The sequence below is a fragment of the Chelmon rostratus genome, chromosome 19 (assembly GCF_017976325.1).
Source record: "Chelmon rostratus isolate fCheRos1 chromosome 19, fCheRos1.pri, whole genome shotgun sequence".
Classification (NCBI taxonomy): domain Eukaryota; kingdom Metazoa; phylum Chordata; class Actinopteri; order Chaetodontiformes; family Chaetodontidae; genus Chelmon; species Chelmon rostratus.
This window is the reverse complement of record NC_055676.1, coordinates 3,357,882-3,429,970: the sequence shown is the minus strand read 5'-3', so window position 1 is coordinate 3,429,970 and position 72,089 is coordinate 3,357,882. Positions and strand designations below refer to the sequence as shown.

Here is a 72,089-nt window from a genome sequence, read left to right as displayed (position 1 = left end):
CAGGGTTTGCAAATTCCATTTGGTCAAACTCTGTGCAGGTGAAAGAACTGACACACTGCTCACATCCCATCAGAGCTACAGGAAAATAAAACTAATGCCTTGCATTAGTTTTATTTTCTTTGTTTGTCTTATTTTATTATAGCTCCCTTGCTTACATTCCATTCACCTAGCCCCTGCAAACTCCCATCAGAGACCCCATTTCTCGCCTTGCTGGCACTAAATGATTAGCAGTCAGCCATGATGACGTCACCACACACAAGGGATCCTGTTGGTTGGCTGTTTCTCTCTCCCGCCTTCTCACCTGTTCTGTTTCACCTCTTCTCATGTCATTGGCCCAGCAGCCAGTAACCCCGTTCTGCTTTAATCCCAGCAATGTGATTGGAGGAGGTTTGTGCTCCTCAGAATGCTTCTCCCTGGTATTTGAATACCAGTGAGCGTAAGAGATTAAAAAAGAGCGATTTAGACGTTAAGAAAATGAGAATTAATTAAGGATTAATAATAGAAATTGTTGCATTAATCTTGTACCTATGCTGGTGCTGTACAGCCGTTAAAAACACATTACATGATTTCTAAAATAAACCAGAGTACAGCTGTAGTCCAGCTAAGATGAAAGTGTCTGGGCTCGGAACCTCTCGAGGTGTCATGAATTAATTTGTGATGGTTTACAAGCTAGATGACACAAAAAGACGCAAATCTGTTAACATGCTTTTGTTTTTAGTTGTGATCACTTGAGCCTTGGGCCTCCGCTGATAACAAATTAGAAACTGAAAAGGGAAAATGTAGCTGGTCACCTCTTTCCATGTGCAGCCTGAGAGTTAGTTGTGCCAGACAGATAGAAAAAAGGCTGTTTTTAGAGGAAAAGGTCAGTTAGTAGCTGACTAAAAACCAACACAATAAAATGAACAGAATTAGGAAATGTACCACTGTATTGCAGTTACAAGCAAATAATGATTGCAGATATCATATACATCAGGTGCCCTTGATGGGGAAAAACACATGGGAGTAAATTCTACTGGTTTTCAAATACAGACAGTTGTCAGTGTTCGCAATTACAACATCTGGGCCCATGAAAAGGCAGCCAACACTAGCTGCACACCCACCTTTCTATAGTTCTGGATGAAGACAGTGCTGACTGTGCAGAAGCTGCCAATAACTCAGCAGGTGTTCATATACCATGAAGCAAAAGTTTTAAAAAATCAGTGCTAGCAAGCTGCTACTTCCTGAGTGGATGACAAACAAAATAGTACGATGGGTCCTCCCGAATGTTGAATGTTGACAGCTTAAAGCGCTATGGTTTGATGGCTGATGCTGTCACCAGTCAGTAGCACCATGGGCGTTGACACGCTGTCACTCATATAGGTCAGCTGAGGCTGTTGGAAACGCCCACTCAGAGGTTACAAATATGTAAGTGCAGGCTGCGTGTTTGGATGTCTTCAAGATGAAGTCTGGTGCAACTGAGTACCCCCACCTTCCCATCATTTTATTTTTAGGTTGCAGATTGTGCAACTTCAAACCTGACAGCGTGAGTTTCCTCATAAATGTTTAGTTTTCCCTGCCAACAGCCCCGTGGTGACGTCTGTAGTTTCCTCTTTGAGTCCTCTCTTACTTTTAAGTCAATGAAAGTCATTTTGAGCCACGAGCTAATTATGTGCAGATACTACTTTTCATTATCGATTCTGATCAAATGCTTTGATTCATCATTATCCAAACAGATGTTTGCCGTCTCGTTGAGGCCTTCTGTTCCATTGTGTGAGCACACTCTACAGACCGTACAGTTTCAGTTTGAGGCGAGAAGACAAGAAGTTTTGACATTTCATTGATATTATATCACAGCTTTGTAGGTGTGATGAGAGCAGAAAATAGAGTCATGAGAAGCATAAGAGCATAAAACTACAGTGATTGTCCCTCAGTGGCGAGATGCAGTATGTGTTCCTAAAAAAAAAAACACGTAGAGAAGTAGCACAGATGTGTCATCCGTTGAGTGTAGAATTACAGTTTAATTTCAGCCTGTCTGCCTAAACTTCAATGCAGTTTATTATTTTTTCTGTCCACTCACAGCTCCCTGATCACAGCGCAGTAACTCAGTGTGAAAACTGAATTAGTCAGTAGGTTGAGTGAGAGAATGCACCATTTCCCTGTCAGGTGCTACAGCTCCACAAAATGTCCTGAAGGTCATTGTGAAGGCACCATCTGCTGTCACATTTGTTGGGATGAGGTTCCCAAATAATGTGTAAATGTCAGAATACATACACTTTTTATGGGTAGTAACTTGACCTTTGACCCCTGCCCCGGCCACCCCCCCCCCCCCCCCCCCAGTCCTTCCACTGTTTCTGACCTGTTATGCCATGATAATGTGCCTTTTACACTGGCTAACGAGAAATACTGGACTTGTGCTTTATGTAAATTTTACATGTACTCAACCAAAATGCTGACAGGAAAAACCTCCCTCAAATCTGAATTTACATGTGCCTGCTGTGATCTGGGTCATCGACAGCTCCCTCCCCATGTGGAAATCCAAACAAACAAAAAATAAATAAAAAAAAAAGCTAGCACGCTAACTAGATAGCTACGTTTAAGCCAGTTCGTGTGCAGCATGGCGGTTCATGACTCTTGTAAACTGTGGCGGGCTGCACAGCACAACTTTGCTGACAGAAAGAATATGTGCTGTGAGTAGGCTAACAGTGGGGGCAGCCATGATGGAATAATGCATGAATGCGCCAAAGTCAGAATATCAGGAGATTTTCTCGATCCTCCGGATCTGCTGTTGTGGTGCAAATACAGCGTAACACTTGCCAGCTTGTTAGCTTGCTCGCTAGATTACCAGCTAGCATGCATTGTAGTTCCCTTACTTGCTAGCTAGCTCACTATGTTGTGTAAGTCCAGGCAATCCGAAGATGATGTGACAGAAGAGAAAAGATGAAGCCAATGAAGATGGGGGCTGACGTTTTGATTTCTGAGTGTAAAGTAAGAAAAGCAGATCCTCAGACCTGTCATGTCTCTTATTTTCAGTCTGTCCGCGGAGCCGCTTGCAGACATTTGAGGCCTTTCGTGTATCACTTTGGGAGGAGCTTGTCGCTAACTCAGATCAGTCCTTTTCGAGTCACTCCAGCCAGAACACGCAATACCTACAGCTAGAAATCGGTGCTTTTGGACGTGGTTGCCGTTGATTACACACGACATGTCGCCATGTTTGAAGAGCGACGTTAAAATACAGAAAGGTGAAGTGTTTTTCTCTTCTTGCGTAGCTTCATTGGACCTCCTGCCAGCACTTGAAATGTCCAACATTACTTGTTGCTCTTGAACGTGGCACTGTGTCGTAATCACTGGTTACCGCCGACAATGCTTGCATGAATTGTACACTAGTTTCAGTTTGTACATTATTCTGCTTCCACTGTGTAATGCATCCAGCAGTGCACTTTACAACGCTATTCTGATTCAATACAAACAGCATTACTGTGTGCTCCCAGTGCTCTTCCACACTTTTGAAAGGGATAGTTTTGTTTTTGAGGAATATGGTGTTAGACCAGCGCTTGTTTTGTGTCTCTGCATGCATAATTGCAGACAGGTTGAATGGTGACATCAGCATAGTTTAGCTCAATTGTTAAAAGTCAGTGGGTTCAAGTGGCAGCTCAGCCTCAAAGCAAGTTTAAAGGACTATTTCTCTACTTTTGTGCAGAGCTGCTAGTTGATCCCACAGATATCCAGCAATTGAGCTAAGTTAAAGTAATCTCGCTGTCACATGATACCTTCAAACTGCATATTTGACAGAAAGCAGCAGTAAAATTCCTTTGAAAACTAAAATATCACTTCAGTACAGTTATCACTTGGAAAAAGTTCAATTTGTGCAGAAGTGTAAACTGGTTACGTCACAGCAGGAAGACATGCCAGTGTCTGTGATGGATGGGTTTTTCCTCTCTGTGTCCATTTTAACAACTCTGTATTTGTAATAATTTTGCTGTGTGTGTGTCTGTGTGTGTGTCTGTGTGTGTGTGTGTGTGTGCAGCTGAAAATGCATCGCGCAGAGTTTGTGTTGTACATATGACAAAGACAGCTTTGCTGCAGCTCCAGCATACTTTCTTTGTTGTCTTTTGGATTTATTTATTTTGGGGTTTTGTATGTGTCCCAGACCACACAAACTATCTGTCTCCCACTGTTTGAACTTTTTTTTTTTATATATTTAGGAGACACGGTATGAACAGTGCGATTACATGTAATGACAAGTCTTCCTTCAAACTAAAATACAATAAAGAAATACAAAAAACAACTGGTGCCTGGTGTAAGAACAGGCGTTTGTGTGGTTTCTTCATGCGAGGCCCCGGCACGCTTTGCAGTTTGGGGCTACCCCGGACGACAGCTGTTGATTGTGAGAGAAATGTGGTGAAATCTTTGGTCTGCAGTCCATCCACGACTGAGCTTTGGAAACAAAGACTGCTCGTGTGAAAGAAAGTTGAGACCAGATTCTCACAGTGTGGCTCTTGCTAGAACTCGTGTCTTAAAACCGAGCACTGACCTTTGTTTCCATCAACCCTTTCACCAGATGGAACGTTCATAATCCACAAAAACTTGGGTTATGTTCATTCATCAGGGTTGGATCTAGTTGAGGTATGGGCACAGGTGGGGCAAATTTAGCACATACCCAGTGAAATATGGCCACATCTTCCGGGTTGGCACAGAAATCTGTGAATGATGAATCCTACTGGCTCAGAGGATCCGGATCTTTCCTGCAGCACCACACTGAGGTTGAAGTTTTGAGTGAAACATCTCAACTGTTGATGGATTAGAGACATGTATGTCCTCCTTAAGAGAAACTGTGATCACTTTAGTGATCCCCTGACTTTTCCTGTAACTCCCTCCCTTCTCTGTCTCTCTTTTATTCCCTCACCTGATTCGCTGCCTCTTCCTTTTACCTCTCCTCCTCTCCCTCCTCCTGCATCTCTTTTTTCCCTACCCTATCAGCATCTTCTCTCTTTTCTCCATCCTTTCCAATCTTCTGTCCTCCTCCTTCCTCTCACCCATCTTTCCACACCCCCGTCCTCACCGCCATTTTTCCTCCTTTTCCAATCTTTTCCTCATCTTCCAGCTCCGTCCCCCCTACCCTCCACACCTTCCCATTCATTCCTATCTCGTTCTCTCCCCCTCCACCTTTCCGCCACCCCCCCTCCATCTCTTTTTTTTCCCCAGCAGTCCCCTGCGGTGTTGCAATCACCTCTGCTGCTGTTGATTAAGCTGAGAGAGATTGGCTGTCCACGACCCAATAACCCCTGAGGGCGCCGGGCTGGGCGCCTCCTCCCTCTCTCTTCCCCTCCTCCACCCCACTGCATCTGAGCCAGCTACAATCTCTGCTTTCATTTTACTTTCTGTTTTCTCCTCACCCTCTCTTTCCTCCTGTCTACCTCCCCGCCCTCCTTTTCTCTTTTCGTCTCCTTCCTTCCCTCTTGTATCTTTGCCTTTTCTCTCCTTGTTTTCTCTCAACTTGTCTCCTCTTTGTCCCTCTTCTCTCTTTATCCTGTTTTCTTATAACCCAAACTATACCTCTACTCTTTCCTCCTCCTCCTCTTCTCTTCTCCTGTCATCTCCTCTCTCACTGTCCCCTTGTGTCCTCTTTGGTTCTGTCCTTGTTTCCTCTCCTCTGACCTGTCTCCTTCTCTTCCTCTCTACCTGACCTTCTTTCCTTTCATCTCTCCTTCTCCTGTTCCCTATCATCTCTTTCTACCTCCCACCTTTCCTCACACCCTCAGACCTCCACTTGTCTCCTTTCCTGCTCTTTTCTCCTCTCTCCAAACTGTCCTCTATCACACACCTGCACATTGTCGTGTGGCAAATAGTCTCGACTTAAAGGTCTGCTTACTTTTCATCCACGCTGACTGTGAGATGGTGCCAACAGATACACCTGTTGTTCTCACTGTAATGTATTTAGAATAAAATTACATGTAATATCACACTGTTTCTATTAATTAAGTGTGATATGTATTTACTCATTTCTCTTTATTGAGCATAGAGATTGTTCTCTCTTATTTTGAAATCTTTTATTTTGACTGCTCTGCCTGTCTGTTGGCCCATCAGCAGACGGGGGAAGGGCTGTGTGTGTGTGTGTGTGTGTGTGTTTGTGTGTGTCTTGTGGTGACTGCAGGCTGCTAGTAATTGAAAAGCTGGAACGCCAGCGCCTGCAACCCCGTGACCTCCCATTGAGAGAACGACCATTGATTTCTAAAGGGAGAGAGAGAGAGCGAGAGGGAGGGAGGAGAAAAGTGAAGAAGAAATTTGAAAATAATTTTGGAAGAACATCAAGGAAGACCAGTGGAAGGCAAAAGGAGAAAGAGGAGATGAAGGAGAGAATTAGGATTAGATAAAAGCTAAAGGAAAACCATAGAGTTAAACTGGGAAGGATGGAGGAGAGAGAAGGAAGGATGGAGACAAAGGAGGGAATGGGGGAGGCAGAGAAACAGAGAGGAGGGGAGAAAGGGAATAAATACAAAAAAATGAAAAACAGCAGAAGGAGAAAAAGGTGTAAGGAGAGATGAGGCAGGTGAGAGAAGGATGAAAGGCCTTAAACTAAGGAAATAAAATGATGGAGAGAAAAGAGAAATTGAGGGAAAAGCAGACGGCAGGATAGAAAAGGGCATAGGCCTCTGTGCCAACTCAGCAAAAAGAAAAACAAAACAAAGAGAGGGAGACTGGAAACTTTGAGGAGCGTTGACCCTTTGCAGGATTGAAGGAGGGTGAAGTGAACGTGAGGCATCAAACAAGGAAAAAGTGGTTGAATGTGAACATGCATGAGGCAACGAAACAGAAACATACACATATATACCATGTAGTGTCTTGTCTTTGTCTTGTACAGGCTGCACACTGTCTTATGACTGTGTGTCTGAATTGGATCATTTTATGTGAAAAACTGTCTGGTGGTTTGTCAGTTTCCAAACATTCTTCCACATATTTTTTTTTTCACCATGTACATTTTTCCTCCCTGCAATTTTCCTTTAATTAAAAGAGTAGCACACACACATGTTGACACACATTTTATTATAGACTGTTCAAGTGTAATAGGATAAAAAGCATGTGAACACACCAAAATGCAGGAAGTAGGGTAACTTTGAGACTGTTCGGCCCTCTTATTTATGAATTTAAGGGATCTTTGCCTCTTTTGTTTTTGTGTTGAACATATAATTTGCATACTCACCTTTGATTGGACAGATATTTTTTTTACTGCTGCCTCTGCGTTGGCGCACACTAAAGCATTTTATTCTACAGAGTGTCATAGTTTCATGCATTGTTGCTTATATTCAAGTCCTGTTTAAGGTCCATCTTTGAGAACTGGGCAGCTGTTGCCTGAGATAATCTGGTTGTCCTCTGTTTTGTTTGAATGTCTTTTACGTAGTCGTGTGGAGTACAGAACAGCTCTGCGGAAACAAATGAGTGTGATTTGTTGTTGCCGGGTTCCCCACATTGTGCCTCTGGGTGGCTTTTGAGTCTTTGAGGAGTGCCGGGCAGAGCTGGCATTTTTTTTTCATGGTTCACAATGAATGAACTCTCAATGAAAGGTGTCCTGCTGCATCTCTTACGAATGAGCCTGTATGGGTGATTGGGGCATAAAGGATTCCAGGATGTTTCATTTAAAGGCAAATCTGATGCACAGCAACAGCCTCCAAAATGACTACAGGGCTGCATCAACTCTTGTCAGATGGTGTCAACAAAAACTGACCATTATAAGCTTCAAGACAGGATTTATTGCAGATCTGCTGTACATCCCTGCAGAGGTTGTATGAGTGCACCCAGACCAGCGAGAATAATATTTGTTTACTACGTCCTAATTTTTCCCTGCTGGCAGAATTCAGTCGGGTTAATGAAGATCAACATTTTAGGAACATTTAAAGTGAGTCGCTCTGTGGTTTCCCACCCTTTGTCCTCCTTATCAGGCATCTGACCCACAGGTAATAGAAAGACAATGTCAAAAGATTAACGGCTACAGAATGGACTGCTGTTTCCCTGGCAACGAAGAGTGGCAGAGGAGCAGGAGGATGGGATGGAGTGATTAAAAGGGGAGAGGAGGAGGAGGGGGTGGTGGTTTAAAGGGGAGAAGTGACGGGGTGGAGAGGAGATGGATGCTGGGATGATTACACACAGAGAAAACAGAAGGGAGAGAGAAGAAAAGTGAAGGGACAAGAGAAGCAGAAGGAGACAGAGTCATTAAAGGCAGGCAGAGAGAAACTGATGGACTGATGATGGAGTGGGTAAAGAAGGGAGGGAAAATGAGCAGGTGAGGGGAAAGACTGACTTGACTTTTAGAAGAAAATGTAGGCCCAGATGATGAACATGATGAACCTTTAAACGTCTCTGTAGGGAAATTAGTTGGCTGTAGCAAATTATTGTGATTGTTGTGATTGTAATTAATACATACATATATATATACTGTATATATATATATGTGTGTGTGTGTGTGTGTGTATGTATATATGTATATATATGTATAATATGTAAATGAACCAATTATTTGTAAATAATTGAACAATTATAAACGCAACTCTATAACTCATTATAATTTCATCATTTTCATAATGATCTATTGGATATAATTTCTATGTCATATTAGAAACAAATTTCCAAGTTTTGTTTTTATTTCATACTGGCATTTTTCACTGATGATTTTTTTTATTACATGCCAAGCCTTATTTCATGATGTCACTTCTCATAATGGCACACTTTATTTAATGTCACTGTGAGGGAAATTACCATGATGGCTCAGCAAAGTGTTCAAAATTTAATGAAAAAAAAAGTGAATAAGATCAGAGCAGCAAAGGATGTGCCATGTGCTGAAGCTACTAATGAATGGAGAGAAATGGCGAAATAGTGGCAGCGCAAAAGAAACGGGAGCAGGGAGTATGTGGAGCTGATCAGCATACCTGCACTGACAACAGAGGGTTTATGCAATTCAAGTGAATGCCAGGGTGCATAAAACTCAGGAGAAGTACACCTGTGGAGGGTAGCAGTACGCCGTTGCTGGGCCTAGTCTGCTGCAAATTCATCATCAGAAGAAGAAGCTTTCTGACAATGCATTTTCCCTATGAGTATTGAACACTCTGGGCTTCCATACTCCATGGGATATATGGATTACAATAAAATTATTAAAGGTATATGGATGATGGATTACATATGGATTACAATATATGGATATATATATGGATTACAATAAAATTATTAAAGGACTGACGTGAATTTGTGAATCTGAATTGTGATGTGAAGTGTAATTATATATACGTATATGTAGAATATGTAGAGAGAGAGGGGATGACGTGCAGCAAAGGGTCCAGGCTGGAGCTGACCCAGCCCCAACACACAGCATGCACCCCACCAGGTGAGCCCCCGGGGCACCCACAGTACCTGCAGCTGTGAGTGTTCTCATTGGACAGTGTTTTATAGTTCTTCTTTACGTTTCAGATGAAAGTACTGTATTTTTTACTCTCTGTTAGAATCCCCAAACATGCAGTGTGAGAACACGAAGCTGTGATCGTGTTTGTGACAGAGGAAAAAGAACAGGAGGATAAGTTGTACATGGATAAGACCATTGTGATTTCTTTATTGATTTTTTTTCTTCTTTTATACATAGAGTGGAACAACATTAATTCTTCAAATATCTCCTTCATGTTTGATCATCGTTTTATTCCACACCACAAGTTTTCAGTCACTTCTCTTTTTCTGTTCCAACCAAATGTAGAAAATAAAAAATGCTTCATTTGATTTTGATTACTGTGTGACAGCCATGAAAGGAAATGGTAAAATAGAAAAAAAGGAAAAGAAAAGGAGAAAAAGGGATCATCAAACAGAAAGGAATGAAATACTGTTTCGTCTTTGGTGGCAGAACGTGTGATTGGACAGTTTGGTCAAACTTGACACCTGGGGAGGAAACTGCTTGACTGCTTCATCAGACACACTTCACGTGTTTAGCTCAGGAGTCGCCTGCTGTGACGCCTTTACAAGCCCACAGGAACTTCAACAGTGGACTGTTGGTGATTTTGTTCAAAAACTGAAGTTATGGGTCTGCCTCTCTGACCTTTGACCCCTCGCTGTCAGGGTTGCTGATGTCGGAATCAAAACCTATTCTGTTTTCTTCTATTTTTGTAACTCTGTCTACAAGGGAAATGTGTTATATGTGTATGTGCAAGTTTAAAAAAAATATCGCCTCATGTTCCTTAGTTAAGTGACTTGAAAGGATGTTTATGCATTGACGTGATGTCATCGGATATATTTCAGTTGCAGCCCTGTGGATGTTCTTATGCTTAAATTTATACTTTACAATAATTTGATAATAGAAAGGTCTTTAGATGAAGCATAAAAGAACCTTACTGTTAGTGATTTAAGGAAATGTCTGCCTGACGCCGATAAATCCTCAATATTGGTATAACAGGCAACTTTTCACAGCATTTAGCGCATGAGTCTTTGTGCTAAAATTCATCCGGAGTCTAAACTTCATCATCATCCCATAAAGAAAACCAACCAAAGAAAAACTGCAATTTATAAGTCCAAAAGTTTCAAAATATACTCCAATTAGCAAAAAGTTCCGCTGTTGTCTGATGCTCTGAAGGTGATCGGTTATGGAAGACAAGGAAGACTGGAAGTGCTCTAAAACTTTGGTTTTCCTCTAAATATCACTGCATGAACTTTAATACAAACACAAAACACTGATGGAGTTATTTTAACCTTTGGTCCGGCTCATGATTATACTAAGTGAGTTAGTACAGTGGACTGAGTTACTGAGGGTCATTTTGGATTTTCTTCTGCAGATCTCGCTGATAAAATAGTTTTCTCTTTTGGTTGGATGCTGAAGTAACTTAAATCCAGACAGGACAAAAAGTCTTTACTTTCATTTTGTTCATCTGCCCTTTTGTTCTCTCACTCTCGTTGTGTTGTTGATTGCAGACTGCTGCATGATTAAACCTAGAGAATAATGTGCAATCAAAACTAAAATCTACCTGGAAACAACTACCCTCTCGTTCACCTAGGCCTCAGGTCCTAAGGGTTCCTCGCATTAAGAGTGGAGGGCTTCGTGTATTCTTTAATTCGACAGTTGGTTTAAAATCAGTTGATGATAGTTCGCTAAGCCACAAGAAAACATGAGATTTTGGAACAGAAATGAAGAAAATCCCTCTAAACCTGTCTCTTTGGGATTTTCAGGTTTGGGAGCCGGTATGTACAGAGTGAATCTCTCTAAAGCTGAAGAAAGTACATCAGAGCGGAGCCAAGCTGAAGATCACTGCTTCACGATCTCCTCCTTTCTCACTTTGAATCCAGCAGGATCCATTTACATATCTCATACATCATAACTGTCTCCTTCACAGGAACGGCTGGTGTCCACAAATTTAAACTATTTATTTTAAACTATCGGTAGCTCATCGAAAACCTCACATTCCTTTCTCAGCGTGGATGCTAAAGCTTCACCCTCTGAAACTGGCTGAAATGGTAACAAGCTAGCACGTTTGTGATCAGCAGGTCAATGCTCATATTAATGCAAGTTGCAACGCAAAGTTCTGTCTGTATAGGACACAGTATTGGAAATGAAATGAGAGGATGATAATAAGGTTAATAATAAGAATCACAATGCATTACACGGTTAGCTAATCGTAAATATACTCATGCATAAAATCTGGGCAATAGCTACTGCTGTATGGATAATTAACTGTGATGCTAGCATTGTAACACAGGAAAGGGGCACCAAAACAAGATTTTAAAAATTGATGCTAAAGAAATAAACTGAAATGTGGCTGGATTTCAAACAAAGTCGATGGTTCAAAGAAGCCGGTATATTCTGGGCTGAAACAAGTAAATTCTGGCATCATTCCAACAACGTTCCCAATCCCAAAAATATCCCCAAAAACAAGAGGGGACAATGACCCCTGTAAAAGAACCAGAGACCGAAAACTAAAAAAAAAAAAGATCTTAAATTATAAATCTCTCAATCCTCGGCACATGGGACAGAGAGGAAACAGTAATACATCAACAAGAAAGAGAGCAGAGAAGAAGACAAGCATTTTTCATTTTTGGTTTTAGCGCACCTTTTTAACTATAAAAAAAAACAAACTCAAAAATGTGTAAAGCTTTTTTACCCACATTTGTTTCATTTTAAAGTTACAGTTACCAAAAAAAAGGAAGAAGAGCAAGTGAATAATTTATGACATACGCTATTATAACATCATCCTAACACTAGTGTCTATGAGGTATATCTGCAACAGTTTGATAAAGAGAGCGCGGTCTGCGCACAACTCGCGCAAGCTTGCCTCCAAGTTTTTTCATCATTTAAAGCTTTGCAACCATTTGAAGAAAGAGAGGAAGAGGACAGTGAAAGGGAATGAGCTGCATTTCCACCAAAGCTGCGTTCAAATATTTCTGTGTTTTAGATACTTTAAATGGTCGTGCAGAAGAAATCATGAGAGAACAGGTCTGACAGCACGTGTGTGTGCACATCACAGAATAATTATTACGTCACGATACCATAGCAGATAAAGTAAATATTTCATTATTTTGTGGTATCAAAATAATGTGAAATAATGAAACAATTTAAGAGTGTTGATGAGAAAACAAACCTATTCCATGTTATGTCTCTATGGAAACATAAAGGAAGGATCAAAATGTTCTCGCTCTGACTTATTCCATTTGTTGAATCCTGCTCATCTGCTGCAAAGACCATCTTAAAACAAAGATACAATTATATTCAAATTATATTTAACTCCATTTCTGATATTGAACACTTTTAAGTCAGTGTAGCAGCTGTTTCATCATCTCACATCTGCGTAAAAACAGAAGGAAAGTCAGATTTGACCTGGTTTCTCCTTTGTGAGTAGAGCTGAAGAACCATCCCGTGGAAGCCCAGCTCAGAAAAAAGAGAGAAGAGTCAAACGGAACAGGAAGCCTTTGGTATTCACTCTGGATTTCTTTGCGCTGATTGCATTACAAAGTAGCAGAGGTCATAGAGGAAATCAGAGAGGTAATTTAAAAAGTTTAGCACTTCGCTTTGGTTCAAGCAAGGCACTCATCCAAGGTTCTTCGCAACAAAAGCACTCCCTACACTGCCCAGTTTGTAACTGGGACAGCAGCCTCACACCTTGGCTCTGACCAAACCATGGATTTGTGGCCATTCGGCTTCCCCGGTTGATTTTTAAGCCGGACACTTGTAAGAAGGGAAGCAAAATGGCACATTTGGATGTAGAGATTCCAGGCATCTAAACCTACATGCATACTGCTGCTTTTATGACTTTTATGGGTTTGTACGTATGTGACACAACTCCTTAGCTTTCATTCTCCCTGCTGGTGAAAGCATCAGACAGCTTGTTCTTTTCCTTCACTCTCCTGCATGATTTCAGTATGCTTTGCTTTTCCAGCCAGGTATTTGCGATCAGTATGAGGTCCCTGGAGTATTGCAACATGTTCATCTATGTCAGGGTTGTGATTTTGGTCATGTGGAGGTAGTCTGGGACCCACAAAGCAGAACCAAGACGTTCACCGACAACTCACATTTGATTTCTTGTTTGCATTTTGAAGCGATGTTGACGTTCTGCACTGAGACATCAGTGGATTATTGTTATCTTGGTATGTTACACTCCATCCTGTTAAATGTTTTGTGTGCGTGTGTCTTTAGAGCTCTACTGTGTTGATTAACCTTTGTGATGAGGTACAGTATGCAAGTCAGATTTTTTGTGAATAAGTTGGGTGCACTTAAATTTTGAATTGAAATTTTCAGTCTCAAAATGCATCAACTGCTGGTGGACATTTAGGGGTACTGGCATGAGTTGGTCAGTTTGCTGGTCAGTCCACCACTTTGGTCCAGTTTCAAATATCTAAAAATTGGATGAATTGCCATGAAATTTGCTACAGATATTCAAGGTCCCAACAGGATAATTTGATAGGGTAATCTTGCTTTTAATGCAGCACGATTATCTGATCTATCTTTCTATCTGTCCAGTACTTTTTTGTTTCTGCAAATACCACTGTACTGGGTTTAGAGCTAATTAGCGAATGGAAATGGTTAACGAGGCAACCGTCAAACCATAAACATCAGCGTTTAAACACTGGAACTGTGGCGTTGCCATGTTAGCATGCTGACTCACGGCAACAGGGGGGCAGATTGTGGTAGGACTCAATAACGTTATCAGCTGCTCTTTCTTCTTCTTCTTTCTTTTTGTTTGTCATATTGCTGGATTTGAAATGAAAACTTACTCTGCTCTAACACTCATTGTCCAGAAAACATGGAGAATTGTGTGTTTCTGCTTGCAGCCCCTGATATCCAGCATCCTGCCCGGCCCTGTGCTACACCTGCCGCTTTCCCCTTCCCACTTCTTTTTTTGAGGAGGAGACGATGCAAGGCCAAGAGAGACGGAGGGAAGAGAGAGAAAGAGGAGGGAAGAGGAAAGGAGAAAGTAGAAAAGAGGGCAGAATCAGACGTTATCATTAAAAGGAGAGCAAAAATGCATGAAGCTGAGCGCAGACCGCACTGAAGAGGACAAAAATCTTTGGTTTCTTTGGTTTCATCAACATGATTAAAAGGACAAATGGAAAGTCAGTGAGGTAGCCTCTCTGGTTCTCACTATTGAAATAGAAAGTTTTTTTTCTTTTTACATACACACAAAGTCAGTCTTGGAAGCAGCTAGCTTTAAGGGACTCCTCAGTTTTCCTTCCTAACGAGTGAAACAAGTCGGTGTGTTTGCATTCACGCAGTTATACCTTCCAGTGTTCAGGTGACAAACGGGAAACACTGTACTTTACTGTAAATGCAGTGTGTATTCACAGTCACCTTGATAAGCTCTTATTCTGACACACAGTGCTTCATGTTGCTCCTCTAAAGCTCACTGGTTTTACAGCATGGCGCAGAGGGCTTCTTAACAATATGTTTTGTTTTCAGCACAAAATGATTTTTCACTTAGCTTATGTTGAGATAACAAAATAGTAATAATGAATTGTTCTTGATCACAACATAATTGTACACCAGGAACGACTGGTGCAGACGGAAAACTGAAATTTAAAGAGCATGGAGCATTCATGTGTGCTCCATGCGTAGAGCCCTGAAACAGAATCACTGGATTTTCTCTGGAAAAAGGAAAACGAGTTCTGCTGCAATGAAAACCAGGATCAATAGATTAATAAAGTGACTGCACATGTAATTTAACAACTCAAAAAAGTGGACCTAGTGTTAATGCACCCTGTCCATGTCCTAGGGGTTCGGGGCTCCTTAGGGATCACAAAATAAAAGTTTTCATAACAGCATAACAGCATAATCAAAATGGTCTTTACGCATCGTAAGCCTTCCAAAGGCTAATATAAAAGCATTTTTGATACTCAAATCTGCTGGACTCTAAAATGCAACTAATCTTATTAAGAGAGTAAGAGTTGATGTGCAAGAAAAGGCCAAAGAGAGCTTGGGTAACATCCAGTGATCTTTCTTTTCAGGGAAAAAAAAGTGTTTATACTGTTTAGAATTGTATTAAGTCAGTGTGCGAATAAGACCTTCACTACGGTCAGTACGAGCTGCGAGGATGTAAACACACACAGTTTATTGGCCTCTCAAGGATTCCAGTTATCTTTGGTGAGTCAGTTTATATCAGCGTGTGGCCCTTTCTTCACCTGATCAAGTGTCACTAGAACATCAGTCTGAATATTCATTGCTTGTTCAACAATGGTCGGCAGGAAGCAAACAAATTAAAAACGAAGCAACCGATAAACTAGCCATAAAAATCACAAGGAGGAAAAGAAAAACGGATGCAGTGCTCATCATTCGGGAGGCTATTATTTGTCAAAAAGAGATTGTTTTCATCTCTGAAAAAGAAAAATCAGTACCAGGACAAAAAAAAACTAGATTGGCTAAAGAGTGAGAGCAAGTGTTGACATTCAGAAGTACGCAAGTCTAATCTGACATTCCTACATTGTTCTGTCATTAAGTCTAAACATTCATAAAACAACATTTCATTTGCTTTTTAAAGTAAAGCTAACTAAGAATAAATTAACAGGCCTGGCATAAGCACTGCATCTTTGATGCAACTAACATCCTTAAATACTCATAAATATTCATCAAAAACAATTACATCTAATTAAATAACATTAAATTATTATTAAGTACAAAACTAGTGTGTTCTAAAACACCTCATAAATAAATACAGCATTGAACAGAAAGAAAAGGGAACATACAATGTAAACTTTGGCAAAGCTAATCATCATCAAGGGAAAAGGGTTCAGAGGGAGATTTGGCAACACAATTTGTTCGCTTAAATTAATTGAAAATTAAAAAGAAAACATAAATTACATTAAATAAAAAAAATCACATATTGCAAAAACCTAGGAAGGAACATAGTAGTAATAGTAGAAATATAAGTATTGGCAAATAATTTTTAAGTACTTAAAAACAAACAAGCAATGAAAACCTCTTTGGGACAGTTTTTGGTTTCATACCCTTTTTTTTTCTTTTTTTTTCTTTTTTTTGGTTTGGCAGGTTTAGCCTGTATTACATCCAGACAGAACTGCAAGTGGGAATGGAAAATGGCCGCCACGCCCTGAGCCATCAGCCACGCCCCTCCGTTGGGCGTGGTTAGTAGGATGGGAGGGTCAGGTGGGCGGATGATTTCTTTGGACTAGAAGCTTTTCATACAGAAAGAGAGAGAGAAAACTAAGGATAAAGCTATTTGACCGATATTTTAGCAGTTTCTCTCAGCGGGTGTAGTATTTTTGGTTTTGTTTCATTTATTGTTGTTGTATATATGGAGCAGCAGCGTCGCTCCTCCCCCCTAAAGAACAAGCTAACGTTGGTTTGTTAGCTCCGGACGGTTAGCGTGGCTCCTCCTCCAGCATGGCCATGCAGACTACAACAAACTGTGGCGGTTTGCACTAGGTTTGGGTTGAAAAGTCACAACTTAGAGACGGTGAGTTAAACAACACTGTGAGTGACTTCATGTAGGAGAAACTAATGGTTCAAGGTCACAGACCCAAGATCGGTATGGGGGGGAAAAGAAAAGGTGTCACTGTGCTACTGTTAGTACAGCAAAAAATCTTTGGTATGCACTGTACGTTTCACATAGCATTACATTGTCACGCTCTCCGCAGTAGGAAGCGCGCCAGACAACAGCCAGCTTCACCTGAAAAAGTGGCTTGTTTGAATCTCCAGACTGGGTGGAGGCAAAAGATGGAGGACGGAAACGTTTGAGGAGCAGTCAACAGGTGGCTGACGTCCCTCTCGATGCAAACATGCTATGCCGTATAGACGGGAACCGTCCCTGTACTGTTGTCTGGCAGCTCTTCTTACTACTGCTGGAGATTGTTGGAGGTAGACTTTGTCCTGTGGAGCAGGTAATGACAGGTGGTGGTGGTGGTGGTGGTCGGGGGGGGGCAAACAGCAGCCATCTGAGAAACTCTCTAACGTGATCGTGGTGGGTGTGGCACATTTCTTCCTATGGTGGCTGCATGTGTTGACGCCATGCCGGAGGAGCGACCAACATCATAACACCAGGTGTATACGTTATAGTTGAAAAACTTCGTACAGACCGATACGAGTGTCTGCTGCGGGCAATTTAAGCTAGATATCCACCAGATACTGACTATCCTGAAGGAAATTGTGATCCCACATCCTGGCTAAGTTTGTGGACTTCAGTAAAGGTCGAAGGGTGAGAGTAATGCTACTTGCTTGAAAGTTAAAGGACACGCAGGCTCTATTAGCCTACAGGCTAACCCAGAAAGTTTTGCACGCAATGTGATGCACCAAAATAACAACTAGCTTAAAGTATTAAAAACCCACAGCGCACCACTCCAAGGTGGATGCACGTCACGCTGCAGGTGTACACGCGCTGGTTAGCAGAAGTCGAGATTTTCCTTTTCGGGGGGAGAAGAACTGCTACTGGACTCAACGGTGGATCTTTGGTTTGTTAGCTGATGAGGTTTCTGTTGTTCTTTTAACCATTTTTTTACTTTGAAAAACTGCATAGGCACACGTTAAAGACACTCTTCAACCGTGAGAGACACATTAATGTTCTGCCTTTTTTTTGGAGGTCGGAGGGAAGGAAGTGGTCGACGGCGTCCTCCGTTGGTTCCTTCCCTCCTTCCCGTATGGTTTTACCCTTTTCAGTCCCCAACTTGCTTCCCTTAAAGATGGCCTGACGCAGCATCAGGCAGAACAAAGCTACTTCTCCGCTCCCGTGATGTCATCCTTCCTCCTGTCCTCCCTCCTTATCCTCGTTGTCATCATCCTCCGTCCTCGACATCGTCGCCGCCACTCGTTTTTTTTTTTTTTTTTTTTGGTAATAATTCTCTTCCATCTTCAGTTAGTTTTTTCCGTTTGTTGGAACAGTTAGGTGCAGAAAAAGGTTTTCTTTGGTTTCGATTTGTCAATAAATAGAAAAAGTCTCAAGTGTCCATTTTTTATTTTAAATCGTTCTTAAAGCCTTTGGCTTGCCTCTCACCAGGCCGGGACTCAGCCTGGGGTTTCTCATGAGCAGGGGCTGCTGACTGACGCCTTTCCTTTGGTTTGGTTTCTTTTTTTGGTTCAATACGTTGAGTGAGACATGATTGATGAGGTGATTACAGGTGATAAGGGCTGTTAACACACAGTAGGAGGTGGCGGCAGTTGAGGTTTTCTGGGTGCATCAGTATTTACATCATGTGTAAAGGCTGTACAGTGTGACGGTATCAAGCTAAAATTAGTGGGTGCTGTGGGATTTGGCAGCGATGGATGTTTGGTGATTATTGTATGGACACACAGACATTCAGAAAGACAAGCTGAGAAGTGTTGTCTCAGTCCATCTGTCTGTCTGCAGTCCTTTTCACCAAACATCCAACTCTCCGACGCTGCAAACAAATTCTATATGAAGGTTCTTCTTCAGGTTTGTCCTCAAAATCAGATTTTTTTTCCTTAAAAACATTTAAGTGGTTAATTTGTCCACTATCCACAAGGAAACAGTTTGAAGCCTGACTATATATTTTATTAGAGTGATCTGTTTGCAGCGTTATTACCTGTCTTTTTGTTCTCCAGCCCGCTGACCCTCTGGAAGAGACGGACCTGCCAGGCATCGTCTATAGATTGTCCTCTTTAACTATTACAAAGGCCCTGATCCGCCTGGACAGTTCGTCCTCCGCGGGTTCAGACGGTTCACTGGCTGATTTTGTGTCTGTTTTTGATGTGGTCAGAGTTTGTTTTTAAGGGTATCTGTGATGGCAGCTTTAGGTTTCCAAAAACATCTTAGTCCTCCAGCTGGATTTACATCAAAATCTAGTTCACAAGGCTCCTAGCATGTTTCAGCCAAGAACCTCTTCAGCAATGTGAAACCAATACAGTCCAAAATGTGTGAAATATGCACCAACTCTTGACATGGAAGGTGTGGTTTATCTTCACAGATTATGTTTTGTAAGTAAGGATTTAGGTTTTGCTCATATTAGCTAAAAATTAGAAAGCTCTCCTATAAAAAAGAGCTGTTCACTTCAAACAGACAGCTGAAACAGACGATCCGACAGAAGAGCTGCAGCTGGAGGGAAGATGCTTGTTTGAGTTTGTGCATTAAAACATGATGCCTTCCAATCTCAAATCCACCTTTACTTCACCACTTTTTGGACCCTTTCACTCAAATTGTGGAGCATTTCAGTTACAGCTCTCATCATCAAACATCACCGGTTTTAAGCAGTGTTAATAGCATCTTTGTTCGAGATCAAAAGAAAGATTGTGCTAATGCTAAGATGCTAGGTGGAAACCGCTGCCCTGATGGATGAGTTACCATGGTGACACAAATGATGGGTGGGTGAAGCCAGGGTAAACTGGAGCTTAGCTTGGGTTTAGCTGACAATGTTTTGGTCAGAGTGGGACTTCTGGGGAACGTTTGGGAAGTGACTCTTTAAAGTTGTGTGTGTGTGTGTGTGTGTGGGAGGGGGGAGTGTGTGTGTTTGTCATGCAGGTGTATTTGCTCGTCTGTAACAGAGTGTGCCTATGTGTGTGTGTTTGTCACACTGTGTGACCACAGACGCCGAATGGATTTCAGCCACTGTTTAGAAAAAATGGTATCCTGAGTTTTCTAATATGTGAAGCCCACTCGGCTTGGCAGAGAGCCCCGGTTCTATTGCAAAGAAAATGTGCTTCAAGATTGTGCTCACGTACGTTGTATACAGTCATAGAAAAGAAACTCATACCACTGAACACTAAGTATGCTGAGAAAGCCTGGAACTCTACATGTTGGCTCAAATTATGAGGAAAGCTGCATGTGCCTTGGTGAATTAGTGTGTGTGTGTGTGTGTGTGTGTGTGTGTGTGTGTGTGTGTGTTTGTGCTTGCATATTTAGCCATTTCAGCTTTAAGAATCCTCACTGCCCCCTTTAAAGAGTCCAGTCATTACATGTTGCTCTTTTTTAGGTGAAATTGAAGAGTTTTCATCATTTTGTAAAAAGAGAGCTGATTAGTTTTGACATTATTTTAAGAAAATAAAAAATCCTTCTACCACAGGAAGGTATTTCCTGTTTAAAGTGGATGTGGAACATTTTGGCAGCCAGCTCTTTAATTTTGTTGTGAAGCTGATGGTTAAAGTCGGGGACTGCACAGCCGTCACGTCCATTATATAACAGATAAATAAAGTGACCAGTTCCTTGGGCAGTGAACACAGCGGACACTCAGCCTGCTCATTTAGATGGAGAAATCACTGTATGTTTGAGGAACTGATCTGAACACACGGGCCACCAGCTGTTCCTGTGAGCATCCTGATCACACTCTGTCAGCGGGCCTCAAGCTCTTAAGACTACTTGTAAGGTCAAGAATGAACTCTGATGCTCAATCAGACCGGGAAACTCCCGCTCATGAATCTTTGGTTTGGTTAAAAAGCAAAAACACGTAGTGTGCAGTCAAACTTCACCAGTAGCTGCACAAACTGACCTCCTTTTGTTTTAAGATGCAATTCAGGTGTGAAAGCGACTGTGCAGTCTCCGAAACTTCAACTCCGCCCCTAACAGATCAGCGGCGTTGCCGTCTTTGGATGAAATTTCCAGAGATGTTTTTTAGCTTATCCCACAGCTTGTAGCACATTCTGGAGTCATAAAGCTTTCATTGGTTTGGTTTGTTTGGTTGGTTCCTAGCTTATATTGCATAATAGAAAACGTCCATCGTCTTCTAGTCTTTGGTATTTGGGCTAGTGTGTCAGCTTATTGTCCTAAAGGAGACACGAGCAGTGAGAGTCTATCACTCGAAAGTTTTCTTTCCCCCAGTGAGGTTTCTGTGTTTTACGGGTGAGTTTACCCTTCAGCTTCTTTATGGGTTGATGGAGAATTTGCAAAAGGCGGTTAGGCTACAAACAAGTCGTCGCAGTGAGCAGCCCCTCTCTCAGTTTGTCACCCTCGAAAAAAAGCAAAACAGACAAACAAACAAAAAAATGTAAAAAGTTTGGTTTTCCTCCTCGCTTCCACCCGCACCCTCGGCCCCGCCGTCCCTCCCCGCGTCTCCGTCACCCCGCCCCACCCGAAGACCCCTCCCTGTCGCTTCCCTCCCCTCCCCCTCCTCTATCTATCATCACGCTTTGGTACAAGTGCTGGACGCTGAAGATTGGCCGCTGGGGCTGGCTCCGTCGTCTGTCCATTTGTCCAGGCTCCGGCGGCGGGCGTTCATGAAGAAGTTGCTGACCGTGGTGAGTTCGAGGCCCAGCTGCTGCGAGATGGTGAGCTGCATCTCCTTGGATGGCCGCTTGTTCTCCTTGAAGATGGCCAGCAGGGTGCGGCGCTGCAAGTCGGTGAAGACCAGCCGCGACTTCTTTGGCGTGCTGTTGCGCTCCTTCGCCGTGTCCTGCTCCTTCCGTTTGCACGCTGCGAAGAGGCGGAGAGAGGAGGAAAGAAGACGGCGAGGGTGGGAAGTGGAGGAGAGGAGGTGGGGTAGAAGAGAAGGAAAATAAAAGAGTTAGTGATGTTTGTACTGTCTGAACAACAGTCAAACACTGGAGGAGGACTGGGCAGCATGTCCTAAATGAAACACAAACAGAAGTTCATGTTCCTGTGTACACCTGATGTCTGTTTACCTGCTGCCTGTCTGTCTGTCTGTCTGTCTGTTTCTCTATTAGGACACAACAGACTGGAGATGCAGTGTGAAGCTCAATGATGAACATATAGTTATCTGCCATGCTTTCACTCCTAACCTGCTCGGTTTACGTTTGGCTTCCCTGTTCGATTTGGTTTCTTTCAGCTGCTCAGTCAAACTCTGATGTGGACTAAAACCAGACCGAGACTGCCTGAAACTGTTGATCTCAGTCCACCTCCAAGCAAACTCTCCAAGCATAGGATGCTATGCTATTTTAGAATGAATTCAAAAGATGATCTCCTACCAAGTCCAACAGACAAAGCCGTCCATGAGCAATGCTCCTGCCTTTGTGACGTGTCATTGCCCATGTCTCTTTCCTCGTTTCCAGCCATCTCTCTTCTGTCAGCTGTCCAGTTAAGGCAAACAAAAAAGCCCCCAAAAAGAGTAAAACAGATGTGTTTTGTGTATTTTAGCAATTCCTCATTAACAAGTGAGTGAAACACAGCAATCACACAGCAATTATCCCCCAGAATATGACAGTCCTAATGCATCTTTTCCACCCTGTTTCCACCAGTTATTTATGAAATATACGATCCTGCTGCTTTCCCAACTGATAATCTCGCTTTTCTTATTTCTTGTGAGCTCTTTGTGCCAGAGAAGAGTGATAAACTCTGAGGTATGAGCTTCCTCCTTGAGTCTGTGTAGCGCTCATGATGTCTATCTGCAACCAATAACACCTGTACCCAGCCTCTAATCACACGAGGTTCCTTTGAGTGTAATAACACCAGAAGCGTCTGTTTTTTAGGATACACACCTGTGTTTCTCTCTCTCTGCCTATATTATTATAAATATCATTTACTGCTTCACTCTTTTTAAGTGAAACATACTTCAGAAGACAGATGAGGGCACCAGTCAGGTTTGTGGCCTCACTGTGATATTTCAGCTGCATTTTTTGGTCAATGTCACATTACAGTTGTTTTTTTTAAGTAACTAAATGTTAACTAGAGTTACATAAGATAAGATAACTGAAGATCTAATGTGTAATTATCTGTCCAAAACGTAAAATTTGAGTGACATTTTTAGACTTGGGCTGCACGGTGGCTCGGTGGTTAGCAGCATCGCCTCACAGCTAGAAGATCCCCGGTTCGATCCCACCTGGGGTCTTTCTGTGTGGAGTTTGCATGTTCTCCCTGTGCAGCGTGGGTTCTCACCGGGTTCTCCGGCTTCCTCCCACAGTCCAAAAACATGCTTAGGTTAATTGATAACTCTAAATTGTCCGTAGGTGTGAATGAGCGTGTGGTTGTTTGTCTGTATATGTAGCCCTGTGGTAGGCTGGCGACCTGCCCAGGGTGTCCCCTGCCTTCGCCCGAGAGATGGCTGGGATAGGCTCCAGCCCCCCCGTGACCCTGCAAAGGATTCAGCGGTGTATAGACAATGGATGGATTTTTAGACTTTTTCTGATCACAAGCCTTGAGAAAACAAACCAAAATACAACAGAACAACAACAGAACAACAGATCAACAATAGGAACAACATTAGGAACAGGGCCTCTAATGTGTCTGTTGTATCTCAGTCAGTTGTAGTCAGGAGGTGTGGGTGTGTTTGATTTCATTACCTCTCTGAATTAAGTATGAGTCAGAGCCCAGCTGATCAGTACGAATCAGGTTAAAGACTCACCTCAGTCACAAAACTGTTACATAAGGGGAAACTATTGTCGCTGTAAACACACACGCACACACACACACACACACACACACACACACACACACACACACACACACCCCTCCTCCCGTCTCCTCTCAGTTTCTTATCGCAGTATTTAGTGACCTGGTGACAGTCGCAGATGAGAGATGACAGCTTTTGTTTCTCTGCTCCTCTCTGTCTTTGTCTCCTGGTGGATGGCTGAGTAGCTTCTTCAGGATAAAAACACATATATGATGTTTACACTGAGTTAAACTGTTTCAACTCCAGACTCCATGTTTCTTTTTTTGTTTTGTTTTTATGGCTGCTCCACTCCATCAAATGGAAATATTCTGCCTGCATAAATGTTACAAAGAAATAATGTTAATCCTCCACACTATCTGGAGTCAAACTGCTGTGGTTGTAATACAGTCTGTCACTGACAGGTGGCAGTATTGATCTCTGAATACGAAGAATGGTGAGCCACAAACATACTGGGTGTAAAAAATATATAGTCTGCGTGTGTTTGTGTGTGTGTGTGTGTGTGTGTGTGTGTGTGTGTGTGTAGCACAGAGAGAGAAAGACAACCATCACATATTAAATGGCAAGAAACAGTAAATGAAAGACACAAACAATAAGGATGATGATGAAAATAATAATAATAATAATAATAATAATAATAGTAATAATAATAATAATAATAATAGAATCAGCCTGTTTTACATGTGGCAGCTGTGCTTGTTTCATATGTGTATCATATTGTTTTTATTTATATTCATATCATTATTAACATTATACAGATAGGGCATAAACATGTAGATGGGCCATATTATGTACACATTAGAACATCAACATGAGCCCAGAACTGTGCCGTGTTTAGTTTTGCTTATTCACTCTAAAGTGGAAAGATATTGGACATTGGACCTGACTATTTAGTGGATGATTTTTGTGACTGTGAACTGAAGCTTTTCGATTTAAGTCACCTTAGAAATGTTCTGTCTGTCTGCCTTGGCTGTCAGAAAATAAATGTGTTAAACCATTGTATACAGGGAAGGATACTTGATCACAAGTATGAGGAAGCAGACTGCGACTATTCTAAACAACTGCAACTACCATGGCCTTTCTACAACTCTTTATGCTACTACTACTACTACTATATTTTATGATACTGCAGCTACTAGTAGTAACATCTGCGTGGATCAATGGTTCTCAGACCTTTTTCTGGCATTCCCCCCTCAGAAGCCAAAAAAAGTTCCCACCTCATACCCCACAATTTTGATCAATCATCAACAATGAAAGCTCAAGCAGCTGATAAAAAATGATCCAAGCTGAGTTTTACTGAAATAAAGGTCAGCATGACAGCATCAGCAAACTCTAGCTTGTTTATTTTCCCTACATAAACCATATTCATTCAGCTTAGTTTCATTCCATATTTTAACCCTAAAAGGCATCTGGAACAATTCAAAACAGGAAAGTGTCTACAGTTTAGAGTTTATTCAGTTGCACTTCCATGATTAAGGCTACAGGAATAAACATTCATTATGTTTGTGCACTTTTGGAGAGTTTGTTTAGTGCCTGGCATTTCCTCACAGCTCCAACTCGACCGGTGTAACTGAAGCTGCTTCCACCTGGCAGAAAAGAGTTCACAGCTCTTTATTTTCTTATTTTCACACCCATCTCCTGCTTTCACACAGCATGGATACGTGTTGATGCCATTTGCAGAATTTTAAAGAATCAGCTCAGGAAGGTAGTTCTGATAGAACAGGATAGGATATTTTTTAACACTAATTATGTCCCTCACTGGTGAACATCTGTCATTTTGGAGTATTTAGCATCACGTTCCTGCAGAGCTTTGCTGCACCCCCTGTCACCTCCACCTTTTCTCTTCCTTTGCCTCCTGCACTCGACCAAGTAAGAAAAACTGTCAAGAACTGAAAGTTGATGTCAAATATCTGACCTGATTCATTTAATTCAGCACATTTGCACTACTAAATGTATATCAGATAACATTTATATATCATAACAGCTTCTTTTTGACTTCTTCTTGTTTGACATCTAGAGTAACAGCCAGGTATTGTATCAGCACTGTAGTGTCAAAACATTTTAAGCCATTTTCAGCTCCATACATTAGAGAAACACCTTGTACTTTCCTTCCTCATTAAGGCCAGCTTTAACTGAGATGTCTGAATGCCATTAGGTCTTAAATCCTCAAATTTGTGCTCACTTGAGAATAAAGCAATCGCCCTTTTAAACATGACAAATGTAACGTTGCCGGCTTCATCTTTGTGTTTCAGTCATGACTTCATTTATTCAGACATGACTGCTGCCTGTTTTGTAATGCTCATGTAACAGTGCACAAGCAGAGAGTGACAGGACATCAAACTGAACTCGTTCACATGCTTACGTAAAGCATTTTGCCGGATATTCAAAATAAGAGGGGGAAATGTAGACTGAGCTGACACGAGAATCTCTTTCACAAACAGCCAAATTTACTACAAATATCAACAAGTAAATAACAAAACAGTGAAAATTCTACTGTGAATATTTTTGAAGCAGATTTCAAATGTACACCTTCCCCTCTCTGTCTCTCCTCTTCTGCTTACTGTAGCTCTATGAAAAGCAGCTCAGCAGCAGTTCACTCCAGACAAAAAAAAGTGCAGACATTTACGTGTAAAAAAAGGAGCAATCAAAATCACCCACCCACACACACACACACACACACACACACACACACACACACACACAAGCGCAGGCTGCCGTCAATGGAGAAACAGCACGCTTGAGTGATTCAATCAGGCTTTTTTTCCTCTGGTCGAGGTTACAGTGAGGATGAAATACGCAATTATATTATTCAAAAGGGGTTTACCGGTTTGAGGAGGGGTGAGAGGAAGGGTGGGGGAGGGGCGGCTTTTCTTTAAAGGTAAGGGGTGAATCAATAGGATCAATAAAGCAGGGTTCCTCCGCCTTTCATCAGCTCTCTCCGTCTCTCTCACAGACATCAGTGTGTTGCTAAAAGCGTCTCTAACTGCAAACGAGATCAGCAGAAACTACGGAGAATCACCCGCCTTCTTTCTATTCTTTCCCTCTGTGTGAGTCAGCTGTCAGGCTGTTCTGTCACAGCCTCCACCGTCTCCTTTATACATGATCATAGACATTCAAACTACAATCAGCAGGATTATTCCACTAACAGCACAGCCATCGTTACATCATCACCTGCAGGGCCACATACAGTAAGCTTCATCAGCACAATATTTATCAGGATTTTAGTCATTATTGTCGCATAACAATCACTTCCATCATTAGGGAGTCAATCTGCAATACTCCTTTGGTACAGTACAGATAATCCTTTTTTTACTTCTGCCCTCATTGTGCCTTGTGTATGTAGAATAAAAATGCTGTATTTCCCAAAGGGAGACATCAAAAAAGTTTTGTTTTGGTATCAGTTTAATGAGACCACCATTATAGACAAAATCATCACCATCATCATCTTCACCACAATGATTCACATCAGATCATTCATGTCATCCCTTCAATACTATGGTCGTCACATTCTAATCAGCATCTTAAAGACATAGTGTGACATTTTGAGACATATGCTTAAATGCTTTCTGAGAGTGAGATGAGGAGTTCAATATCGAGCTCATGTCTCCAGCTCCAAACTGGATGTATAAAAATTGGCCTACCGACACCTCTAGACCTCACCGATTAATACACTTTATCAAATCTGTTTAATCTTTTAACACAAATATAAAAACAACAATGTGCGGTTCCTGATGGAGTTCCTTGCTGGAGCAACCTCCAGCTGGCCCCAGTCACTGTGCACAGCCCTCCTGAAGTCATGTCATCACAGTGAGGTTGCCAGGTTTGATACCATCATGCCCGCACAGAGGACAAAACCTGTGCCGACCGTTAGCATCTCTGCTGCAGCTGGAGGTGTTGCACAGAAGTGCCGGGGGATGGAATAAACTGTTCTTTATCACGAAATAGTTCCAACAAATAGCTTCCACGACTAACAAGTGACCACAAAAAACTGTCAATTTACTTTTGTAGAGATGAAACAAACAACATATTTTGGATTTATCTGTGAACTTTAGAGGTGTAGAAAGGTGTATTTTTCCACCTGCTTACAGTTATTCTAGCACTGTACTTTACACAGAAACATGACATTGATTTCAGTTTTCTCATCTCATCTCTTTTCCTTTAACATCTTCTTCAGCATTATTTTCTTCATGCTTTTAATCCACTGGAAACAAAATCATCAACAGTGTATTCATTCTCCTCACAATTAATAACATCAACTTCAAAATCACAGAAATCCTCTTTACTGTTCACCATTATCATCCTCATCTTTATCCCTCAGACAGGATCACACCACCAAGAATAATCATTCTTGTCACCACAATTATCCACCAACATAATCCTCATCGATGATGCTCCAAACGTCACAGTCATCATCATCAATATCACTGCTGTGCTCACCGCCATCATCATCATATGATCTTCATCACCACTATCCATCTGTTATCATGTTCATCACCATCAGTCAGTCAGTCACAGCCATTTCCATCATCAAAACCACCCTCATCAATACCATAAGCATGATTATCAAGAAGCTTTTTGCCATGTAGCAACATGCTGTATGTCGCAGCCTAAATGAAAACAGCGCCTTCGGTCACTGTGTTTATAACTTGCAGGTGGGGTGGCTGCAATGCAAAAGCTACCCATGCTATATATTGATCACAAATACTGATTTAGTATATTCAGTGTTTAAGATTTGCTTGTTGGACATGAACCGAACACCTCTCATGATTACAGAAAACTGTTGATGGTGTCTGATTGGCTTGCTTGTTTTCCCGCATGACATGCCAAGTTCATATCATATGTGGTGAATGACTGGTGGGAGGGTTAGCATTCACGCTAACACTAAACTCAAGATGGTTGTATCCTTGCAGAGTCTGTCATGCAACGCTTTATCCATTAAATTTCAGCTTAATTAGCAAGAATGACGGACTTCTGTGTCATTTAGAAACAAGTCTGATAGACCTGGTGCAGGAAAATAACAGACTGATTTTACATTTTTCTTTATCATACTTCCAATAGTATAGGACCAACTAGCTCTACAGTGCAGTACAAGAGCAATGCTGTTTATTTATTTCAGTGTCTTCTACATGGATCATCTACTGGTGATGGTGTTGACTTTTTGCCTATTTTAGCAGGATATCATGTATGGAGCAATCAGGAGCATATTTAAGAGCATGAATGCAACATTTGGCCATTCATGCTTAACACCATCCATTTTAAGATTGATGACAAAGTCTGAAATATGCAAGTGCCGCTTCCTATGTCTGGACTGAGGCTAAATTAGTGATGAAATAATCCTTTTGAAATTCAGACACAGAAATTAAACAGATCTTTACACGTCCATTGAGTAACACCAGATTTACATGTTCAGACAAAATCGACTGGTGACACCAACAGCTGACCAAGAGGTCAAGATTTCCAATATGGCAGCTGAGAGGCATTATTTTTCTTTTAGGCCTCTTCTCTATTCACTTGAATGAGGTTGAGTCAAGTGCTAAGCCTCAAGAGCTGGTAACACTCAAACAATGTATTATACAGAGGTTTTAAGAGTCAAGGACTGCTAAACGTCAATAGAAACATCAAGGTGATGTTTTATTGAAGAAGCCATTTCAATTGAATACGGAGAAACAGAGGGAACAAACAGAGCAGAGAGCTTAGGCAGGAGAAAAAGAAATGGAGAAGTAAAGATGGCTAGAGAAGAAAAGGAAAAAGAGAGAGAGGAAGGGTGAGGGAGAGTGGAGATAAGAAAGAAATTAGGACTGAAGAAAAATGGAAAGCAAGATGAGAGATGGAGGAAGAAGGGAGGGGGGTGATGCAGGGAGAAAGGGAGAAAGGAGAGAGGGGAGGGAAGCAAGATGAGAAAATAGCAATATGTGGGATGTGGGAACGACAGAAGGAAAGAAAACAGGAGGAGAATGATAACAACAATGTCACACTAAGGTTTGCCTTTCTAAAACTTAACAGCTTGAAAAGTTAGATCTAAAATGTGGCGTCCCTCAGGGCTCTATCTCAGGCCAAATTCTTTTCAGCCTGTGCCACATCCTTATTGGAAAACACATCAATTTCCATATACACAGACGATACTGAGCTGTTTACTTACATGTGTCCAGATGACTCCTGCATTCATTTGTGACATTAATCTATTGATGACATAATTTCTTACAGCTAAATTAAGGTTAAATTGTTAATCTTATTGGGTGTTAGAGAGTCTGAGAGACACATATTAAATATAAAGACACGTACTTCACACAACATTGCTTTTTACTGAAGTGTTTTTACCCCAAAATATTTAAATTAACCCCTAATTAATTCTAAATATCACATTTTTTTAAACCTTGACTTTATATAAAACATGTTATGTTTCAATGTACTCATGGGGTGTGATAAAGAACTAAAGTTTATCAAAAATAAAAAAGTGTATAGAGAGGAAGCGAGTGAGCCGACAGCTTCGGTTTCAGTTTACAGATAGAGAGAGCGAGGAGCTCAGCAGAGTCATTAGAGACTGTTTTCATCCTCGCCACAAAGATAGATCACAGCCTGGCAGCTTCACCGTGATGGCCTCAATCTCCACAGCGCCATGCCTGTGTCCTGTTGCTGATGGACACTATTTCCCACAATGCAATATGTAAGAAAAATGGAGGAGCAACTCACAAAACTACAACAAACAAAAAACAAGTTACAGAAGAAACTGTGTCAATACTAAGTAATTAATCATGAGTGATATTTAACGATTATTATTTACCAGCTACACAGGATCATGAAAACAGACTCTGAACATCTGAGCTTTTTTTCCTCTGAAAATCTATAAGAAAAATTATGCAAAGCCAAATAAGTGCTTCTTCCTCACCACGTTCTGTACAAAACTATTCACCAATTTATTCGAATCCACTAGATGCTAATAGCTAATTGTACACTCTTAGCTATCTCTGTTAGCATTTTCAGTGGCACATTCGTCCGTCTGTGTCTCTGATGGCCGGACGCAGACGGAGGTAGAAGAGGGAGATTGAGATGAAGAGGTAGAGACTGAGAAGGCAAGGCAGAGAAACACAGTGAGATATGAACGGAGGACAGAGAGCAGAGCGTTTGGGGATCAACATACATAGCTGAGTATAAGGACTCTACCGACTCAGACAGACGTGTTTTATTCTGTAAGAAATCAGACTTCAGAGCACAAAGGGCTGCTATCACCTGAAGAGCTCTGTCTCTCTCTTTGTCCACCGCCTCTTATGACTCTCTCTGTGTCTCAGTCTTTCTGGGTGTGTAATTTAGTATTTTATTGCTGTCTTGCTTTTTCTTTTGTCTTTCATCCCCATTTCCTCCATCACATTTTTCTTCTTTTATCTTTTGTTCTTCTTGTTCTCACCTGTCATCTATCTTTTGAATCTCCCTCGTTTTGGCTTTTATCCTCTCTCCTTTGTCTCTATTATCTCCTTTTCTCTCCTCATCCCTGACTCTTTCTTCTGCCCCTTCTCTTTTCTTCCTTCCTGTCTCCTTGCCTCCGTGTCTCCTTCCTCTCCTTCATCTTCCTGCCCCTCCTACCGGCTTTCTGTCTCTCTCTCTTCCCTCCCTCTTTCTCCATGTCTCTCCTCTGCCTTCCCTCTCTGTATCTTTTTTTTATTGCACCATTACCACTTAAGCCCTGGTATCCATTACACAGAGGGCATATAAGTGCAGGGTAAGTACTAAAGTCGCCCTTCAACATACACTTCACTGCTTGTGTGTGGCGCCACATTTGGACGCTTCAACACTCAGTCATGAGCCGTCAGGGCTGAGCAATGTTTTGATGAAATCATTAATTAGCTGTGAATCGTTACATTGTTAATGTGTGTAGTGTATGTCACTGTGATGTCACAGGGGACTTCTACCCCCCAAATAATCATGACAATTAACTTCATTTCATTCTGCCTACTGGTTCAGGTTTTGAACAGCACTTTTTACACAGCAGCAGTGCAGAAGTGTTGACAACAGCTCAAATGGCTTTCACAGCATGATTGCTGACAGTCAGTTAAGAATACACCAAACATTCCACTAATTTGAAAAGGCAAAAACCAAATCCCTCACTTTGAGAACACTTAATTAACAAAATAAGTATGGGTGCATTAATAAAGGAGCAAAAACTTTTACAACTTGATTTTTACACACACACAGTTACGACTTGATTTTGCAGCAAAAATTCAGGTTTTCATTTCAAAATGCAAGTATGAAGTACGGAGCATGATGGTGCAGTGCCATTGCTGTATCCTTTAAATGTGTGATGCCTTCCTTTTGAAACTGGATAATGATTAGGCAGTGAGGCCTCAGTCTAGGTACATTTATTAGGTGACAGCACTCTCATTAAATATCTAATTTTAAAATGACAATGCCAGCCTTTTTAAGCATGCTTTGCATAACAAGTAATGTGATTAAAAGTGATACTAGCCAACTAATAAAAGACAGTCTGGGCGGGGACCACAAGGACCAGCGAAAGACCCTCCCCTCTCGTTGCACGATGCACTCTGGAGAGGATTTCCATTTTCCAAAGATGCCACAACTGTCAAGTCAGCAAGTCTTTGTTTGCTGTCTTGGCTTGACTATGCGTATGTCTACAAGTCACATGAGCCTACACAAAGCCCTCCTCAGAAAAATCTATTTTTATTTAACCTTAACTTCACACTTCAAGTTTATTTTTCAGGTCCGCTTCAACATCATGGATTCTACTTAGTGCCACGTTTGGCAAGTATTCCTGAGTATTCCCTGATGATGGTGATTCCACCAGCTCCAGTCCAAAAAAAATGGTCACATGGATTATATAATATTAGGTCAGTCAGTCAAAACAACCACAGATGGATAAACAAGCTACAATTAAGAATGTAATGTCAAAACAGGAGAAAGTACTTCGCTTAAAAGAAATTCAAGATTGAGCAGGTTTCACATTAAACAGTTATTTAGACATTAAATAACAGCACACACAAACATAACATGGTATAATGTATTCCCAGCCTCCCATCCTAACCCGCCAGCCAAAATGCCTTCACTTTCCAAAAATGCCCTCACTCCTGAGGTCTAACACTTAAATTGGTCGTCACAAAGATAGCTGTACAAGTGCATGCCCACACACACACAATCACATGCTCCGCTACAAACACACATGCTTGAATCTGTGAATTTAAAACAATTCATACAAGCGGCAAAGTAATGCAATCACACACAGAGCACATTTGAGGCCGAACCTCTAATGCATCTATTGTCAGCTTCTTCCTCTGTGCTTTTCATGTTGTGATTGTGTAAAAGCGATACATTTCACTAGTTACTGTTTTATTTAGCAAATGTTAATGCATGCTTGTTTAATGTGCACTCTCTAGAGCCCATTAGGTCAAACAGTTGCAGCTCACAATCTGGGTTAAACCAGAGATGTTTAAGACTTTTCTAATGGCTGCTGTTACAGTGCGCCACGTGTTTACAATTATGCTGATTAGTGACTCATAAGTATCCATATCATAGAAATGTGGTCAAACTATGAAAACATGTTTGTAAAAAATCTGAACATTCTTCCTAGTAGTTGGAAAATTGTAGCATACTGAACTTCCTCAAATGGTGACCGGGCCTTTGTTTACCTCAATTAAAGAAGGTAACAGGGCTTTACTTGAAGCAGGCTTGTATTAGAGACAGGCCTTTATTTCTAATTCCATCTATGTGACAGGTATACTTGCTACTTGTATATTTTAGTACGAAGCCTCGTTTTGATCAGTTCCTACCCTGGTAAAGTCACTGCATTGTCTGATAATTTATCATACAAACTCAACAATTCCTGTAACTGTTCCAAATTCAAACCCTGTTAGCATTGCAGTGGAAAGAAACCCTTCATTTCTTAACAAGACTTTTATTGTGAAACATTTGCAGGAACGTGGAAAGGTTTCTTATGTGAGGAAATACGGTACAGTCTGCAGCCTACACGATATGCCAGCATGGCAGCCAAGCTCACACACTTGATGCATCAGATCTTACAGATCAGCACTTACACTCACACTCACAGATGTATATACACAAACACACAGCCTTGTAGCAATCAGCAGTCCACTATGAGCTTGTGTGTGTGTGTGTGTGTGTGTGTGTGTGTGTGTGTGTGTGTGTGTGTGTGTGTGTGTGTGGTTGTGCTTAATGCACCACAGTGCTTTCCTCCTTCCGTTTTGATCGGATAACCGGAAATGCAACAACAGACTAAAGACACTCTGTCTCGGTTTCTCTCTCACACACATCCAGAAGAAACTGAGAGCATGAATGAATCTGTAAGAATATTTATTATTTAGCATAACATGGATGGCACTGTATGGCTGTCAGCTGAGAAATAAAGAAACACTAATGTTTACTTTCAAATTGATTATTGTTTTCTAATTATCCAATTAATTCAGCTTAAATATTACAATATAACAGAAAGTCCAAAGTTGCACCTTCAATTTATTTCCTCTAAAAAGATCCAGTTCACAGCTAATCTCAAAAAAGGCAGAAAATCTGAATTTGTACTTCAACTTGATGCCTGGTATTTTGAGGATAGCAATGCTGGAAAATTATTAGGAAATTACTGTGCCTTTTTGAAAAATGAAATTAAGGGTTTCTGTTTTCGTGTGATATTAGCTTGTGTACGTATATCCTGCACTTTATCACACATACAGACAAGTGGCTACATCTGTTTGTACGACTGACTGTACTGAGGAACAAAGGTAGACAGAATGTGAGTATTCAGAGTGTGTAATCACTGAATCAGTGTGTGTGTCAGTGGGTGGGTGTGGGTGCGGGTGTGTGTGTGTGGAGAGATGGTTTATCAGTGTATAATCTGGATGTCCACAAAGTCTGTGGTGACATCACCGGACAAAGGTCTCACTGTTCACTTAGACACACACAAACACACACACACACACACACACACACACACACACACACACACACACACACACACACACACAGTAATGTATCTTCAGTTGTTTACCAGGAGAAAGAGGCTGACCAATCAGAGCTCCTGGTGGTTCAGTGATGTCATTGAGCTGATGAGGAAATGGCCTCAGAGGAATTTGATGTCATCCACCCTCCCCCTACCCCTTTCTCTCTTTATATTTTCTTTCTTTTTGGCTGCTGAACAAACAGATATTAACACAACAATGACAACATTACCATCATCAGTTGTTAATAAAATTAAAGGTGTGCATTATGAAGCCAGGTTTCACTTATCTTGCTCTTATTAGTGTTGATAATAGATACAATTGTCATTAGACCCTTTCTGAACTGTTTGACACATCATTTGATCTTTCACTCCAAGTTATACGTGTTGAGCTAATGTAGGAGCTGGCCTGGGAGAATGCCTTGGTGCTGTGGTGCCTGACCTTTTTGGCTTGTTACCTCTAAAATTCAGTTTTACTGTGGACTCGAGTTGTGAGCAGTCCAACCAAAAGAGTGATTTTTCGTACCTTTCCTTTCTGAAGAGGTAACTGTATGAGAATTCCAAAGAAAGAAAGATAATTTTCTGTAACAGAGATATTATTTTCTTTCATATTCCTTTAATCATTATGTGAGCACCCAGTTTATCCCTTAACAATTAATACATAAATAAACACATGTGACTCCATATAAGCACAGATTCAATACATTGCAGCATTGCATTGTGGGGATTTTAGCAAAAAGTAGTGTACAAGCATTTGTGGAAAATTTGAGGGCACCATACAGTGCTTTTTTTACATCTGATTCTGCTATATTCAATAATTTTTTTATATTAATAATGGATCACATGACTGCTTACATATTGATGAACCCAGAGAAATTTTATCACTAAATTTTATCATCACTAAATTTTATCAGAACATCCATCCATTATCTATACACCGCTGAAGTTAGCAAGAAGCTAATGTAGTGGAGCATTTAGCAGCTAAAGAGCCAGATATTTCCCCCAAGAGTTAGTTGAGACCAAAAAGAGCTAAAAGAGAGTGAATATTGGACTCGCATTCATCAGGTGGACACAAATGTAATGAAGCAATGTAGCAAATAGGGAGTAATTTTGGAACAAGCAGCTATCTCCCTGGTGACATTATACTTCCTGTTTGCATCACCCAAAGCATTATGGGAACAATAGTGCCAAAACTCACGTTTAGCTGATTCCAAACAGACATTGATGTGTTTCTCAGATATTTTGATGGCTCATGTTACAATGACCCAGCTGTTTCCAAAGAAGCTGTTGAGTAACTCTTAAATGATCATAAATGAGATGAATATTGTCCATTTGTTTCAACGGTCGCAGGGAACCAAGACCCTTTTGAGGAACTCAGGAATTTAACCTGCGTTTCGAGCGAGGAGCCACGGACTAAATTCAATTCCCATACAAGAGTCCTGGGTGTTAAAAGAAGTCAGTGAGACATCGTTAGTGTCAGTGCTACAAGCTTTTAAAAAAGAAGGGAAGCCCAAGCCAAAAATAGTCCAAAAGAGTTAAACATGAGAAAAAGTCAAATAAAAGTTTGATGTCAAAAGTGAATGTCTCTGAGAGAACATAAAAAAAAAAAAAACTTCAGGGAAAACATTTACTAACCTTTAACCTGCTTAATGTTGACAGTGAGGATAAGTCAGAGGGAAGCTTTGTTTGGCCATGTAACACACACACACACACACACACACACACTAATGGATGATGAGTTAACTGGTCTCTCAGTACCTTTTCTTATCAGTGATGTTTTTTGGCAGCCTCAAGCCATCGCTGCTCAGTATCACAGCACACAGGCCCAACAGAAAGCAGGTACAGGCCGAAAGATAATCTCTTCTGATCAATACATTATATTGTAATCAGTGATTGATCAAAAGTAGGTTGGGCAGCTATAAACGGACATCCTGGCAAACCGCTCACCACTGTGTTTGTCTCCTAACGATCAGCGGCAAGCGATATGACTTGATCGGGTTTCCTGCTCTGAGCGATGAAAAGCAGTTCAGAGAAGAGACACAAGTCCAGCCTGTCCACATACTTTTGGCCATACCGAGTATTTTCTTTTTTAATATTAATTAGAATTAATTTTGCCATTTATTATCATTACTTGTATTTTCCCTGTAATTTTTTCTTTCTTTCTTTCTTACTTTCTTTCTTTCCTTTCTGTCTTCATCTTGAATTTTTCTCTCCGACATGTTTGTGCCTGCTCTCTCCAGCTAAACCTGTCTACATTAAAGGCTGTAATATCTACAATTGGATCCCATCCATCCAATATGAAACATAATCCAATAACAGACAGATTCAGCTTAATGAATCCAGTTATATGGCACAATCAAATAGAGGAGGATTCCCTTCAAACCTATCAGTCTGATTACACATCAAAATGGCTGCTTTTAATGCTTTTACCACCAAATCTGCAGGAGGTGAGGAGGAGAGAAAAGTCTGAACAAGCTGACCCTCAACATGTGCTTTGTTTTCTTGGTAATCGTCAGCGCAAACAGTACAAATGATAAGACAAAAGGTCAACAGAAGAAATACAGAGCAGGTGAGATAAAGACACCCACTTATCACCTTAACAGGAAACAAAAGAAGTAACTGCAGGTGACCAGCTTGCGGAGAAGACGATGCGCACACTTTTAAAATCTCTTGCATGTCATTTGGCACGGTTGCCCTCAGAGCTCAGCGTTCTGCAACACGTGCAAACGAAAGACAAAGTTAAAAAAACGACATTTTCACCAATTTGGCAACACATGCAGCTTGTAGAAGAAAAAATACTGCAAAGAAACAAAACACAAGTAAAATGAGCGACCTGTTCGCCTGTTTCATGTCACATGTGCAGCACACTCAAATGCACTGCAAACACAGGCAACACGGCTGAGTTTATATGAGACAATCACACACCTCGTGATGTACATCCAGTGCAACGAAGGAAGTAGCCTGTTCCTTATGCACTGAAGCAGAAAGCAGTGGTGTGGAGGTGGTCTGCATCTTGAAAAACCTTGAATCACAAACTAACCTTAATCATACGGCTGCCGTCATGTACAAATATTGTAAAGAAGAATCAGGGATTTTGCAGAATTGTCCAATATCAATGTTCTTTTCTGGTGAATTATGGGTTAAATTATTGGATAGTTTGCATCCTTAACAGGCCACACGATGATCTTTCGATTGCTACATTGTTAATTTGCATAATACAATACTGCACATTAAAGTCCCCATGTTATTATTATTATTATTATTATTATTATTATTATTATTATTATTATTATTATTATTATTATTATTATTATTATTATGAGCCATTCAGAAACAGCTTCTCTCACTCAACCTCTTCTGTATGTCAGCTCTCTCTCTCCCCCCTCGCTCTCTGTCTCCCTCCCTCCCCCTCCAGCTCCCCGTCTCTTCCAGGAACTGGTCTGGATCAGGTTCCTGCAGATCAATGGAGATCTGGGTCCGCACCGTTTACGTTATCGTTGCCAGTATTAATGCTCTTTTAATCTGCTCGGGATTACAGCCATCGATCCACATCATCCATCCGCACGCACGGCCAAGCTCAAAACTTCTGCTTCACACACACTCACACACACACACACACAGGCATGCGCACACACAGGCATGTGCACACACACACGCACACACTCATTTCAGAAAACACACACTGACTCCCAGACAGAGAGTGAAACCAAAATAACAGAAAACAACAACATGAGCGGAGACATGAGCAGAAAGGACAACAAGCAGAATGTGTGTCCACTTCCTTGTTTGTGTTTGGTCTCAGTATCAGACCATCAGAGTATTGATCGGCTATTGATACACATCAGCACATTTACATACAGAGAACTGTCAGCTGAAGCAATAAACAAAGAGATCACAGAATGGATATTAATATAAATATAAATAATTCTAGTCTTTGGTATGTCATTCGGGAAAATCGAAAAAAAAAACCATTTTCACTTATTCTTGGTTTGTAAATAACAACAACAGCAATAATAGTAATAAACAAGGTTTAAAATATTTTTTCACTCATATGTTTTTTTATCTTCATTGGATATTATTTCAAATGAATATTCATCAGTATTTATCATAAATTACAGTTTGATATCAAATTATTTTATTATTACAAGTTTTTATATATCAAAAATAACTGTAGTCATGATGATAATAACAATTACTGTAATAATAATCAATAATGATAGCACAAGAATTTAAATGTATCTATTGTATTGTATTGTATGTATTTGTTTGTTTTTCATCCTCAGAGGTGAATACAGGATTTTAGTCGGATACAAGGTCAAACCAGACCTAGTGTTTATTTTCCTTTGTTTTTTTAATGCTGTTTGTCTTTCACTATAAACCCTGCCTGCTGCCTGACGGGTCCGTCCCGCCTGTCGTCGTTCATTACGCCTCCGGACAGAGTTATTTCAGCAGCGCTGTGACACCAATACTAATGAACCTGAGGGAGGAAGGGACAACGAGAGAGCAAAGGTAGAAAGAGCAAGAGACAGAGAATTCAAAAGGAAGAAGAGATAAAAACCAGAGACAACAATCCAACAGCGGCAGAGTAGAATTAATAGCGTTGGAGATTGGCGTTCAGTTGGCTCAGTCTATTTATAGGTACTTTATGTGCCTCATATAAGCATCGATGAATCAATCCTGTGTGATGTTTGAGACACGTTGTTTACAAATGATGAGCCCCTGCTCTACTCGTCCCTTCTTAACCCAGTACGGCCCAAACAAGCCAAACAAATCCAGACTTTCCTGTCCTCCACCGTCCGAGGTCAGCTCTGACCTAAATTGCTAAGACTCTCCACTATTGATTGAACCTGAGACTCTGACACCACAAATATGTACTGGATCGTTGAACAAGTCTGAACAAATTCTGTTGGTTACTTGCATCATCATTAAATCGAGTCCTGAAAACATTACATTTAAGAAACTATTCTGTCAGAAAACAAAAAAAGAAGTAAAATAAATAAACCAAGAACAACTACTACCAGCTACTTTAAATCATCCAAAGCCAACCATTAGTGAGCCAATCACGATGCAGCTATCGACTGATTATAAGGTGTAGAGATAGTGTCTGTTGCATTTTGTACGTGTCATGTTAGCTCTTGGGTTAGCACCTTCAGTCAGGTTAGCACAGGGCTATTTCTGCAGGTTTCAGAGCTCTTTATGTGCAGGCTACCACACACACTAAAGGTAAGGACACACTCCAGTAATTCAGTCACTTTCACAACGCTCAGAGTTGGAATGGTCCAAATTTTAGCAACCTAGGTTGAGATAGTCACTAGTACGGGTCAAGTTAAAAAACTGCATCCTTGCTTTCCCATAATGCAACACTCACGTCTCTCAAAACCAAAATGATATAAATCTTTATGCACATCACTGTGACATCATTACTTCTGGCATGTTTATTATCTTCGAGGAGGGGGCATACAAAACAGCAGGACTGATGGGAAATGCAGTCTTCCATTTGAGAAAGATGAGTTTTCAGTAACACCACTGTCAAGAGGTATTACACATTTGCTAAATTATGTGAAAAAACTAATTTGGTCCTTTAAGCATGATTCAGAGCTGAGTTTCTGTCCTCCTGCCTGCATTTGTGTGTGTGGTGTGTGTGTGGTGTGTGTGTGTGTGTGGTGTGTGTGTAGTATTGTGCAGTGTGTATTCTTCGAGCGCTCCACCTCGATGAGCTCAGAGTCCTGGTGTCACGTTTGATTTGACCACAGCAATGAAGCGGCGACAGGACCATTTTCTCCTCTGAACCCCAACCGCTCAGTTGGCCCCGGCAACACTTCTACCAATCCAACACTGCCGGGGCACCGTAATTGGTGCGGACAGTCTTAACAAAAAATCACTATGCTATTCCTCGGATTTTCGTATTGGGAGCTACAGTGAAGGTTGCAGATAGCCTGAACACACAAGGCTGATGTTCAGAGTTCACAGATTTGATAAAGAGCTTGGTGCTTTGCTGCATAAATATGATGCATCGCAAGCCTCCACATGAATAACAGAGGCAAAAACATGCAGATGTGTTGCTGGGGTCACGTCAAAACCTTCTAACTGTGGTCTCTTCCTGGTATTCACCTGCAATCTGTATCTGCATCCATTAACTACATAATGACGTCTGATCTCAGGCCTTCGTATTTACAGCTAGTGTTCATAAGTGTTTCGTGTTATCAATCAATGTGCAAATTCAGTAGGTGGAGCTGAAGGACGACAGACAGTGTTGATGGGCAAGGTGATGGCTGTCTGAGAGGCTTCCTTAGGCTGCTTGTCATTAGCCTTGCTAACTAGGCTAATATTACATACAAAGGTAAACAGAGCCAGAGGAGAAGCTTGTTAGCCCTGGTGCTAGCTCTTCTTGATGGGCAGGTTGAGAAAGAGCAGAGTTTGGCATCCTTTCATGTTGTGTTGACGCAGATATCATTTCCACCTGGCTCAGATGATGTTGATGTTAAGATGTGGCCCGTATGACCCGATCGCATTCTGATTGCACAAACAAATAAATGAATAAGAAAATGCTGAGCGCATTTACACCCACATCAACGTGTTTTTCCTGATCCAGATCCAGATTGCGTGTTAAGTGAGAGGTGAGTCTTTTATGTTGTAGTTCATGGGCTAACAAAGTAATAAGAAGTCCTCACACCTGACCGACAAAATAAAACATTTTTCAGCACATTCCAGAACACATCAGTCAGAGAGTTCAGGTGTGTCATGCCATTAGCGGCTAATGTAGCTTCAAACCTCTAACGTAGAGATGGTGAGCACGCTACAGAAATCTGGTAAGCTCTCTTCTTTCTTACTCCACACCCCCAGACTTTTTTCATTTTCAGACTTGTAGTCTTCTGCCCTGATCGAGGCTGACTCAAGTGACATCACTAGAGGCAATTTATCAGACTTCACACAGCTTCTCAGGAGACACAAAAGGCATGATACATTGGTTTTCCACATATGCAATAGTGCTCCCTGACACCTGGAAGCAGACTATGTCTTGTTGTCTCAGTTTCCAGCCTCCATCCTGCTGTCTGCATAGGTCAGAGATAAGCGTTTGTGTCAAATCTTCTCACATTGAAACACTAATAAACATCAAAAGTCTCCTCTCAGCAGCCTGAAATCCATTATTACAGATCGATAGCAGCCTGTGAATATGCAAGAGGTCAGAGCAGAAACCCTGAAAACGGACACAAACTGTATTCCCACAGTCTGAAACTGTAAGACCAAACACACACACACACACACACATACAGCAACTGCTGGTAATCTGTGTCATAAAGCAGATTCCAGCTCATAAATTATGTACCGTGTCTGCTTGCAGCAGGATGCGTAAAATGGAAAATATTTAGGTTCAGTCATTCAGATTTTCAGCACAGTTCAACTCTAGGTGGACTCTTCTCAGTCTGCTCTGTAACATAACAGACATTACAGGATGAGTCCAGTGATAGTCCACATTTTTCTTACTGTGAACAAACCTCATCAAACGACCACAACCGACAGTGAACTGATTCTTCTAACGAGTATGTTCTGCGTATCCAAACCGTGATATATCTAATTCTGCGGTGGCATACGGCCATGTTCCTCGATGAGCCACGTTCCCTCGTCAGCATCAGAAGCTTTCGAGCAGCTCGAAGAGCATAATCTCTCTCTGGTCGGCTTTTAATGTGGAACATCTGCAAGACGTGTTGAGTTTCATCCACTGCAGTTAAACCACGACCGAAAAATAGCGGCAAAGTAGAAGCGATCTGAGTGTCAATAAGAACAGTACACGTGTCAAAAAGAGACACTGAGAGCAGCTGTGCAGTGAGTGTGACATGACTCTGTTGGTTTACTGATGGAATTAGTGCTGTGGAAATGTGCATTACACTACATCAGACATGCAAACTATTATAGAGTACAGGTAATTTCACCCCTGTGTTTTTTACCTGGCTTTTATTTATCTGTGCTGAACACGGTCCTGTTTCCACCATTTATATGAGCTATTCAATTCTAACGCTGATTTGAGCATCGTTGTCTTTTCATCCATAATTCACTTCACAGTCCAAGCCAGGCATCATCCTCCAACCAAACAATGGACTGCTCCTCCTCCTCCTCCTCTCTCTCTCTCTCTCACTCTCTCTCTCTCTCCCTTCATTTTGCCTGGTTAACCCGGCTGCGAGGTGAAGAAGAAGTGAAGTGAGCAGACCGAGGCGGGTCACGCCGAGATTCCCATCAATAATTCATCGGGCCGCTGCTGCCTCGGCTCCTGTGTTCAATTCCCCCGACGATCACATAATACCTCCCCCCGAAAGAGACGGGCAGGTCCAAGGGAGGAGAGGGATGGCGAGAGAAAGAAAAGATTAAAAATGAGGTGGAGGGCGAGGAGAAGGAAGCATGGAGGAAAAGCTCCAGAGAGACATCTAAACAGAGAGAGATTTTCAAACATGTGTTTTTCATTTATTTTAACACACTGTTTAGTAATGTGCAGACAATTAGTTGTCTTTTTCTTAAAAAATCTGAATATATACACTTATATTGTAAACCTTGTAAACCCTACTTATACTACATGGCTAGAAGTATGTGGACAGCAAATCAGATACCTCTGTCCCTGACCAAGAGGCGATTTGGGCTCAAAATGTTCTTTGGTATTTTGGAAGGGCATGTTCAACAATATTGTTGTGAGTCCTTGGCAGGCCAAAATCACCCAAACATCACACCCATATATGAAGGCTGAATGTGCCATTCCAAAAGCATGGCCATTCATCTGCTGCTGGGGTTGTTTTGCTCGGCCCAAACCAGTCACTGGTGACTGATGAATTTGCCCCGTCATCAACATTGCAAGTCAACACAGAAGCCGTGAAAGCGGTTTCCGGGAGAATTTAACTTGTTTTCTACAGTGACTGAAAAATGAAATGTAAGATGTAACCTTTCTGTAAGTCGACTCACAACAGCTTGGACAGCTGTGTCCATCTCATCCGCTCATCGCTTGTTGCCATTTTTTGTGGCAGTCTTTTTTGTTGCTATACTTCCTGGATGCAGCTAGCTATCATTCATAGGGAGATTGCATCCCTTTAATCCAGCGTAAAAAGATCTGATTGGTTTACTGTTTCTCCAATTGGGGAAAAAGCCTTTGACAAGCATCACTGAAAAAGCACGGAGATGCAGACAATGACTCCGAGCTCTGGAACCAGGCTAAATGGGCCTGACCCAAACCATGGAAAGAATCCCCAGACCAAGTATTAAAAAACATATAGACAGAGGTGTCCACAAACATCTGGCAATGTATTGTATTTATGGTCATGCCGATAAAGCAAATACCAATCTTGAATTAAGCAGGAAAAAAATCTGATTTAAAAGAATCGCTTTGTTTAACTACCAAAAAATACTTCTACTTAACAAGTAGGCATCTATTGCTAAAAAAGAACAAAGACAGAAAAACACTGGACAAGAACACTTATTCACCGGAACGACAAAACTAGACCTCCACCCTCTCCTACTGTATACAAAACTCTCTCCAAAGCGACTGAACATCTCCTTACTGTCCTCTGTTTGACAATAGGCATACTCAACTCTGAGGCGCTCTGCAGGACCTGCACTGGATCTGTAGAGGCCACACACCAGACTTAACTCGTCCTAGATGTCCACATAGCTGACTCAGCTAACCCAGACAGTAAGTAAACAAGAACAGGTTCATACATGTGTCTTATGCTGGGTATGAACGAAAAAGTGCCTCATGGTTCTGTCATTGGCCCCCTTTTAATTCTTCATTTTTAATGTATCATTCCAGTTTAATGCAGTGTACAGCCCACTCTGCTTGTGACATGCAATGATCTGAGGAATCTAAGTACCTAAATGACTGCCTGGATTCTATGACAGGTTGGGTGTGCAACACCTCAAATGAAATGAGGATAAAACATCGCCCAGAAACTGCTGAAAATGCTGCTCACTTCTGATGTCAAGCTACACACTCTTTGGGTGACACATTTGATTTTTGTATAGGAAATAAAGTTCCCTTTAATCAGATGTGATGTGGTTTTAGTTTTAAGGTCCATATTTTCACAATAATTTTGTCTTAATTTCTTAGGAGGTTTCCTAGAAAGACAAGAACTGTATGCTTGCCTACAGACAAAAATAACATTTTTGCATTTTTACCTGCTGACCCACTGACTGCAGGGTCATGTCAGCTATAATTTGGAATTAAATATTTGGATTTGTCCCTACTGAAACCGGTCTGTATTTCCGTATAATTACAGCCAACTCACATGCTTCTTCCAGGAAACTAACTTGCAAAAGCAATAATGAAATATAGAATTTTAAGTGCTGAAAAATGAATTCATGCTTCTGTGCCGTCATGCCTACATTAGGCCTTCTGCTGTTCTTGATGTCTTCAGATGGTTGACAATTCTGCAGTCTAGCCTAGCAAAGGGGATCTTACTCGCACACTCTGACAGAACAATGCAAATAAACGAGAACAGTGAGGAATGGGGAACGAGCAGGGCTGCAACTACTATTGTTTTGATTAATGATTAAATGTTTGGTCATAAAATGTCCCAAAAAAAAAAAAAATAATAATAATGCAAAAGAAAAACTACAAATTCTTAAGACAGAGCTGAAACTAGAAAATGTCCAGCCTTTTTGAGTAAAAAAAAAATGACTTAAACAATTGTCACTGCTCTAATTTTCAACTAATCAGTTAATCATCAAATCGTTTGAGCTCTAAGCAGGACCACACCTAAAACAACCACAGGAGGAATGTGATGAGAATCACAACGTCATTGTTCTTCTCATTAATATTTCCATTGCTGTGAATGCACAGAACATGAACCTGGACAATGGAACAGCGAGAGAAAAACGACCTCGTCTCCCAGCTCTCTCATTTCTTTCTTCCCCCTGCATGCTGCTCCTCTCTCCTCCCTGCTCCTCTCAGGGTCAGGGGAGTATTTGCTCCATCTATTGTCTCAGTGTTGCAGCTCTGACCTTTGACCTCAGCACTATTGGTCGCTTGTAGCGTTGCTAATCTAGGAATGGACGCTCCCTTTGTTTCTACAGTCATTTTAAAGTCACAGTGGAGAGAAGAAATGAGCACGTGTGTGCATGTTTCTGGTGTAAAAACCTGCCTGGTAACTGCCTGCAGGATCTCCAAAAACAATGTGATTTACATGTTGTTTCCTGTTAGCTGACAAGCTAGTCACCAATTACAGGTTTGTAAGTGTTGGAGAGTATCATACATCTTGCAGCCAGCGGGGGGTTTTCATTATCAGAGGGAAAGCAGATGAGTGCAGCTCCGTCAGACGGAGGCTGTTCAGCATGTATCTACAACACTTTACAACACAAAGCACAGCTCACATGAACCCTGCTCTCCTCCAGCTCCACCCTCCATCCACCGTCACTCATGCCATTTTCTGTTCACCTACATCCTCAAATAGCAAAACAAAATCAGTCAAATCCTGCAGAGATAATCTCATCCATGTTAGCATGAGCAAGAAACAAAATGTGTGGGTCTGAGCAATGACTGAATCGAGGTTAATTAAATACAACTAACAAATCAATTCCTTGAGAATCGGCTGTCCATGCTGGGATGTTTGGATCTCCATTAAATGAAAAAAGGAAAAGAAAACACCACCTAGTTTCACTCTTTATGAGAGTCTATTCAGCAAAGACTTGAAGGCCACTTGAAACCATTTCACATTTCTAACATAAATAATGCTTCTTCTACCTCATTTGAAAAACAACCACAATAAACCTCAGAACAAAACTGTAAAGGATGCTGAGCAGATATTACGACCAAAGACTGTAATATGATGCAGCCACGAAATATCAGAAACTACACGTGGGTGTGTCAGATGAAACCTTGGCCGATCTATGACTTTAGAATAAAACCCAACACACAGCAAACACACTGAGATCATGAAGGAACAGAGATACCACAGGAAATAATACAGGTTTACAATCAGTTATTATAAGTTATTATTAAGAGTTTAAATGTTGTTTTAAGAATAATGTGGGAATCATATTGCAGAGAAAATAGAGGAGTTTCTGTTCACAGAAGGATTGTTGGTTACACTGAATACAAACACACACACCAGGAGCTCATTTAGTGTGTCATTTCAGAATTATTAGTTATTTGAGTGAGTTTTGACATGCTGATAGAACAGGAATACATTTTGTTCAACTTCACACAACCACAAAAACTTGCATTTGTATATATGTGTTCTATGTATTTCTAATCTCTCCTCAGTTTCTTGTGCTGTTGCAATGCTAAATTTCCCTCCTGGGGATCAATAAAATGTTTTTTTATCGCATTACAGCAAAATGATTAATAACTTTATGCAACAGAATGGCAACAAGAGTTAGGTAACTACTAAGGTTGTTATACAATTATTAAAGTAATTTGAAATAAGACATAATTACGATCCATTTAGAAATATTTTAGGAATGTATGGCACACAGATAACTCCACACTGGTTGTGTCCTTTAATACACATTAAACATACATTTTTGTTATGTATTTATATCACTCATATTTGTCAATTTGATTTGTTGTCATTTTGACATGTGTGTTTTGTTAATAATGTATCACAAGCGTGCTTCATTCTTAGGAAGACACACAGATATGATAAAACCAGGTAATGAATATCTGTAATACCAGGATGTCCTGGAAATGTATTCAAAACAAAAGGTTGATGCTGAAGGTGTGTTGCTGGATGTATTCTCGTGCTAACATAACTACACTTCAGGCACTGCATAGTGAAAATGTTGTAAAATTTATGTCTAAAAACAAATCACAAAAATAGCACAGGGGAATAATACTATATATTAAAGGTCTAACTGTAACATAAAGTGAAGCTTCACACTACATTATCTATATTTATGGTAAAACACTAATAATAACCATGTATATGTGAAATGTACTTTTGAAATAACAGGACGATATGAAAAACAGCCTTGTTTTAAGCTTCATGACTATGATCATTTATTTAAATAATAACTGGAATTTTTTTCAGTCAAAAAGGGAGATTTTTCTCAACCTGTGAAAGTCCGTCAACTGTTTTTAACAGAAAACTTAAAAATCAACTTCAAAGAATATGGAGATTCATTGTTTTTTTCACTGGTTCATTCTGAAGGAGCTCTAAAAAATGATTCAGTTTTACACACATTTCTTCATTTTGCCATCTGTGTGTGATTTTGAACCCAGACTTAGGAGTACTGAGAATTTTTTAAACTGGAAATGTGGTGTGAAAATCCAAAATGTTAAATGCTGGAATAAGTCTCTGTATCAAGTGCTTGAACCAGTAAAATGTACAGAATATCCACTGTTCAACACACAACATATGAATTTAAAAGTTCTGGAACTTCATGAGACAGACAGAATAAAGTGTATCGCTGCCCGGTGAACTCACCCAGTGCATATACTGGTGATTCTTTTAAGACAAAGGATGAAGTGCTTCTTTATGTATTGAGAAATCTCTCCTACTTCTGAAAATGCAACACATTTTCTTTGTCACAAAGCTGAAAACTGTTTTTCTTGCCTCGCAAATGAAATGCAAGTTTGTCAGATGTGTGATTTTCATAGAAAAGACACCGTGAACACTTCCAGAGTTTCCAGAGCTTAGATGTGCAATAAGCTCATTCCATGCATCTGTCACTTTCTGTACGTACTTCTCTTTATCAAACACATGCGAGCATGCTCCCCTCCTCCTTTTTTACTTCAGTTTGGCTTGTGTTTCATCATCTGTGTTACTGAAGGTATTTTTTTTAATTGGTAATGTGTTTATAGCTGAAAATCATCAGCTGAAGGCATAACTGCAAGAAGAAAACTGATGTTAAATTGTGAAACTGAACTGAACATGTTTAGACTGATCTTCTTAATGTCTTAATTTTATGCTGCTGTGATAAATTTGCTAATAAATACTTTTCACACTGATTAGTAGAAACTTCAGATTAAATGTGAATGTAGACTCTGTTATTTTCGCTTCCATGTGAGCTTCAAACATGTTATAGTTCTTAAATGTAATATTGTAAATCGAGTTGCCATAATAATACCTCTGTTAAATACACTAAATATGATCAAATCTTACTACTAACTCACCATGGACGAGCTCAACCCCACAGCAACAAATATAATCCACTCTCAACCTGATCCCGAAAATCCACCCGATCCTTTCTGCTTTGCTCGGTCCCTGCTGCGTTTCCCTGCAGACAATAGGGGCTTGTTGCTGGGACAGAAACCGGGCTCCTCACTAGAGGGGGCACCAGACCCACTGATGCTACACACCTTCATGTTTATGTCACAGCCGTCTGATCACTTGAAGCTCCTCACAATCAAGCGCAAATCCTCTTCCAACGCTCCCTGTCTGCTTTCAATGCTTACTCACACCTCTGGCTCTGCTAATGCCACAAGAATACAGTAATCCTGTAACAGGCTAATGGCAACAGCATCTGAATCAAATAATCCCTGTCACCAAAATAAAAGCATGATGCCACTGAACTACACTGAGAAACACATTTCACCCCTTTCGTGTAATGAAGCCTAAATAAGTCACCTTTAATATATTCAATGAATTATTTTCTGCATTTTATGCAAAACTTCCAAACATAAAGAATTCTGCTCTTTTTCACTTTTACCTTTATTTTCGTATTTTTCTTAATATTCTATCATATTTTAACGCATTAAATTGTGTGAAATTTAGATCAGAATAATAAAGCGACATTAATTAAAAGTGCAGTGTTTAACATGAAGGAACAGGAAAATAAAATGTGGGTTACTGCACGGTGCAGAGAGAGAGAGAGAGAAGTGTTGGAGGGAAATCCCGTGACCTTGTCATTTCGTATCGATCCCTGTTTGTTATTGATCAATAATGGTAATCATAACACCAGTGATTGTAAATAAATTTCATTCATCTACACTGGCGCGCTGTGCTGGAGAGGAGACGCGAGGCAGCACCAAAACACAGCCAGCAGGTCAGCGACAGAGGGGGGATAATGTGGATCTGTTTACAGAGGAAGGACTCCTTCTGGTTCCGACGCACAAAGCAAACCCAAGCAGCAGCGTGCCACCTCTTTTTCTGCTCTTACCTGCCAGTCTGAGGGCCGACATCCTCTGAAACTCGGGCTCCTGCAGCCACTTCCACATCCTCCTGAAGGTCTCCCGGCCTGACTTTAGTTTACTCCAGGGTTTGGGGTTCCTCAGGAGGTCCGACAGGGTCCCCTGGGAGCGGCACAGCACCCTCTGGGCGAAGATGGCCTGGGGGATGCTGTACCTCTTCAGCTCCGCCGTGATCCTCTGCGCAACCTCCTTGGTGTTGATTTCCTCCAGCTGCCCCGAGCTGTTCACCCCCTGCGTCCCCGAGGAGGAGGGCGGTCTTTCCCTGGTGGAAGCCAACACGGGCCCGTGGGATGGAGACTGGAGGTGGGGGTGGGAGTGGGGGTGGTGGCCCGCCGAGGATGCGGCCGGGTGCCCCGGGTGGTGCATGCCGTTTAGGTGCGGCATCATCCCGGCCGCCGGGCCACCGAGGCCTCGGTGCTGGTGTTGGTCCCCTCTGGCCAGCATGGAGGCGGTGTGGTGTGCGTCGAAGTTCAGCATCTTGTCGTGACCTCCGTGCGTCGTGGTGCCATAATTGTGGAGACCCTGCTGGGTGTTGTGTATGGAGCCCAGGCCGTTGCCCAGCACCGGGGACAGGCTCTGACCCATCCCGGACATGTGGTCCTTGTGATAGGGGCTGTACAGGTTGTTCATGCCCGGTAGCCCCCGCTCGTCCCGCATTAGGGTGAAGCTCCCGCTCACGTTCCCGGACAGCCGCTGGTGGTGGTGGTGATGGTGGTGGTGGTGGTGAAACTTGTCCGACACGGTGGAGATGGGGGGCAGCGGCTGCAGCGGGGTTAAGGTGGTGTAGGTGCCGCTCATCCCCATCCCGGGAGAGGACGTGTCGCAGGGCACGCTCATGGCGTGATGCAGCGGCAGGGACAGCTCCGGTCGGTACTCCCCGCTGCCGTCCAGGATCGTGGCCATGCCGGTCACCATGGCGGAGCGGGATGACGCGGCGGCGGCGGCCAGGTCCTGGTGTATCCGCAGGGTGGACGCCGCCGCCGCCGCCGCTGCCGCCGCCGCCCCGTGTCCCCCCGACGAGCTCCCGCGGCCGTGATGCGGGCTCTGGCCGCTCATAAGCTCCGCATCAGGGACCACGGAGCCCACCGCCACCCCGCCATGCAGGCTGCCAATGCCGTCCATTGTCATGTCCGTGTTCATGGCGTAAGCGTCCAGGTCCTTGGCCAGGCATCTATAGGCGTTAGTGTAGGCAGTCTTCATTCATCTGTCCTCTCAGTCCATCAGGTCGAGCGGAATTATCTCTCCTTCTTCTCCTCCTTTCTCTCGCTGCTTCTCCCCTGATGCGCCGGGATGGGTCAGTAGCCGTATTCCCCCTCTTCCTTCACTTCCTCGGTTGTTTCCCCGTCCTCCTGAGGCCTCTCCAGCTCGGTGTCTTTGTGTATTCTCCCCGGTATGTGCACATTAAAAAACGTGTTTTTATCTCGACCGTACGGGCCTGTGCGGTGGCTCCCCCATATCCAGCCCTCTCCTCCTCCTGCGTTACTCTGCTCCTCAGACGGGAGCTGTCCACGGTCCCCTAGCCGACCGCTCAACCCAACCTGATGCTGGAGGAGGAGGGCGGGGAAGCCTGCTCCGACGGAGGGGCGTCAACCGCTTGACTGACGGTGCAGCGGACCAATCAGTGAGGCTACTAGGGATCTGGAGGGCGTGGTGCACCGGCCGGCTGGCCAATCTGCGTCTCTGGTGTATGCAGCGAAGTGCAGAGTAAAGCTCCTCTCTCGATTAGAGCGAAAAATCATTATAGTGTACTATAGTGTATATTCCTACGAAATGGTGCAAATATTATTACAGTGACTTGTCTGTAGGATTTAAGCGTGATTGCAAGGTGTCATTTTCTGCTCTACTCTTGGGCATTTATTTTTTTTCCCTATTTAATATTTCGATAGTGTTCATTAAATTAAATCATTAAAGAAAATGTTTATATGGAACCAAATAGGCCTAATCAGCTCAATATGTCTTAACCATATTTTATAATACTGTATTTCAACCTGGCTTTAAAAAAAAGACATTCTGTTAAGTATTCATAAGACATTACTACAATTTCAACACAAGGTCTGTTTATAATAATATTGTTTTGCTTTTTCTTCTGTTTTTTTTGTTTCTGTAGTTGAGATTTTGATCATATCACATGAGCTTTGTCATAGTGGTGGAGTTTGCTTAGTTTTTTTGAAGACATGAAGGAGAAGTCTTAAGGTGCTCTGAAGAAATCTAAATAGAAATTTTTACCTCTACAATTCCATGTCAACTGTGCAAACTTCATCAGCTGATGGAGATCATGTGATATGATCAAAAGCTCCAGAACAGTCACTAAATTGACATAGATTCACAATAATCACTAGTATTCACATAGTTTAGCTGTAAAATCACTGTAGGGATTTTTCAGTGGCCTATATTGTCTGGTCAGGCTGAGCAAAAAGGCCTGATGAAAAATGTCCAGTCTACTTTGGGGGCCACAGGGAAATGACTGTGAAATTAATTTAGTCTACTGGCTGAAAGCATCCAGCAGTGACTGTAGAGAGAGTCAATAATGCGCCCCGAGATTCTGCAGATATTCAGATTGACTGTATTGTATGTGAAACAGTAAAAACAAATTAAAAAAACACGATTTAATCAGTGAATTTTTGTAACAAACTGAGGATGCTGGTTTGTCTCCTCTGCTGCTCCTGCAAAGAAGCAATTTGCTCATAGGGATCATTAAAATTTGATCTCATCTCAGCTCTCATCTCATCACCTACTGCCTCTGATTGTTGAGATAAAGTAAGGTGATGGGAAAATAGCACACGATAAACACATGACAAAGCCAGAACTGACGTGATAGACAAGAAACCCTCCCCCAATTCTGAGGAAATGTGGAAAGAAAAGCGAGCACTTCCACAAATGTTTCTTTCTGTCTTTGAGTTTGATTTTTTCACAAAATATCACATGAATGCAGGACTGGTTCATCCTGAAAGTCCTGACATTTTGACTTTCCCTCAACTCATAAACACAGATTAGAATTAGAAAAATGATTGTCATTGAGGACTGGAAATCACCAGTGGGGTGGGTTGATATGACAAGACACAACTCAATCGTATCACTTTGCATCTTAACATGTGAAATAAGACAAAATAGACAGCTAGTGCAACTGGTATCAATTGGCCATTGTTGTTGGGCTGATGGTGGTCAGTGGGGAAATGTCTGCATATCACCCAACCCTGTGACACAACATGAAGTGACATTATGTGACATGTCATGACTCATGACATGGCACAGCACAAAGTTTGAGGACATAACATGATGCAACATCACATGAGATGAGCAACAATAAGATGAGCGAGAAGAGCTTGGCGTGGTGCGTGGTGTCAGACAGATGTTTGCAGCTGTGTAGCTCAAAGTGTCGAGAGCAGGCTGCTGCAGTGTGAATGATGTGCTGGTGTGTGTTGGGACGTTATCGACAGTCTCGGGGTGGAGTGATGAGCGTGGGAGCTGCACTGAAAGAGCATTATGGCCTGTAGCCCGTTCACTTTACAATTCATTACACTTCCAAGGACAAATGATTGCTAAATAACTCTGTCTGCCTCTCTCTCCATCTCCCTCTCTCGCTCTGAACCATCATCATAAAATAAGAAGAGTAAAGAGAACAAAAACAATCAGACACTCATTTTGTATTAAATTACTAGCAATTCTAATTATGATACAAGCAAACATAACAATGACATCAGGGTTGATTGTAACTTTAAAGTGCAAGACCATCGTCTCCCTCCATACAACACAACTAGACGTGCTTCAGATGTGTTATTCAATCAAAAAACACATTCTCTGTAATAAGCAGGGTATGGTAGGGGGCTCATGTTGTATTTCTATTATTGTGTTTTTGGTTATTTTTCTGGTTTTCTTTGGTGTAGCCTGTGCCTGTTTTTTCTGGCCTAATAATTATAGCAAATTGCTGTTTTGTTTGACTTGTTTCCATATATGCCACACAGACATTTATGGCCTTAATGACTGAATACATTTTACAGTTCAAAACATCCTAAAATGTTTATGTATTATTTTCTTATTGACCAAGTATACTAACTAACATCAGATGACCCAAAAGTTTTTAAAATGTGATGTAATGGAACTTCCTGCTGTAATATACTGTATATTATCATTAATATATGTTTTCCCACATTATATATTTCATCTTAATTACAAAAGCTCTGATTAGTCAGGAACAGGTTTGGTTTTACATATTAATAGTAATTTATTGATTGTGTGGGCCTAATTCTCCTTTACAGTAATTCACTAAATATTTATAATTGATTGGGAAAGCTCATTAAACATTAAACATCACTTTTGACACAGTGTAGCAGGAAAGGAAGAAGCTCTGTACCTGTCTGACCCTAACCCTAACCCTGCTCCGTGGGTATGAAAATATTCTCAGAATGCTTCAGTCTCATTGTTCTGTCTTCATTTTGTGACTTAAAATACTTATTTCCTTTATTTAATAGGTCTGTAATTTCCTAATGATTTCCAAGGAAGTTTCCAGGAAACAATTATGTAATGTGAGAAAAATCTCAATTTAAGACCAAGTTAACATTCTTCCATTACTTAATCATTTGAAAGTTTATTCTTTAAAGTTTAACTTCATTCTTTATTTTTCACATATATTCAATTTAATCTTGCTGCTAACATTTTTGAATGTTCACCTGTCAGGCTCAGGCTATACACGAGCAATCATTTCCAACTGATTAATTGGGAGTAAGCCATTGAATGCTGTCTGTATTATCCGTACAACTAATACCAAATGCTGTAGTTCTTTCAAGGAAATTTCCAAGATCACTGAGCCGAGGTGATGAGGAGGATGAAGGGTTGCAAAAAGGAGAAAAGAAGGTGGAGGAGATGGAAAAGGAAGAGAGGAGGAGGAGGAGCATGATGGGTAGTTGGGCAGATGTTGCTTTGTTTAAAAACTGTTGTGTAATTAAGGACAGAAGAACAGAAGCCTGACCCATTTTCCCCTTTTGATCAGCTGTCAGAGAGACAAGCAGGGGGTCTGCTCAGAGACAACCTGTCTGTCTGTCTGTCTGTCTGTCTATCTGTCTGACTGGCTGTCTATCTGACTGACTGTGTGTTTCTTCTTAAAAACTTTTAGCTGTCTTGCCGAGGGAAGCCGATTTGTGAGGCTGCAGTCTTTTATGCTGCACCTGACATTCCACAATACAGAGAGAGGAGGTCAGAGGTAAGACGGGAGAAATGGGAGAAGAAGATGAGGAGGAGGTGGAGAGGGAGAGGGAGGAGGAAAGAGATAAAGACAGATGAAGAATGAGAGGGGAAGGAGGAGATGAAAGAGGAGGAATGTGGAGGAAAGGAGGGCTGAAGTAATAAAGCGGCTTGGAAGTGAGGGTGGAGGGGGAGGTTCAGGAGACAGGGAAGGGAGACTGTAAAGGAGCAGCTGCAGGGGGAGGAGGAGGAGGAGGAAGAAGAGGTGGAGGAGGAAGTGATAGAGTTTGAGTCAATATGGCAGTGTAAATAAGACGCTGACATCACTGCCACTCAAGCTCCGCCCCCTCACATAAGATTAATTTCATAATTTAAAAATGCTGAAACATGTTCCCTATTTTCTATAATTTCATCATTTTGTCATTTAAACAAGTATAAAAATGGGCCCATTGCTGTCAGTGCCCAATAACTACAGCTCCCATGAGCCCTAGCCACAAGCCTGCCATCAAGGCCTCAAAGATTCCCAAAGCTTTCCCCCATGAAGTCACTGTAGCTGTCCTCAGTGTCATAACAGGTCGACTGTCCAACGGCTGCAAACACCGAGCGGCTGAGAGACTGACAGGGTGTAATAAATCAATACACACACACAGACAGGAATTTCTAGTGGAAATATGAATCTTTCTGTTATATTTTATTACATTGTTACCAAATCTTAGATTACTGGAAAACCCACAAATAACAGTTAGATCTTTATGCTCTGTAAGAGTAAAGATGAAGGTGACTCTTTTTCTTATTGTCCACAATTCCCACGAGAAGACCAAAACCAACAAAGTGTTTGTCTGTCTCTCAGGCATCTATTCCTTGTCTCGCAGCTCTAATCCCGTTGGTTCCACTGAATATGTAAATCTTTACCAACACCTCACAAATAAATAATTGCTACAACAGCTGGTCACTGTAGTTTTTAACAAATATCACTCATGCACAAGGAAATAGTGCAATAGTTGTGGACTCTTTTCAGCAGTGGATTAATCCACTCAAAATAAACGAGTGTATGTGTTCATGGCAATGAAGGAACATGTCAGCCAGTGCATCACTGATGTGTTTTTGATAGTTTGGGACAACAATGGAGCTCCATGGGACAGAGGACGCAGACATATCAGGCTTTGATACACACACAGGACTTGTTAGCAGGAAGCATTCATCGGAGGTTCAGGTCTGCACACGGGATCTGTCCACAATAAGACAAATATCATGTGTAACGCTGTGCAATTTGAGCACAATGTAATTAGCCTGCATTCCTGTTTCACAGGCTCAGACCGGTGTTATTGGCTTCTCCCGTTCTTGCCTGGGATTTCTTTAACGTGATGAAATACTGAGTAAATGAATTTGTGTGGAGAGACACTACATATGAAACATGGAGGTGAAGTCAGTGAGCTGTTTGCAGACGTTAGTGGCTTCACAGTAACAGATTAACTGACTGTGTGCTCAGATAATGATTAGCCTGTCTATCTTCTCTCTGTGTGGACTCCTGTTGTTGTGACACCAATGGTGAGAAATTTAAATTGAACATTTACATTTGATTCTGTTTGCTTTTATTTAAGTTGCATGTCTCAGATACATTTTGAATCTGCATGATGATAAAGCTATCGGGAGCACAATGTATTTGTTACGTGTTTTAATTACGTTTGCTTTAAACTGTGATATTTTCAGTTTTACGTTGCTGCAAATTTCTTTTTAGATCTTGTTAAAATTCAAAAGGTTTAACCATAAATAATGAAGCTCACCAACATTTCAGTCTGAAAGTGTTTTAATGTATTTAAAATATCTACTTAAGTACTTAAAAAAATAAACAAAAATGCACAATTGTTAAAGCTTCCACAGGTTGCAACATAGATTCATGTGTCTTACATGAATTAATTTATGTTTTGATGCATCTGTTGTTGCTAGTTATCTTGCTTGTACTGTTTGTAGCTTTGTCTTTCATTTTTTTTCAAACCCCGACAGTAACATTAAACGAATGATGCTGAAAAACTGAACAAATATCACATTTCTGGCCAGCTTGTACATCATGTTATACAGGTTTAAACTTGCTTCAAAACTTTGACACATTTTAGCAGGTACAAATGATGCTTAGTTTGAATAAATCCTAGTTTCTACAGTCTAACATTAATATAAACCTGAAAAGAAAATAAGAAAAGAGCAGAAGAAAGAGGCAGAAGCTGGTGATAGAGAGCAGGATCCTCTGCTGTGTTTCCTGGTGAGGCATTTTCGCTGTGGTTGAAAGCGAGTGGCAGGTTGTAAAATGTGAATAAAGCTGCAGAGCTGCAGGGACGTTTCCTCCTCCTGCTTCCTCCCCTCACTCCTGTCCTCCCTCTCTCTCTCTCTCTCTCTGTTCCAGGCCATCTGCTGTGTACAGGGCAGCAGTATTGATCTGCAGCTTTGTGCTGGAGACCACATGCTAATCTATAGCGTTAGTGACAAACACTGCTCCGCTTTGCCTCGCATCTGTCCCACTGACTCTCTCTCTCTCTCTTTTCTCTCAGTATAACCAGTGTCATCCTTCCTCCCTCCCTCCCTCTCCCTCTCTCTCTCTCTCTCTCTCTAAATGACCCAGCAGTTTTTGGACGAGGGTCCATCTGTCCGGTTGTAAACTCTTCCTCCTCCTCCTGCAGTGGTTGGTTGCCGGTGAGTCCTCTTTAGTGTGTTTTGGTGTTTCATGGCAGCCATATTTGGTGTTAAATATAAATGACATGTTGATGAGCCGAGCGGAAGACAGACGCAGAAGTAGAGAGAATAAAGATATGTATTAGTGTTTTTGTGAATAAGTGTGAATACAGACTTTTATGTTGAGATAATATATGGAATTACAGAGCTGGATTTAGATAAAGAAGTAGAGAAACATATGGAAATTATAGAGTTTGGTGGAGATACATAGAGCTAATATTCCAAGCTATGCACAGATATCATGGAGATTTATGTAGACATATATGTGGTAATGGAGAGTAATAATGATTTCTGTTGAGAGAGATTGCTTTGCATACAGAGATTTCTACAGATACATGCATTATGTAAAAATGAAAGATTTATAGATGGCTTTCTACAGATTATACAGAATATATATATTGGAGAAACTTACATTTTTAAATGCACATACATACATTTTAGATTAATATTTGGTGATAATAGAGGCACTAAAATCAATGTCTATAGATATATATGATATAGAGATTTATTTAAACATCTACAGAAGACCTTAAAATTTATAAAGACATATTTTTAAATAATACAAAGATACTTGGAAACGTAGGAAAAATATATCCAGAGAGAGAGATAAACTGAAAAAGATCAAATGTATTTATAGACATATTATAAAATATGGGACTGTATTTAATAGCAATGGAAATGAATTAGAGTTTTAGAAACGTACATAGAGAGAGTATACAGTAGAGCTAAAGACATGTTAATATATTAAAGATATTAACATAATTAGATTAATACTGATTATTTAGACACTCAAACAAACAGTAAATAGAGATGATACAAAGACTTATATGTAGACATATAAGCATATAGCCATGAGGTTGTAATTTATAGAAGGTACGAGAAGATATAATAAATAAGTTAAGCTACAGTAAATATATTTATATTTAATATGTATATGTCGGGTTTATGTGTATAGCTCAGAATTGCAAATCACACACACTAAATTGTTTTTAAAAGGGAAGAAAAAGAAAGAAACCTGAGAAAGAGGAGATGGATGGATGTGCAGTAGATGTCGCATGTGGAGAATAAATGAGTAAAAAATCACAGCACATACTTTTTTTTTTTTGAGGGACAAAAATTCAGAAATGTAGTTTGTAAAACATAAGAGAAGAGTACGGATCCTGGAGGATGGTGAGCGGCTTCGGGTGTTGCAGACAGGTAGATAGATAGAATAAAATATATATAAAAAATAAAATAGGGCTTTATACTGTACATGTATAGCAATAATACACACATACATATAAAAAATTGAGATTTTATTGGAGATGCATAGAAATTTGGAGATGACACAGATAAGAATGACTGTAGCTAAAGTGATACATAATGAGACAGATACAGAAAGATATGAGTAAATACATGGAGGTGATCTTAAGATATATACAGATATGAGGAGTGACGTAGATATTACTATATACAGAGTTAATATTAAGATTTATATAGAGATTAAATACATGGAGATAATACACTACATAATGTCGCCCACACACACACACACACACACACACACACACAAACACACACGCACACACACACAAACACACACAAAAAATTACTTGTATTTCTATCCTTGTGAGGGCCCTCATTGACATGCATGCATTCTCCAGCTTCTTATTCTAATCTTAATGATCACGACTAAATGTCTAACCCCAACCCTGAAACTAACCCAAACCTAAGCCCAATGCTATCCTGACTAACCAAGTCTGAACCCCCAAGCAGCCCGTTGAAGCTGAGGACCGGCCAAAATGTCCCTCAATCCAAAAATGTCCTCTCTCTGTTGGTTAAAAACTTGTTCTTGTCCTCACTATAGCAGATACAAGTACATACACACACACACACACACACACACACACACACACACATTTGCTAAATGTAGTATAATAATGACAAAAATAATAATAATAGTAATAATGTAGCATGTTGCAGCCTATTCTTAGCCATTGAGGAAAAACCTGTGAAAAGTAAGGCACGCTTCCATCATTTTCCTCCTTTCTTCTATTCTTCTTCCATCTTCTCCCCCTTTTCTTTTTATTCTTCCTCCCTCCTCCTCTTCCTCCTTTATTCTCTTCAAGTCTTTTCAAACTTTCTGGACCTGCTGCCTCTTTTGTTGCGGCTCTCTTGGCCGTGAAATCGGCTTTTAATGGGAACACAATGGCCGCGTGCGGAGCCGACCCGCTGTATTCAAATGTGACCACACGCCATTATGACTGCGTTTCCAACTCTAAATAAACACTCAACAGCCTTTCATCTCGCACCTTTATGAATCTGTATATTATTCATTGTACATTCTTAAACTGCTGTTAAACTCCAGCCAAGTGCAACAGCCATTTAAAAATCTGCCTATATTGGTTTTGCACTTGAGTTTCAATTGTTAAGTCACTTATAATGCAATCAAAATACTTTAATACTTTAAATTGAGAGGTAAGATTACATCCAGGTTGTATATGTGACTTTTTAAGGAATTTATTATCACCCTCAGCTATTAGATTAAAAAGAAAGAAAGAAAACAGAAAATAATTGAACTGTTTAACTGGTGCTGCCATGCAATAATAATAATAAAGGATGTTGAATTCATGAGCATACAATATCTTTCCTTTCATTAATTTCTTTATTTTATAAGGACAATGCACATTAATTGACATTTCTCTACATGTGCAATTGTTAGCCTGTTCGCTAATTCTCAGCTGCAGTCTGTTGTCAAGATGTTCTAACAGTGATAAGTTAAAGAATACGAAAAAGACACAGACGAGAAAAGCCATTAAATTAGAGGAGAAAATGCACAAATCATGCAGAGTGACAGGAAGAAGCAAAACAGTGATGCTACAATACAATGATCACATCCCCCGTTTCAACACAAGCTATGATGCTAAAAACACACGTTGCAGCTACTCATTAGCCATGAAGAGCAGTAACACATGACTAGCAAATGATGCTAAAATGCTACTGACAGCAGTGTTAATCTTGAAAAGACGTTGAGAGAAATAGATTAAAAGTTGGTTAAAAATATATATACAGCATCTCACACTACAAACATAAGCCATGAGTCGTCATAGAAATGTTAGAAATACCAGATTGTCAGTAGAATATTAGAAAATATGTCCATTCATTCACAATTTTTCAGTAAATTAGATCAATTGAGATTGTCATTTTGCAATATTTGGGACACTAACTACAGAAGCCGAGAACGGCAGTGCAGGAAATTCTTTTTTAATCACAAAATCACAACACAATTATTTTGTTATCTCAGGTAACAAAGCTTGTTTTCTCGTGATAACGGTTCAGTTTCTCTCATTAATGTGAGAAAGCAACATTTCTCAAAATAGTGAGTGAATTTATGACGAGAGAACGACTTCATAAGATTCATAAGAGTGGGCCGCGACACACAAAGTTTCAAAGCATGGACTTTTTATGAACTTCTACCACTTGCTGTAAGAATATTGACCCTTGTGATATCATATGAGGGTATTTGTACATGATGGCGATTGTAAGGGTTACATACAGTGGTCAGCTTAAAGCAGATGTGTGAATCTGAAAACAATAACAACTAACAATAAACTCAGATAATACATTCATAACTGATATAATAACCTTTAAAAAATGTTTGTCAGATTTATCAGGCCCAGGGCCATAATGTAGGGTTTATTAATACTGATATCTCCCACCCATCACCCTCAGAATATTACCAAACAGAAAGTCTAAATGTTTTAATCATTTGAATTTTTCAGTGTAATTCTTTATTTTTTATTCATCAAGTCAACTGTTCGATTCCATTTTCTCTAACTTCTACACAATCAATTTGTTCTTATTCACAATGATTCATTTGCAGCTACAATTGTTCAGTAAGTCAGTGTGTAACTCCTGAATCTTTTCTCTTAAATATTTACCAATCACTAATGTATGTTAAGATAAACTATAAACCTTTAATTTACTGTCACATTTTCTAAATGTAGTCACAGTGTTCACAGTAATACAAAGCGAAAAAGATGCAATATGTATTAGGTACAGATAAAACAATGGAAAAACAAAAAGACTGTTGAGATGACCAGCTTTTGTTTTTGTAATTTTTAAATAAAATAAAATAAAATATGTGCTGAAGCATATTTTTGACTGGGATATTTTTCACAATTCACATCATTAAAGGGCTCCATCATCCTCCCTCATTAAATTCACTTCAGTCACACAGCAGCTGACAGTTTGAGTGCACACACGCACACACGCACACACACACACACATATTTTTTTAGCAAACATCAGAGCGAACATGGCCACAGGCAGAGGCAGCTCATGCTAATTCAGATCAATATTAGTGATAAATTTCCATGTGAGCTCAGTTTCCTCTCAGAGAAGCAGCTCACTGATCTGAGGGCAGCTTTACTTCTCATCTGTGCACATTAGTCAACACTGCCGAGCACTGTGTGTGTGTCTCTGTGTGTGTACAGTGTCATACAGTGTATATATACCTTGTATACACATGGACGGACCAAAGCAGCTGAACATGTGAAATTAGCGTGCAGTGACCGTGTGGTGACCGTGGCTTTAGCTGAGGTCATGTCCTCCTTTCTCTGAACATGTGTGGCAGCTTTGCATTTTATCCATTAAAGATACAAACTTATTTTTTTATTTTCACAACATGAAACACACACAAGAGAAAATACAAAAAACACTTTTCCCACCATTACTTATCGTACTCTGCTGTGTGTGTATATGTGTAGGTTCTAATACTGACAGTGGCCCATCTGAGCAGCTACAACACCAACCATGAATATACTTTAATGCTCCGGGCCGACAGACAATTAAACAAAATGGCAACTAAACTGCACCTCTGCACATTACTGCCATTTACAAGTCTGAGAATGTTAAAAAAAAAAACCACCCATTTTTTGAATATGAAATGATAGATATGAGCTTTTTCAGCCCAAATGGACGAAAGGTTAAAATCAAAGAGTTTGCACAGCTGCAGTTTGACAGCAAAATAAAAAAATGATCATTTCGTGTATTGCTCACATGAAAATTGCTCACTTGAATTGTTGAATTAAAACACCTGTTTTAATTCAGAGAGGTTTTATTTTTCAGATACAGCTTGACTTATGATTAACTCACAGACTGACTTTAAGCACTTTGAGAGGTTAAGCTTTGTTTTAAAGACAGTTGGGAAGAAGTCGGCTGTTTTATTGTGCGGTGCTTTAGTTGTTTTTATGCCTTTTCTTTATTTCCCTGTGTGTTTGTGTGCTGCTGTGTTCTGGTATTTTGATCAGGCCACTCTCAGAAAACACATTTTGTTTTCTAAGAAACAATCACAGTTAAATGAAGGTCTGAGTTTTAATCTGATAGCTTTATGCTGTGCCATATTCAAAGCTCAGCATACAAAATTCAACTTTTATGTGTCGCTGTGAGGGACTGAGCAGCAGCAGCCTCTCCCCGTTTTAGCAGGCACTAGGTACAGTCCAGGCCTTAAACATTGCTCATTAAAAACTTCATTAATTGACAGCATAGAAACATACATGAACTCTGCTCAGTGTTTTTTTTTTTTCAGAACATGAGTTCATACATGAAATACGTTAAAAACAGAACCCCCATGCTGACAAAGTAATTCCCCAAATCACAGCAGAGAATCATGATTTATTAACTACAGGACTAAAGCGGGGGGGTCTTCCTCCCCCTCCTCTTCCTCCTCCCTGCATGATTATTTAATGTCCTCTGGCATGTTGCTCTTTTAATCATACCATTTGATTTATTGATTTCCTCTCGGCCCGAAGACGGCACCGACAATCAGGGCGACGGCTGCAGACTGAGGGTTTCTGAGATTTCACACCTCTGATCAAAGGGAGGACGAAGACGAAGAAGCTGCATTAATATTTCAGATGTCCACATGGTTGAATCGGAGTCGACAGCAGATTAGCAGAGCTGCTGCGTGTGCCAAAAGAGATTCACAGAGTGCTCTGCTCTCAAATCTTTTCCTCAAAGTTAGAGATAAACCATGCTGATATTCTGATCGTGTGATCGAAGTGATCATCTCTCATTTCGGCCAATCACCTCACATCATTTCTTTGTAGGTCTAGACCCCTGATTTTGAGAGGGCCCCTCCCATAAATTTACTTAGAAGACATTTGGTTTGAATTAGTTTGAGTGACACTCATGTTCTGTATGTCACACTGTCTGAATGTATTCTTCCTTTCCATTTATGGCACTGAAGTTAAATACATTTTTTCATGTTGTTTCAAAAGAATCCATTCCTAGAATTAAATTTGCTCTTTCTTTAATTTTAAAAATAATTTTAAAAATATTGAATTGATATACAGTATTTTACATTATCTCCACACATACATGGATGATCATTCCAAACTGAACACAGTAACGCACCATAGGCCATAATTGTCAGTAGATAATGAAAAAATATCAAAACCATAGATGAAAAGCTCATAAAACAGAACCACACATTGTATGTGTAGCTCAAATATTGAAAACATTTCTTTGCTTTGCTATTTTATCTTTCTTTTTATGTTTATTCTACAGACAGTGATTTTTCATTAGTTTTCATAGTGCAGTTTTGTACAATTAATACGGATTTCTTCATAAAAATAAAAAAGAGCAAACACTAATACATAATTAAAGCAGTTGTTCTAATTGCTTATTTACCTATTTCCCTGCAGATTTATTCACGTATTAACCTTCTACCTATTTACAGATTTCTTTACCTATTTTCTGACTTACATTCTTTCTTATTTGCTGATTCTGTTGTATCTGTTTCTAGTTTCTCTGTCACTGCTGCATTGACCTCATTTCCTCCAGCAGGAATCAATAAAGTTTTTCTCTTTATCTTTTAACGGCGACAATCACAGCGATGTGACGTTGAGCATTCCCAGCTAATGTGCCACTTTTATTATGTTATTTTTACATTTGTTTTTCATGTTGTAACGGTTACGATCATCTTTACGTTATTTTACACAATCTGTTTAATGCTCACATTTCAGCAGTCACATTTTGTCTCACACAGATCAATAAAGGGTTATCGTTCCAAACATTATTTTTGTCCCTGGATCATTAAAAACCTGCTTTTTTTTACCCTGGAAATCCAAAATTAGCAACACTATTACGTGAACTGGATTACACATTAATTCTACAGGAGTGTTTTTACAGGAACTCAATTAAATACAAATACAGCAAAAAAGTAAATGTTCTAGTTTTAAAAGTCTTATATTTGACATGTGAAGCACCAGACTGTAGAATATCAAATAAAGAAAAGTTTACAAATTGCTTCATTCACATTAAAAATAATCCTAATCTGTGAGGTTGTGAGTTAAAAATCCAGCTGTTGACTCCTGCAGGTCTTCTTTTGTTACAAGCCGCTGACATGACGCACTGGGGCCATCAGGGTCAGAGGTCAGAGGTCAGCCGCCCCCGGCGCACGCCACCTCACCTCTCTCATTTACATACACGCTGACCTACATACTCCTGGCAGTTGCTTCTGTTTCTGTTCCTTAAATGTGCCACTTAAAGAAAATAATTTATTAGATTAGATTTTAATCTAAGATGAATTTTTACAATTTAAGATCAATTATAAAATGTTAAGTAAAGGATGTGTGCGTGTTTCTTTATTTCATTTATTCAGCTGCTGTTTATCTTCTATGTTGTACCTTATTTTGATTGAGGTTTTAAATATCAGTATCATATATGTTTGGACACAGGAGACACACACACACACACACACACACACACACATTTATTAACAAAAGACAAATTTAAGAGATACAGTATAACTTCTTTCATGCACTTTATGTTCATTCATTTTGTTAAAAAAATTGAGAAGTTTGCACTTTTATTTATTAACTTAATGAGAAAAATGCTTCCTTCACTGAAAGGGATTTTTCGGTGACTGTTTGTTGCTGCATCACATTTATTGCCGATGTGTTGAAACTTCTGAAGATGACAGTCAAAACTGTCTGCTGTGTTTGATCGTTAAACTCACAATCAAGAAAAATCACAACGAAGAAAATCCCATTTGTCTGCTCTCCCCTCAGGACCCTCACACTGGTTCTGAGGACGCTCCCTGACCTCTGACCTCTGAGGTTGGGCAATTCACCACGTTCCCTAAAAACCAGCAGCACAGAATCGACCTGCAAGCTGCTGACTGATATCGTGTGTGTGTGTGTGTGTGTGTGTGTGTGTGTGTGTGTTACAGAACATGACATGGTTTGGACACAACATGAAATATCCATAAACAATAAAATATTGAGATTTGGGTTTAAATCCAGAGAAGAGTTACTAATACAAATGATCAAAAAACAAAAGAGAAAAACAACTATAGAGGAGGAGTTTCTTAAAAGAACATAATAAATAAATCAAATACTCTATAATAAATAGACAGAAAGCCATGACTGGAGTTTGAGCTTCCACATTCTCTGCTGTTCAGTCTGTTCAACATCTTGTGCCACATCTCGTCACAGAAAGGGGTCCGACCTTTGTGCAACATGGACAAATCATTGTTTACTGTTGATAATGTGACACACACACACATGATTGCCACTCCTGTCATTAGCTTTAGCTTTAGGGAGCTTTCACACCTGTAGTTGGGCTAATTTGGTCCAGACTAAGGCAACAAGCTCTTTATTATTACTATTTTGTCCTGGTCCTGGTTCCTGTTCACGCTGGCTTCTTACAAGAAAACCAAGAGGAGTAAACAAGAAGTCATGTAGACTCACAGGTAGCTTATTGATTGGACAGCTTCGGTGATGTCATCCTGCATCATCAGCACTACATGGAGCCATTTGGAAAGAACAAAGTGATGACTCACAGCAGGTCAGGCCGCTTTACTGCACCTCGCTGTGTGTTTTATTCTCTCATTGTCACAGTGAGCTCATGGAGAAATACCACATGAATATGATAAGTCGAGACTGCAACTGGAGCTCAGTGCAGTGCAGGAGCAGGTTACTGCTTTAACTACATTTCTCAGTGGTTAAAGGAGTAAAAGAGTTGTCTTTGACTGGAATAAATAAATGATGGGGGGAAACTGTGCGGCCGCTACGTTTCATTCACCTTTTATTGAGCCACTGCTAAAACAAGTGGAGAAGAACACAAACACAACACAGCTCTCTTTTAACTCATTTTCACGTCCTGGTTGAGCAGGAAAAATTCCCCATCCCATGTGGTGACATGCATACCTGTTACCTTGCTTTCCGAATCAGCTTGCATAAATACAGCATATACCCTGGTTATATTAGTATCATTTCCCTGACTGTTCACCATCAGCAGATGGATTCAGTTGTAGTTCATCTCAAGCCCGTCGACAGGGGGGGGGCAACCGGGTATGTTGTCCCGGGCCTCAGGACCATAGGGGCCCCTGAATGACCCTTAATTTATTTTACTTTACATTCACATATTTCTTTTTCATTAAATCATTGCCTGAAGAATTAAATATTATTTTCTACTCAACATATACTTAAAAACTTTAACATGTTAAATATTTCAAATATATATATATACATCCCTACCCCCCGTCTTAGCAGAGAATGGTTTGACCCCACTCTGGCGCACTTAAGGCTACGCTACATACGTGTCCTGAAGCGGGAAATTTACGTAAATCTGTCATTGTTATAAACTCTAAACATGCTGGGGGGGGGCCCTATGATGGTCTCTTGTCCCCGGGCCCCAGCAAGTCTGTTGACAGCCCTGGTTCATCTACTGAATTTCTGCAAAATTCACAAATCTGACACACACACACAGTCCTGCTACCAGCAAACCTCAGCAGGCGTACAGACCACGGTTCATCCGAAGCAAAGCAAACAGGCCAGGAGTTCACAACAGATCACTTTCCAGATTTGGGTTAAAAGTGATATCGTGTTGAAGGACAGATCTTTATAGGCCATGCCTCTGGATATCCCACAGTCGTATTTCCCAATGCTGGCGCTTATCAACTCTCCAAAAAAAGCATCAGTTTGATCACATTTACTCTCAGGATCAGGAGCTACTGTACCTCGGCTGCTTCTTTTGTCCGTATGATGAGTCCTGTGTGTGCTGTGAGCGTCAGGACATGCATGTTAGTGTTTGTTAAGCTTGAATCCAATCACCCCTGAATAAGATATGATCAAACAAAAGCCCTCGTAAAAATATAGATTCAAACATCCAAGTACCTAAAATAATGTTATAAACAGTCAACAGGTACAATCACTTAACATCTAGTCAAAACAAGACAGGATTCACTTTGTCAAATTGATCATTTCATTCATTTAATGACTAAATTTTTAAATAAATACATACTAGATACATTTTCTTTCAAGTATTGGATGAATAAAACATGTCTGTTATTCTACAGCATATTGTGTGTGATATTTAACTGTGGTTTTAGTAAATATTACTCTTCGTAGAGGCATCTCTAAAGACATATTGATATGGATGAAGCCAGCATCATTCAAAATGCAAAAAATACATTCTGGAAAAGCTTTACCTGAAACATATATTTATGATATTTTATATAACAAAAATATAAGGTGAGAAAAGAAGAGCTAAAATTACATCCTATTGACTGTTACAAGTTTGTAATGTGTTCAAGTCAAAAAATAATGTCATTACTGCTGTTCTGAAAGAATTACTTTAACCATCATGCCAACAATCTTTTTGTCAAAGTCCGGAAAATGTCACGTCAGAGATATCTCATGTTGGTTTGATGCTGCAGGAGACTGAAAAGCAAACAAGTGGCAAAACACAGCTAAAATCCAGCTGCACATTACAAAAATAGTCCCAGTTTCTCACGCTTTTGTTGTCTCATTATCAGTTTGCAGCAAATATGTAAATACACCAAAAAAAAAAAAAAAAAAAAAACAATGAAAAGAAGAGCATGTCAAATATGATCATTCACATTTGATATGACTAAAAAGCACATGTGTGTGAGAGGTCTGACAGACTGCTGCTCCCTATTCCTCCTGGAACCTCGCCTCTGCAAAGTCTTTACTGCATACTCATATTACTTTGAGGACAATTCCCAGTGCCAGACTGCGACGTGTCGAACAATCTGGACTTTACAGGATATGACGGAAATTATGGAGCAACAGATATATGTATTAGTTCACAAGTAAAAAAAAAAAAGATCAGAGAGCAAATCAAATCAGTAGTTAACTACCAATGACACATAATCAACGGACTTGAAAAACATTAACATACCACAAAACACACAAACACAGACCGAAGCAACCATAAATGTAGTTTGTACAACTGTACCCATTCACAAAAAACCTGAGTATACAAATGCACTCAACAGACTGCCACTAAGGAATACCAGAGGGCCAACATTTCTCTCACCACATTTACAAAAAATTGTGGACTCAAACATCAAATTAAAAGAAAACCTGATCAAAACCTTAATTTAGTGAGAATATGTTGCTTTTCTTGTCTTAATTATCTGAGGTTCCTGCTGTCTTCTGCTGTCTCATGTTGGACTTATTAAAATCACATTAACAGGCCATGAAAGTGAGAACTGGACCTCCAGTTCAAGATCATTTCTTTCCTAACAGATAAAACATCTCATACTCACATTCTTTCACAGATATGGTGAATTTTCTGCCTTCAATGCGAAAGCCGTGCACTTCAGTATGGAGAAAACACTTGGTGTGTGTCCACTGTTTTTTGTTTAAAGGTCACTATTTGTGATAGTGGCAAACAGTACGAGTGTGTAGGTCGGGGTGGATGAGTTACAGCACCGCCGGCGCTCGTGCAGGGGACCACAGCTGCCTCTTGTTAGCGCCTCCTTGCAGATTCATAATCCAGCAGCAACAATCTGCACTCTTTATCCTCGGCCCTTGTATCCTATTATGTAATAGATTTTTCAGATTTTAGGATCTGTGTCCACTAGGTATATTTTCCAGTTACCTGCCTCCCAGCACTTTAGGATGAAATCTTTTCAAACTCTCGATGTTTTCAGAGGCAAATATAAGAAATAACTGTGTGTAAATGCATACTGGCTGAAAGTGAATCTTCCTAAGGAGTTGCACAGTGCGGCCTTAGTAATCTTTACAAAGCGGGGCTGTCAACATGTCAACATTAACGTGTGATTTGTTCAAATATATTTGAACGCAAGCCACGTAGCCTAATCCTAAACTACACTGTACAACTGATGTTCACTTGTGGTGCCTACACTGTCGTATGAGTGACAAGCTAACAGCTACGCCTCAGATATGTTGTCATGGTAATGTTACACACAATGCACACTTTTTCCCAGCACCACCATATGGCAGATGGACATAGTTAGTGATATGCTGGTGAAGAAGGTGGAACATTTAGCAGCTAATTGGCCAAATTTTGGATATTGATGTTGGTGGAGACCAAACTGGAGCTAAAAAAGGGTGAATATTTGACTTACATTCATCAGGTGGACACAAACACAACTCATCATGACAATGTTGCTGTGTGTCTGCTGGATATCTAAACAAAAAGCCTGATTACACATTAGCTTGAACAACTTTAGACGTTATGTCAATGTTGCATGTTCAACTCTCCCAAATGGCCAAAATTTCAAGAAATGGAGCTTGAAGAATCAATGTAGTGAAATCTGGGCAACAAAGTAATGTTTTCTATAAACCTGTGACTAAATTACTATGTATGTGGCTAATCTATGTTTAATTGATCTTAATTTTGCACTCAAGTTATTGTTTAAGAGCTTATGCAGCGTGCCTACATTTAAAATTTTGTGTCAAATGTGGCAATGGGTGATGTGCTGTCCTACTGTCAGCTGTGTAACAATCATCTTAAACCAAGAAGTGCTACCAGACTGTTCCTGGTACATCTAAAGCTTATGGCCTCCAACAGTGAAGTTGTTGGGAAATTTTTCTGAGTGAAGCCAGCGACACGGTTTAGATTAATTTTGCAAGTGGCCACTAAAACTGCACTTCCCATTCATATTACTGATCAGTATGTCTCATGCTGGGATCAGACGACATGAAATCAGCCCGATAATGACCCGACCCATCAGATATGGGAGGTTGGGAGTTAAAATGAGCGTAGGGCACAACAGTTGCTAGTTTCATCCTTCTTTCACCTGCTGGTTACCAAAATGGGGAAGTGGAAGAGGAATAATGTTGTCATGATGCTTTCAGGTGGAACAGTGACGTTCCTCTAACCGATCACCTGTGTATATCCTGTAAGTTGTGAAAGACGACAAGCTGTGATTGGTCAGGATTCAACGTGTAGTCTGTCATGTCTCTCTGCAACAGTTTAGGACTCTACGATCACCAAATGTGACACAGTGACCATGTAAAGGGACAAAGATATTATGTCGTCTGATTCCAACATAAGACATGTTTAGGTAACTCTGCAACTATCGTCAAACTATGATTCACCATGTTGCTGTCTTACAGGGCGTTCAGACGGAAGCAGGACTGCATTAAAACAACACAAGGGCTTGTGTTGGTGGTAGCGTGTTGCTTCAGGTACTAATGAGGCAATGAAGTACAATCCAGGAAGTCCAGTTTGAGTAACAGACCCACGAGTCTGAAGGCTGATCAGGTGCCAAAAAACTGCACAGCTGAACTCTGGAAAGTTATCAGTGACAATCATTTTCTCTACCACTGAATCTGCGAGTAACGTGCACTTGCACATATACTGGATAAAGTCACATAAAATAACGGCAAACACTGAGCCAGGTTCAGCTTTTTCTTCCATGGCCCCCTGCGCCTGTCTGATGAAAGTGAATCTGCGTTTTGAACGTCCGTTTGGACAAAGCCTTGGTTTTAAACAGTCTGCTGATTTGTAGCTGTAGTGCTGAGAGTAATGAGTGATAAAAACACCATGAGGAAATTTAGGGTTGTGATATTATGCTGAAGTGCAACGCTGCGTAGAAGTCCACCTTCCTCCTCCTCCTCGTATTCTTTAAATTCTCAAAGAAACTAACAGCCTCCTCGTTTGTTGAGCTGTTGTTCATCTTGAGCGCAGGATTATGGGATTTTGCTTCAGGATCTTGGAGTAAAAACAGTTTAAGGACCCACTGCCGCAACTCAGCCGAAGAGCTGAGACTTTTACTTTCTGCAAATCTCGACAGCTCTGGCCTGTGGAGGCGTTGGAGAGCAGTTTTCAGCCTAAGCGCAGTGGGAGAGGGAGAGCTTCAGCAGTCCCTCCGTGTGCATCTTGTAGAGGAGTTTGAACTCGGCGGGAAGCTGATGGGACTCCTGCCACTTGGTGGTGAACTTCGTGCCCTTCTTATCGTAGTAGTGGTATGGCAGCTCCTTACCCGTATTAGGGTCCCAGCCAAAGGGCCAGAAGCCGTACAGGTGGATCTGGTCGCACATGGAGGACGCCAGCGTGTACATCAGGATGCCGGTGCTCAGGCGCTTCGGCGACAGCTGCTTGGTTTTCCAGTAGCTGTCGAGTACAAGTGAGGAGAACATTTATGCA

General features: G+C 40.7%; 3 protein-coding genes across 3 annotated transcripts in view; 1 reads left to right on the top strand and 2 right to left on the bottom strand.

The window, feature by feature from the left end:
• Positions 1-4,241, top strand: part of fech (ferrochelatase) — a 19,726-nt gene extending 15,485 nt beyond the window's left edge. The window contains exon 11 of the mRNA XM_041960809.1: positions 1-4,241. This exon is cut by the window's left edge and continues 682 nt beyond it. The gene's annotated coding sequence lies outside the window, so the exon portion shown is untranslated.
• Positions 4,242-21,498: 17,257 nt separating this feature from the next.
• Positions 21,499-50,975, bottom strand: onecut2 (one cut homeobox 2). The gene is made up of 2 exons (XM_041960707.1): positions 49,745-50,975; positions 21,499-21,788 (listed from the first exon to the last, which is right to left on the bottom strand). Exons 1-2 carry the CDS (start codon positions 50,973-50,975, stop codon positions 21,499-21,501), a joined length of 1,521 nt encoding a protein of 506 aa, XP_041816641.1.
• A 20,798-nt stretch (positions 50,976-71,773) lies between these two features.
• Positions 71,774-72,089, bottom strand: part of st8sia3 (ST8 alpha-N-acetyl-neuraminide alpha-2,8-sialyltransferase 3) — a 13,939-nt gene continuing 13,623 nt past the window's right edge. Inside the window, exon 4 of the mRNA XM_041960733.1 lies at positions 71,774-72,056. Coding sequence (XP_041816667.1) covers positions 71,774-72,056 — 283 coding nt within the window. The remainder of the gene's footprint in view (positions 72,057-72,089) is intronic.

Excerpts from the sequence above, each read along its gene's own strand:
- onecut2 (XM_041960707.1), bottom strand. The coding sequence starts at position 50,975 with ATGAAGACTGCCTACACTAACGCCTATAGATGCCTGGCCAAGGACCTG. Across the intron at positions 21,789-49,744 it reads GTCGGCCCTCAGACTGGCAG|CGTGCAAACGGAAGGAGCAG; the intron begins GTAAGAGCAGAA and ends GCCTCTTCGCAG.